Source organism: Adiantum capillus-veneris, chromosome 10 (genome assembly GCF_014529385.1).
Source record: "Adiantum capillus-veneris isolate H3 chromosome 10, ASM1452938v2, whole genome shotgun sequence".
NCBI lineage: Eukaryota > Viridiplantae > Streptophyta > Polypodiopsida > Polypodiales > Pteridaceae > Adiantum > Adiantum capillus-veneris.
Window position 1 is genome coordinate 148,883,565 of NC_140940.1, and position 72,089 is coordinate 148,955,653.

A 72,089-nucleotide genomic window follows, 5' to 3' on the forward strand; every position below is an offset into this window, starting at 1 on the left:
TGCTGGTCATTCCAAGAAGGACATTGCTGACTTGAAAACCAAGCTAAAAAGTCAATTTGACATGAAAGATTTGGATGAAGCCAGTCACATTTTGGGTATGCACATTACTCATGACCGTAAAAAGAGGTTGTTGTACCTTTCTCAAAAACAGTATGTGCACAAGGTTCTTGATCGTTTCAACATGTAGAAGGGGAAGGCTTTGAGTACTCCATTGCCTGCATATTTGAAACTTAGCAAGAAAGACTGTCCCAAATCTACTGAGGAAAAAGCTGCAATGGCTAAGGTTCCTTATGCTTCAGCTTGTGGTAGTCTCATGTATGCCATGGTGGCTACAAGACCTGATATTGCACATGCAATGGGAGTTGTTAGCAGATTTATGTCTAACCCTAGTAAAAAGCAGTGGGATGTTGTCAAGTTGATTTTCAGATACTTGAGTGGCACTGCAGATAGACAATTGTGCTATGGTCGTGGAGAGTCATCCATTCAAGGATTTGTAGACAATGATTATGCAAGTTGTGTTGACAGTCATAAATCAACAACAGGTTGGATTTACACATTTGTTGGTTCTGCTATTTCTTGGAGATTCGTTCCTCATGACTGTACATCCATTTCTATCACAGAGGCATAGTATGTTGCATTGAGTGAGGCATGCAAAGAAGCTATTTGGCTTGCTCGCCTAGTGAAAGATCTTGGATTGGAGCAGTGTACACCAGTTCTTCATTGTAACAGTTAGAGTGCTATTGCCTTGGCTAACAATCCAGTGTTTCATTCCAGAACGAAACACATTGATGTACATTATCACTTCAATCGTGAATGCCTAGCAAACAAGAGCCTTGATTTAGTGAAGATTCCTACATTAGAGAACACAGCGGGGATGCACACGCTAAAAGTCTCTCCAGCCATCAGTTTCAGCACTGTCATGAGTTGATGGGCATTGGGTGAAGAGTGTTTCTCTTCCATTCTTATGGTCTCCCACATTGGCCATCAAGTGGGAGAATGTTAGGTTTAATGGCCATGTGGTCGATCGTCCATCACTAACTGCTACTAACCTTAAGTGTACAACTATACACTTGTGTGAGCCACTAACACTAAGTACAATGTGTATTGTGCCATAGTGCATAAGATAAAGAAATAAAGGGGGCACACGGTGTGTTGGCTCTCCCACTCCAACCTGTGTGTGTGTGTACACGGCTATGGTGGTGTGTGTGAGAGTGTGCATGTGTATTCCTCTTCCTCTTTCGCTGTGCTCCGAGCTCCTCTCCTTCACTTTAGATGCAATCAAAGCACTGCAAATAGGTCTAACACTAGAGTGTAAGACCTATAAATGGTGAATGTCTCTCAAGGAGAAGGGCATCATACCACATACATGGGCAACCTTTGAGGATGTGTTCTGGAAAAAAAAAATTGCCCACCATTGAAGTGGACAAAAATTGGTCTGCATGGAACAAGTGCTCTATGCATTAGCATAAGACACTATTAGAGTATATCTTGTACTATCATGATATGATTCTTAAGCTGGAGTGTCTATACACCTTCAAGTAGGTGTGTGGGGTCATCTGTGGGTTAACACTAGAGCTTAAGAAGCATGTTAAAACCCAGGACCACAAGACACTTGAGGAAGCTATAGTGTAGGCGCATATACATGATGATCCTAATGAAAATACATTACATAACACATGTCTGACACTTCACATGCAAATGCACAAGTATCTCATGGGCATGATAAAAGAAAATTTATAGTAGATGCATCCGATGCATCCAAGAAGCCCAAGGATGTACCGCTGAAGATTCAAGGATATCATACGCCCTTGAATTTCCAAGTCATGAATATGGAACGGGCAAATGTGGTACTTAGTTGGGAGTGGTTATATGGGTTAGGGTCCTCATTAGAGTGCAACTAAGCACATAATAGTTTGATGTTTGAATCCAATCGCGTGCACGTCTACTATTAGGGAAAAAGGACATTCCTTCCTCACCACTTATTTGTACAGCCGAGCTTATGAAGCTCTCTTCTCAAGATGAAATAGAAGAACTCTTTTTGTGTTACTCGTTGTGTGATTTTTTGTCAAATATTGATAATGTTTTAATAAATGACAATTTCTCAATGTTTTGTTATTTTCTCTCTTCTCTTCCACCTCTGGATACTTCTCTATTACCAAAACAAGCAAATGTTGCTAGTAAATTAAAAGAATTAGTAATACAAGGATACAATTTATCACCACTACTACTGTTGACACGTTCTGTGCAATACGACATAGACGTGGTTGCAGGTAGTAAGACTGTTAGTAAACTACCCTACAGAATGAGTCATTCTAAAGCTATTGAGGTGAAACGTCAGCTTGTTAACTACCTCAATAGAGGGTTCATTCAACCCAATTGTTCACCATGGGCCTGTCTTATTTGGTTGGTGAAGGAAAAGGACGGTACTAGGTAGTGTGCACATATGCGTAGATTATCGTGGCTTGAATGAAGTTACTCTTTAAAACAAGTATCCATTGCCTAGAGTGGATGAGTTATTTGACTAGCTCACCCATGCTCGTTTTTTTACAAAGATAGATTTGTGGTCAGGGTATTATCAAGTACACATTAGGCTTGTTGATATACCCAAAACTGTTTTCCAAACAAGCTTTGGACACGATGAGTTTTCGTTTATGCTCTTTGGGTTGACCAATGCGCCAGATAATTTCATGACGTTGAAGAGTGTCTTGAAACCATGTATGGGCAAGTTTGTGATCGTTTTCTCAATGACATCCTAGTGTATAGTGCTTCTAACGAAGAGCACTTACAACATATGCAGCAAGTGTTTGACTTATTACGACAAAACAAACTATATGCCAAGGAATCCAAGTGTGATTTTGTCAAAGATGAAATTTATTTTTTGGGGCATGTAATTTAGATTACCGGACTTCATATGGATAAATACAAGGTGGATGCCATTTGAAGATGGCCTTCTCCAAAAAATCTGGAAGAGCGTCATATTTTCTTAGAATTTGCAAGTTTTTATCGACGGTTTGTTTAAAACTATGCTCGTATTGTTGTTTCTATGACGGACCATATAAAAGCAAAGGGGAAAATCTTTCAGTGGGGAGAATCTCAACATCAAAGTCTCAATGTTCTAAAGGTCGCATCAGCTATAACTCCTATTTTAGGTATTGTAGACCCTATGAAACTATTTGTACTAGAAACATATGCTAGTAATCGTATGATTGGAGAACGCATTAGAAGGGTTGAAAGGTCGGGTGGGCTAAGATTCTTCAAGAGTATGACACAAAGCTCTGGTATTGTAAAGAACAATACAATGTGGTAGCTGAATCTCTTTGCCGTATGCCTGAGATTAACTCTCCTCTCTTTATAGAACATACTCCAAAGTGTGGAGCCATGTGAAAATGAGGAGTCCTTCTCACTCCAATGTTGACAATAGAGATGCAATAAATTTTCCTTAGTTATTGGAATCTTTAAAGGGAAAATATGAGCATGGTAAAACATACTCCAAAGTGTGGAGCCATGTGAAAATGAGGAATCCTTCTCACTTCAATGTTGTCTTTTTCCTCCACACCCAGTTCTCCTCTTTCGAACAATGAGCTGTAGAGATGGAAAGAAATTTCCATACATGATGGGTACCTACTCCACAAGGGGAGAGTTTGTGTACCAACGAGCTCAAACATTCTTGCATCCTTTGGAGATTCCCAATAATAAATGGGGAAGTATCTCCATGGATTTTATTGTGGATTTACCAACCACTATACGAAGTCATGACTCAATATGGGTGATAGTAGTCCGGTTGACTAAATTTTGTAAATTTATTCCAACCAAATCCACAATTAAAACTCTAGAGTTAGCAAAGTTACTTGTTGACAATCTATATAGACTATACGGATTGCCAGTGATCATGGGGCTGTGTTTAAACGATTGGGTACACAACTCAACATCAACACTGCAAATCATCCAAAAATGGATGGTCAAACTAACGTGCTAATCAGGTGCTAGACGATATGCTAAGAGCATACATTAGGAAAAAGAAATCTTATTGGGAAGATTATCTTTCCTATTCTAGATTGCTTATAACAATGCAAAGCATGTCACGACTAGTTTTAGTCCTTTCATGCATATGTATGGTTTTCAACCTAGATCACTACTTACGGTGGGGTTGGCAATTGAGAAACCTCAGCAGGTCAAGGATTTTCTCCATGATCACATGGATATGCTGAAACTTTCTCGTCAAAATGTTCGACAAGCATATGATAGATACAAAAAGTACAATGATGAGAAACATCAGCAAGTAACCTTCATGGAAGGGGAAGAAGTATTTTTAGGTGTGCCATAACATTTAGAAAGTCTAAAAATTGGGCCAAAATCTAAACTATGTCTGAGATATGGTGGGCCTTTTAAGACATTCGTTGGAGATATGACTCATAAAATCTCTTTACCTGTGCACTTTTGTATTCATCCGGTTTTTCATATAAGTCGTTTACCTAAACCACCTTATCCCTCTACATTTATGTACAAGTGTTTGGAATGAACATAAATCACAATATCCACCAATTTTGTTTGGGCAACATTTTGTTGCAAGGCAAAAGTTTGAAATAATAATTTTTCTTAGCTATTGTAAAATATCCATGGTTGAAAAAGCAGTTTCAATATTCTAGTTACTATGAATTGTGCGTTTGTCAAAGCTCGTGTCTTGTTAAAAGATTTTATGTATTTGTCTCAAACTTTTACATTTAACATTTTCTCACATAAAAACATGTATTGATGGAACCATTGAGAATAGTTGTGTAAATGCACTAAACCAACAAAAAGTCCTTGCTATTGGTGACCAATGCGATGCTTTTCAAGAATATATAATGCACAAAGATGAGAGAGATAAAATACACAAGAGAGAAAGAGAGACATGTAATGTACAATGAGAGAATGAGAGAGAGAGAGAGAGAGAGAGAGAGAGAGAGAGAGAGAAGGAAATTACCTAAGAACATTAGGGAAAGAAACGGAGATGAATAGATTGAAACGGTGCTACCTAAGATAAATACATACAAAGATGGTGAGAGAGAGAGAGAGAAAGAAAGAGGAGAAAAAAAGAAAGGAGAGGGGGAGAAAATAAATCAAGAAAGATTGTGTGAGAAGTGGAGAGGGAGAGCGGGAGAGAGAGGGGTGGTTGGAGGATGAGAGAGGAGGGAGGTTGGAAGAGAGAGAGAGAGAGAGAGAGGGGGGGGGGGGGGGGGGGGGGAGGGGGGAGGGGAAGAAATCAAGAAAGACTGTTTGAGAGGTGTAGAGGGAGCAAGAGAGGGTGGTTGGAGGATGAGAGACGAGGGGGGTTGGAAGTTGGTGGTGCAACGTGGAGGAGCAAGAGGGGTTGTGGTGGCTCAAAGGAAGGTCGTCGATGGTAGAGGTGATATGGGCGGCATTTGGTGGTAGTGAGTGGTAGGGGTGGGGAAAAAAAGGCTCAATCCATATCTCGTTTCACCAAGCTCGCTCCAAATCCATCCGCTATTGAGAGAAGTTGTCCACCCACATCTGTTCTCTCTTCTCCACACACAACATGCATTATGCTCACACTGCTCTAGCAAGGTCCTTCAAGTTTCCCAATACGAATGGATGCCTAATACTGTCCCTCTTGACCCCTTGGATTTCCACTCATGAAGAGAAGAAATGTGAGATGGTATTTTCCTCATAAGATCATCATCAATTATCTTAACCTCTTGGAGAGTGATGTCATGACATTGATTTTGTTACTGAAGAGCCAATTCTCGATTTTCCTAGCTTTAAAGGTTCAGAGAGACATGCACGAATGGAATAAACAGAAGATCATTCAAAATAGAATCAACCATCTATATGCCCTTATGGGTCTCTTGAGAGGCTCCTAGTGCACTAGGTCCGCTGAGTGGGAGAAGGAGAATATTGACCCTATCCTACATCTTTACGCAACTGATGAGGGTGAGTTGAAGCATCTCCGAAATTGGCTTGGTATGGAGAATTTACACCATGGTGCTTTGTTGCTTCATGTCTCCAAGAGGTCATTTGCGAATGCTACAATGTCTCTCTTCTTGGTGGGTGATGTAATTTTTTGGTTTGACACCTTCTTTAATACAATCCAAAATCTTTTTGTTTAGAATGCATTGGGCTCAAAATAGAAAGGTCGAGGTTGACGAATATGGCACCCTAGTTTCTTGTCCTCTCAAGAATCTTTGATCTTTGATCAATGTGGATTGTTGGTTCCTCTGAGGAGCGTGTCAATTGTGGACATTGGGGCTTGAGCAGGGTTCCTCCATAGAGAAGGACTCTTAACAAAAAGAAGGTGTTTTGTCTTTTGAAAGAGTGGTGAGCAATATGCATGCTATAGTTTGTGGCTGCTAGACTTAATGGACCCCCACATGAGTGGGGGGTAACTATTTTGAGTTATCCCCTGTCATAAAATCTAATATCTAACCAACCCAAATGATTTTCTCATATTAAATTGATCACTTAATGTGGGAGAATAAACGGGAACAAGTGTTAAGATATAGATATGTGCTTATAGATCTATCTCAACACGGGGCCAATAGTAAAGGGGCCCAAATGGGAGATGGTCTATCAAGAGCAAGGCTAACCAATGGAGCATAAGACCTTAGGGTTAGCTTCATTGAAGACCTCCAATAATGTGTGTAAAAGTCCTTTGACCTTAGGTAAGCTAGGGCTGAGCTTGAGGTGGGAACCCGGCCCAAGCTCGAGGTGTTTGTCCTGCTTGAGGTGCTTGTCGAGCTTGAGGTGTTTGTCCTGCTTGAGGTGCTTGATTAAGGTGCTGGAGGTGCTTGACTTACTCCATGCTTGAGGTGCTTGACTTGCCGCTTGATTAAGGTGCTTGAGGTGCCTTGACATGCTTGCCTGAGATGCTTGTGGGAATACCCCCTAGTCCAAGAGCTTTGTCATGCTTGATGACTAAGGTGCTTGAGCTCCTAAAGTCAAAAGCATCCCTACAAGAGGGGGGGCGAGCCCTTTTCCTAGGGATTAGAGAGAGAACACACACTCACACTCACAAGGGAAGCCCCAGCTTGAAGAGGCAGCAAGGACACATGTCAGGTCCCTACCCATGTTACCTTCATGTGTTGCTTGAAGCCTATTGACTAGGCTTCAAAGGGGTCCAATGATAAATTACTTGAATTATCTAATTGTTTTTGCATTTATCAAGTCCTCTCTCTCAAAGGGGAAAGGGGGACACTTGTCCCAAGGCTATCCCTGTTGCTTGTAATGGCTTCTGCTTGTGATTGGCTAGGCCTAGAGGGGTCCAATGAGCTTCAAGCATGAGCTACAAGGGGGGGTCTACCCAAGCAAGCTAGGGGGGTGCTTAGGGGGTATACTCACCCACACACACTCACAAGCACTCTCATTGTGTACTATGCAAAGTGCAAGAGCTCCCTCTCCTTCTCCAAGCAAGTAGAGGTTGAGAGCCTACACCAACACTCTTGGCTATGGAGTGCAAATCCAACCAAGAGCCATGCTTGAATGCTTAAGCTTGCCATCTCCTTCTTCTTCATTACTATGCTATTATGTATGCTAGCAACAAGAGTATGATAAGTGAGGAACTAATTCTTTCTCCTACGAAATGTTTCTTCTTCCTCTTCCCTACCCTCATTCCCTGCTAGCTCTCTCCACCTTCGAAGGTGTTTGAGGTCTTGGGACTGAGGCTTGGGATAGTTAAAGCTTTCTTCAAGTTTATGTTATGTTGGTGATGCATGAAGCTTTCCATCTTCATTGCTTCACCTAGGTCACAAGGAACACAAAGAATGTATTGTAACAAGTCTCTCTTTATGGGAGAAATCATAATACAAATGCCTATTGGAGGGGGGACCGGCTCCACATAAATCCGGTCCTCAATTGTTGTCATGTTCTCTAAATTCTCTCTCTTGCAAAAGTATTGTCCATGCCAAGTTAACTAATTGCTATAATTATGTTGCTATCTTCAATTATGTCTACCCGCTATGCTCACAAAATCATTTCTTGAAAGTACTCTCATTAAATTCCGCTACTCTCAAATCGAATAGGCAAATTCCATTACATCCCCTCCCCCCTCCACTACTTGAAATGAACTTCAAAGAGGTGTGATTGTGAATTAGTCTTTTTACCCCCCACCCTCTATGTGTGAGCGTGACACAAAATAGGTCACATCAGTCCCATCCCTCCCTCTCTTATGATTACCCCCCTTCGTGTGGGGGTACCTTACCATACTTGCTTGCCTACAAAACGTTTAACATGAACGTTTAACATGGACAAGTCTGAGCCAACGTTAGCAGTGTATGTGTGAAAGCAACATACCCTTTTTGCCACGATGTGACATATAATTGGTTTAAAATGTGAAGTTTAGATTAGTTTTTAGTTTCCGTGACATATTAGACCTTTTATCGTGTATGATTGATTCTATGTGGGGAAGAAAATTGTATCTAAAACAAGTAGCCTTTTTCAAATTTTTGTGAATTATGAGAAGTTGATTTGATCAATATAAGAGATTAATGTGATTGAAAACTATTTTTGATTTTATTCACAAAGCAGTGAGAAAATTAACTAAAGAGCACTCTAAATTAAACTAGCAAATAAATTTTGACAAAAGGAATAAATGAAGATAAGGATGTTGAAGAAATAAGGGGATGACAATAATTCAATTCTCTAAAGTACTCTAAAGTGCAGTGCTGGTATAAGCATTCAAAAGATCTAGCTATTTTTTTGGTATAATAACTTTCCACTTTTGCCATCTTGTAGATCTTTGTATGTCAGTGGTAGAAGAACCCTCAAAGGGGGCTTCATACATCATATTACAAAGCTGAAGGTCATGCTTAAGGAGCCAGAAGGTTAATGAAGAGACATGCTTGAAAATTGGAGCATTCCTTTGAATCCATAGAAACCAAATGATGATTCCTCTCCATATATTCCAGAGAGGCATACCGTTCCTCTAGGCTTAGGATGCGCGTGGACCTTGTATCCTAATTGTTTGGATTTGGGGTTATCCGACCCCCTACTTGTGGGATCCATGTATTCTTTATGCTCATAGAGCCCCATCTCACGAGATGCTTGGAGCGCTCACAGAGCGTTGACACCCCATGCACGATGCTCCACAACCGCTACAAAAAGTACCTATTTTTTGATTTTTTTGCAGCATCAAGGACTTGTCTAATAGGTCGTCTGCTCTGTTGACCGACTACTGAAGGTTCCGTGGGCATTGTTCACGTCGCTCAGAGCCAATAGAGCAGGTCCTACGGACTGCTCGCACAAAACTCTCTTACCCTTGCAACCCTTGTAGCCTCTTGGTGGGACGGGGCTCTTGTCTTTAATTCAATTTCCACTTTCCTTAAAAAAACAAGTGAAAGGGTCACGATGGCTTTCTAAAACAATAAGAAAGTGATAAAATCATTAGGTTGAGTTTAACCAGAATAATATAAGGTGAAGCAGTGTTTAGGAGTGTGTCTTTTAATAAGTGATCCAATGTCCTCCTCTCAAAGAAGCAAACAAAAAATAATAGATTTTTTTTTGAAATTTGTAGAATTTTTGAACTAAGTTTTGACATCATTGCATCGGTTCAAGAATGTGTCTTTAATAAGCGACCAAATGTCCTCCTCGCAAAGAAGCAAACCAAAAATACTAGAATTTTTTTGAAATTTGTAGAATTTTAAAACTAATTTTTGATATCATTGCACCGGTTTTTCTTCTCTTTACCACGGTTTGCTCATTATATATATATGTGTGTGTGTGTATAAATAGATAATAAACAAATAAATTTACATATATAATTAAAAAAACTCATTAACATATATTATATATTTGTATATACATGTGTGTGTGTGTATGTATGTATAGAACTTACGAGAATTATGCAAGGTGAAGCTTCACTTTATCATTCTAAAAAAATAGAATGCAAGAGAAGTCAAGCCATGTGAAGAAGTGAAATGAAAGGTGAAATAAAAATATATATTTAATATTTTAAAACCAAAATAACATTTAAGGTAAGTCTCAATCATCACTAAAAACATTGAAAGTATGCCTAACCCAACACTTCTCTAAAGCTTCTTTTAGAAAGCCAAAAATATAGCTATAATTTTCCACGAATTTAGGAAAAACAAGAACACATAAATTAAATTATATGCAAAATTATTGAGAGACAAAAGATGGGGACCATTTGATAAATTAACACGTTTACAGTCATCCGCCATTGCCTACCGTGTGCAGAAGATTGTCTGAACTTTATCTTCTCCAAAAGCAGCTTCTTCTTCTTCACCGGTTCCATATTTATGCTGCTGCATCCATAGCCATAACCGGGTGACTCCTGCTCCCATCCCTCCTCCTCTCCCCTTCCTCCCATGGCCCTCCCATTTCCAGGCTTCCATACCTGGCTTTGGAAGAATCCCTCCCCTAATCCCAACCCCAACCCTAATCCACCTGCCCACACCTTCCCCAACACAATCCCGAATCATAATTTTCCTGTTTCTTCCGCAGATACCTTTGCAGCCCTTGATGTCGATGCTTTCCAGCTAAGCCGGAGCTCCAACGAAAAGAATTCCAGCCCTCAGAAAGTATGCGGCAACGCGAAAAGAAGGGTAAACAAGGGTGCACAGAGGAGACGAAACCATAGCTTGGATTTGGACTTTGATATGGTGATTGTGCAGCCTAATTGTTTCTCTGGGTCGGAGTCAGAGAATTCTGATTGGTCTGTCGGATGGTTTGAGCCTCATGCTCCTGAGTTTTGCAGTGATGGAGAGCCAGAAAACAGCTTTGCAGTGATTGTTCCTTGCTATGGTTCCCTTTCAACCGACAGTTGTGGTGGTAAGGCCAGGTTGGGACAGGAAGAGGCTTCAAATGTGAATTGCACTACCACTTCAAAGTCACAACTTTGGGCTGCGGTGCTTTCGAACATCGCAAATGACTCCCATGCAGGTAGGCTTCACCCACTTTTCTCTATGTCATCCCTGCTAGGCATGGGTGTTGAGTTGTGCTGCAAAAAAAATATGCATCATGTAGTTGTAGGGTAAGTATATAGGCCATGTGGGGTTGTTTACATAGACATCATTCATGCAGACTAGAATTGAAGCAAATGAAGCTGAGCTTCAAACAGTTGCCGATAGCAAGGAGGGATGATGGTCAAGGTATTTCCCGACGAAGCTTTTGAGATAGGGAAGTTATGAACATGAATGCCTAACATAATTATCAAAAGACATCTGATGTTAAGAGCTTAAGCGGGATGCATTATGGCCTGTATGCCGGAACGGTCCATGTTTGTGTGTGTAGACCTCTACCCATGCATCGGCAGTTTGACATTTGAAAGGGCCTAGGGAAAAATTAGTACGAGACCTGGAAAGGACTACATCAGGTTCTACCACATTTAAATTTGTTGATTGCAAGGCACACTGCTACAAAGTGGTAATCAACTTGCTATTATTGCTTCTATAGAAACTGGCATTTTATGGGAGCTTGAAACGGCACTGCTAATCAACATTTGTGTGTGGCTGAGTCATGGACACTTTAATAGCATACGAGGGAAGTAATCTTTATGTGTTCATTCTCAGAGACATTATGTCGTAATCAAATGACTAAATAATCTGTCGAAGACAAAGTGTATTGGCTCCTACAGGTGAAGAACATGTTCGTTGAACTGGTGGAAAGCTCAGAGCACGGTAGAGAATCCATTTTCAAATGATGGTGCACCTTTACAAAATAGCTTGTGTTGTTGTCTGGCATTGAGGAGTGGATAAAATAATTCTATGTTGCGTACTAGACTGCATTCCTTCCTTCCGCTTTGTAGGTGGCAACGTTGTTGTAACCTGTCATCAAGGCTTTTAGAATGGCAAGTAAATCAGTGTGAGGATTGAATTGTGTGTTTTTTATGATCCTGCAACGATCAACCATCCCTTTCCAGTATCTGCTTCTAGTGCACAGAGAGTGGCAGTCGTGCTGCCCTTCTTGATGCGCTGCAACCTGGTCGTCGCCCTCCTGCTGCACCACGACCTGCTCGTAACCTTCCAGCAGAGCAGTGACCTGCTTGTAACCTCGCTTTTCAGCTGTGCCACACTGCCCTGCCCCTGTTAGCTGCAGCACAGCAACTTGTCCTCTACCCGCCATCATCCCCATCCTGCATGCTGTCCTGTATGTTCGCGTGCCAGTGATGGGTGGCCTGGTTCCATAGTAACAGGGAACGGGCGGAACGGACCCTAAACGTTCCGAAACGGCGTTCCGATGGGTCCGGCTCCCGAAACAGAGTCGAGAACGGAACGCCGTTCCGGAACGGGAATCCGGAACGGTCAACCAAAAAAGTCAACGCTTTTTTAACTAGCCATTTGGGGGCATGTTTGGGGCTGTTTGGGGGCAGATTTGGGGCTATTTGGAGGGCTGATTTGGAGGCTCGTCTCACCTCTTCCTCAAGCTCTCAACATCCCTACTGAGCTACTCTCCTTGCTAAAGCTTTAAGCTTGGACATGGAGCTCTAGCTTCTACCTGTTCTTTTTTGGCGGAAAGCACAACACCTCAAAGAACAAATGTGGCTTCTACCTCTCTTTCTCAAGCTCCATCCCTCCCTCTCGTGTCTCAAGCTCCATCCCCCCCCCCCCTCTCTCTCTCTCTCTCTCTCTCAAGAGTCAAACTCCATCCTTGTCTCGAGCTCCATCATCGTAAAACATGTCTAAATATGGCTCTAATTAGGATGGTTGAATTCAAAGCTTACCTTATAGTTTTTCACTAACATATGAGCCTATAATACATATAATATACTAGTGAAACGGCGCCGCCTTCGGCGGTGGCATGGCCCCTCTTACCTTGAAGCCTCGTGCAAAACAGTCCGTACCGTTGCAGGACGTCTACCATGCCAACCCTTGTGGGCACAGTGTATGCTTAGAGAACGCAAGCACAGGCATAGGTAGCACCACAACAACGTGATATAGAGAACATATGCAGAGACACACCCGCCTTTAATGTGTGCTACCAGGAGCACCTACAGCCCTCTCTCAGCCATGGTGGTGAGAAACTTAGCCTCGTCGGGTTCTCACCACCATGCACCAGGGCCGTCTCTCTCTCTCTCTCTCTCTCTCCATACTGAGGGAATGAAGTCTTCCCTGCCATGAGAACCAAGGGAAGAGAGAGAGAGAGAGAGAGAGAGAGAGAGAGAGAGAGAGAGAGAGAGAGAGAGAGAGAGAGAGAGAGAGAGAAGTTCAGTGCCGGGGGTGCAAGGGTCCCAAGGCGAGGTGCAGATAAGAAAGGCATGAGGCTTGATTTCCCTCGTAAGAAGCCCGTCATCCATGCAACAGGGCCACCTCTCTCCTCTCTCTCAACCCTTGTGGGTGCCGGCTCATAGAATAAACACATTCACACACATACACAGGCGTAGACAACATGGAGCGACAGCATGAGAACGTCTCGAGAGCTGACGGTGTGGGTCACATAGAAGTTCTCTCTCTCTCTCTCTCTCTCTCTCTCTCTCTCTCTCTCTCTCTCTCTCTCTCTCTCATGCAACAGGGCCCCATAATAGAGAAAAATAGTGTAAAAACCTAAAAAAAAAGACCTAATTTTCTAAAATTTCCTCTTGGCAAATTCAAGGAAAGGAATTTTGTATGTTTGGGAAAAATGAGTTTTCCCAAACACTGCGTATGGTTGTGAAAGTGAGTGGGAAATCGAGGCGCCCTGGCTCATGTCTAGTGCGTGAAGGTTGAAGCAAGAGAGAGAAATGGAGCAGGTCCGTATTGAGTTAGAGACAACGATCGCCAAGTTGTGGCCGAATGCGCCCTCGAGACTTGGAGAGTTGGGGACGGTTCATCGAGATCCACTCGGCCCATTGCATTACTACTCCCTTTGCTCCATATAGTTAGCCCCCAACCTACCTCGCATGCATAGAGCCTGACAACATCCTCCACTGCTCGCCCTCGAAACCCCTCTGCCTCTGCACCGGCATTGCCCAACTCTGCTTATGCTGTTTGCCGGCTACTCACAGCCACCCTGTGTGGTGTTGCTTCCACGTCCCCTGTAGGCTATTTTTTTCAAGTTCTTACACTATTTTTTGTTATTTTGGAGCGGAATTTCTCCTTTTTCCCTTTGCCCTCAACCGGCATTTTTGAAATGAAAACGACACGATAACAAAAAAGACGGTATTGAATTAGAACTTGTTAGAGGCATGAGCCTGAGCTTTTTTGTGTTAGAAACATAGCCTCCTAAGCCCACAACCTTGGGATCAAAATTTCAAACTTGAATGCAAAAAGAGATTATTGTTTGCAATAGTTCTCAACACAAAGATGAAAATCAAAATTTTACACTCCAAAAGTAAATGATGGGATTCACCTTAAGCATGAAATGACAAGGTTACCTCACAATAGCAATAGACCTTCAGTCCCTTTGCTCATACATGAGGGAGCTGTTCGCCTCAAGCTGGGCACCTGTTGGGTAACTGAGTGAAGTTGTAGTTGGGATCCACCACATTATATAGGGGCTCTATGCAAGGGATTGCAGTTGGCATCATAGAGAGGGCTTTTACTGGCATTAATATAGATGGGTGGAAGAGTATACCCTGATGTAGAATCCCAATTCCAGAAAGGCAAGGCAAATGTGCCATTCTCATCATAACTTGCATCACAGAAGGCACATTGGATGTTGGCTTGCTGCAAATACTAGCGAGGATCAATGGCAGGAAGTTGACGGAGCTGAGGTTTGCATACTTGGTTGTACTTTGCAATGTAAGAAGTGGGGACTTGGTGGGCGGAGAGGCGAGTGCGCATGGGCAGGTTTGTGGGGAGCTTGAAGTTAGTGATGGTGGTGGAAACACCATTGCTAGTGTAACAGACTTGGACACTCCAAGTCAAGAATCAATCACGACAGCACCAAATAACCACTTTAAAACAATTCACAGATCACAATAAACTTGCACTGGCCCGGCGGAGTTTCGTGCCTAGAGATATTGGCCCCAAAGATTGGCACCCCTTTCGGTATTTCTTTATGTATTAATCAATCTTCAAAGTACAAGAGCGTGGTTAGGGTTTCACTCTCAGACTCTGCGTCCAGATGCTCTGCAGAGTGAGAACCCTCTCCGCTTATTTATTTGTTTACAAGGGTTGCCAAAAGCAGAGCCCCAAAAGCTTCAAATCGAAAGCTAAGTGTTCTCTATCTCACACAAGCTCTCTCTTGAGTCTTGTAATAAAAAAAGCAATGTAATTCTCTCTCTCTCTCTCTCTCTCTCTCTCTCTCTCTCTCTCTCTCCTCTTGCCAAAGCGTAGAGAAAAAGCAAAACTGCCGTCGTCGGAGGGCTGAAAAAAGCGCCGCAAAATCCGGATGCTGCCACGTCATCATGCCAGCGCATTATCCGGAAATCTGTCCTGTTGCCTAGGGTTAGGGTTAGGGTTTAGGACAGGTTTTAGGGTTAGGGTTTTTGGCAGATTTTAGGGTTTTCAGGTTTTAGGCTTAGGGTTTGCAGAATTAGGGTTTTCAACAGCAATCCCGCATGCTCTCGGGCAGACACGTCATCACTTTGTGACATACCCCCCTCTTGAAAGCATTGTAATCGCCCTCGATTACGCCTGCAAAACAAACAGAGGCCATAGACCGTCTTAGCAAACACTGACTGTTAGTACCTACGTACTAGGAACACACATCTAGCACATGTACCAATCGACAGTCACATCACACGACATCACGGGACATCACTAGACATCACAGGACATCACATGACATTCAACATTCATTCGGATCTTAGATCATGATTTATCGGCAATGTAGCTAGTAATCGCATATAGATCCAATCGGGACCTCATCGATGTCCGATTGACTAACCCCTATTGCAACCATGTCTATTCGAGATCAATCAAACCAAAATGTTGCAGTCATTTCGTCTATCAGTTCCTGCACTTCTTTCAGTATCCCTGAAGCTCAAAGAGACATAAGTGACTCTAGTATCTAAATCAAGGCATCTGTTGACAAAGGAGCGGAGTGACTCTCCTCTTGTGCATCCCACTGCACCAGATCTCTGGCCAAGCTGAATTCTGGGTTCCATTTGGAGTAGACTATGCTAAATCAAAAGCATCGAGGTAAAGTTTCACAATCTGAGGAGTATCTACTAGGTCCTCCTCCTCCATTCACTTCGCATCCAATGCAGGATAGTTCTTGAACTTAACCAAGAACCACTTGCGACTTTACCTTTATTCTTCGTATCCCTTATGTGCCAAAATCTGTTTAGAAACAAGGATCTCCTCGCTTTCTTCCACTTCGGGTTGCTCATCAGGCTCCCCATTTTCAGGCACATCACCCTTAAAAGGTTTCAAGAGACTCATATGAAATGCATTGTGAATCCTCCAAGTATCTGGCAGTTTCAGTCGGAAGGAGACATCATTTATCTTTTCAGTGATCTGGAAAGGGCCGTAGTATCGCATACTAAGCTTTGGAAAAAGCCTCTCCTTTCCCTTTTTCTTTCTCAGGCGTGCCTTCTCAAAACGTAAGAGAACCCAATCATCCTCCTTCAATTTCAAGTCACGACGATGGCGATCCGTTGCCTTTTTTTGTCGTTCTTGAGACTTTTGCAAAGTCTCGCGAACCTTGGCAAAAGCCGTATCCAAGTCTCGCGTATATTCATCCGCTTCAAAAATCTTATCCTTCGTGCTTAGGATGTAAGGTGCAACGGAATGAATGTTGTATTTTCTCAAGATTAGTGATCTTTATTTGCTCAAGGTTCCTTTTAGTTCTTAGGGAAGGAGAGAGCCTTCCGTCTTGTAGAGTGCTGTGATCACGAACAAAGTGAGTGGATATTGTGCGTGCAAGTGAATGAGACTGAGAGGAGAGAGAAGAGATACGACACCCGAGAGGTTGTAAAACCCTCCTCCGAAGGCCCCACTCTCGTCGGTGAGAGTGGTCTACTTGATTGCACAAAAGCGTACAATGCAAATGCAATGGACTGATGCAATTTGGACTATGCCGATGACGACGATGGTGATGACTTTGGGGCTGATCTGGATCTCTTGGTATTTGCTGTTCACAAGGCTTAAGGGCTGAGAATTGGGGTGATCTTGGGGGCTGAAATTGACTGTTTTCCCTTGCTGATTTGGGGCTGAAATTGACTGTTTTATCGGACTGAAATGGTGAGGACAAAACGCTGATGTATCTGTTGATAAAGGCTAGCAAAGGGCTGCGTTTTTCTTGCTGAAAAACCTGCTGTAAAAACGCTGATGTGCTGCAGTCAATGGTGCATTTTTAATGGCTGAATCCACTGCTGAATATCAAGCAAAGGCTAGCGATAATGGGATCTTGGTGTTGCTGCCCTTGAAGGTGAAAACGCTACACTTGGTGACTGCTGGCTGGCGTTAGTAATGGCTGAAAATGCTGATGGAGATCAGGCAAGGCTAGCGTTAGTGGTTCTTGGGGGCTGCTGCCAGGGGAGAATGAAAACTCCACGCCTGAGAGGCTGAGGGATGGCGATGGCTGGTCTTGGAAACGCCAAGGGAAGGGATCACTATGGCGATGAGGAAAACACTGGTGGAAGGGAGTGGCCTTGCCAAGGGATTGGAGAGGGTCTTGCTGAGAGAGGGTGGGACACCTGTTGCTTGGGGAAGCCTGCTGTGTCTTTGCTCGTCTGCCAATTTGTGCTAACTTGGGTTTGCTTATATATTAACTTACCCAATTTGCCCTACTGAGTACCCAACAAAAGTCACTTAATAAATAAGTGAAAAATGTCAAAAAATAGGAAAAAATGGGATAAAGTCATCTGAAAAATCCCCAAACTGACTCTGATGGAATCTGATGGAAATGCTTATGCTTATGCAATGTGCAACCAGAGGATATGCATCTACACTGAGTGACTGGGCATGCACGGTCTACGAATAGACTCACAAAAGTGCCAGATCACTTCTAATCTAACTTGACTGGACTTGACGGAAACCCTGCTATGGTGTAGCTTGTCCACGGACACATAGGGTTGGGATGTGTCACGTGACATCCCCTCCTTTTTAAATTGAGGTACCGGTACCGAGCTGCATGGCTTCCTTGTAGTCTGCCAACAACTCTGGATAATCCTTGAAGAACTCTTCGTCTACCCACACCGCTCCATGGGTTCCTCGATCTTTGAACTTCAAAAAATACTGTCGTACTTGTTTCTTTGAACCATGGCGAAACCGATGCATCAAGACTTGCTCCGGCTCCATGACTTCTGCTTCATCGATGATCTCCGGTTCTTCTTCTTTCGAAACGTCCTTTGGAGGTGTTCCCTGAAACACTTTCAACTAAGAAACATGGAAAACGTTGTGCATTGACCATGAGTTAGGCAACTTTAATTTCATTGAAACCTCATTAATCTTTTTGATGACTGGAAATGGACCATAGATATGAAAAGATAACTTAGGACATTTCTTTCCAACTTGCTTAAGACATTGTTTCATGATTCGTAGATACACCCAATCTCCTTCCTTGATCGAGACCTCCGGATGATGCTTGTTAGCCTGTCGAGAATAAGATTCATGAGCCTTGCTTAGCCAAAGCTTCACACTCTCAGAAATCTCATCCAATGACTGATTCTCAACATTGGCATCAGGCATTTGACTGATCGATCGAGTCAACAGTGACTGGAATCGGCGGCCAAAAGCTGCCTCATACAGAGTTCGACCAATAGCAGAAGAGAAGGAATCATTGAGAATAGCCTGAACCAATGGGAGATAGAGCTCCCATTGAGACTGCTGATCATGAACATAAGACTTCAACACATCAAAAGCCAATTGATTATAAATTTCGGTTTGACCATCTGACTGTGGATGAAAAGCGGATGAAAAATTCAACTTTGTGCCAAAATTTTCAAAGAGTGTACGCCAAAAGTTGGACGTAAACTTAACATCCCTATCTAAAACAATGGACTTTGGCAAACCACAGAGGAGGTACCAATGCTTTATGAACAATCGTGCAACACCTTGTGCAGTAACTGTGGCCTTACAAGGAATCAACATGCAGAATTTTCTGAAATGATCAACAATAGTTAAACATTGAGTGTTCCTTGAATGCAGACTTGGTGGTAAGTTAGTCACAAAATCCATAGAGATATCCTGAAAAGGTCCCTCGGGAATAGGTAGCGGAAGCAAGAGGCCTTGCTGCTTACCCCGAGGAGCTTTTACTTTTTGACATATAGTGCAATGTGTGACATAACTAAACACATCTTTTCGCATTTTAGGCCAATAGAAAAATCGTTCAATCTTTTCCAATGTGGTGTTCATTCCCCTGTGTCCACCCGTGAGAGAGTCATGTGCATCATGCAATATGGCTGGCATGAGAGAGGGCAACACACATAGACGCCGACGAAAAAATAACAATCCATAACGAATGAGATAGTTGCTGGGCCCTTGGGAAGCAAGAGCGTGCAACCAATACTTACCAAACTCCGAATCTGCATATTGATTCTTCATGCTGTCAAAAGACTCACCTTGTACAGAAAATGTGGTTCTTGACTCAAGAGCCAAAGTCTGTCCTTTGCGACTCAATGCATCTGCAACAGGGTTAGCTTTTCCAGGCACATACTCAATCAAACCGCCAAATTGCTCAAAAAATTGTGACCACCGCGTTTGGCAATCACTCCAATGTGCACTAGGCATAGACTGGAGCCACTTGAGGGCTTGATGATCTGTGAGCACTGTAAACTCTCTACTATACAAAAAATGCTTCCAATGCTTAAGAGAGTGAATGACAGATAAAAGTTCTTTATCATAAACTGAATAATTCTTTTCCCCACTATTGAGCTTCCGGCTAAGGAAAGCTACTGGGCGACCATGCTGCTGGTAAAAGTTCTTTATCATAAACTGAATAATTCTTTTCCGCACTATTGAGCTTCCGGCTAAGGAAAGCTACTGGGCGACCATGCTGCTGGAGCACAGCGCCTATGGCGACATTGCTCGCATCCGTTCATACCTCAAAGGGATCATCCCAAGAGGCAAGAATAAGACACGGTGCTTCTGTCACCGCAACCTTGAGAGCTACGAAAGCCTCAATGGCTGCCTCGGGCAAGTCTATGCGTTGACGGCGAGTCTTTACCCCTTTCAAAACATCAGTCATAGGTGCAGCAATGCGTGCAAAATTCTCTATGTGCGAACTATTTGCTTGACATAAACCAAGAAAAGAACGCACATCATATGCAGTTTTGGGCAAATCCCAATTACGAACCTGTTCCACCTTCGCGGAGTCTAGCTTGACGCCTTCTGCAGAAATGATATAACCCAGATAAGTGACTTCAGTAAGAAAAAATTCAGACTTCTTAGTTGCAATGTACAACTGACACTCATCCAAACGAGTTAGTATCCTTTCAACATCTAATTCATGTTGCTCCCACGATGCAGAAAAAATGAGAATATCATCTAAAAAGATGAACACACATACACCTAGCATATCGCCGAAACGACCTACCATGAGACGATTGAACGTACCCACGGCTCCTGTCAATCCAAAAGGCATAACAATATACTCTCATTGCCCTCGCTCGGTGCGAAAGGCGGTCTTGAAAATGTCACCTTTGAATACCCGTACCTGATGGTATCCACTTTTGAGATCGACCTTGCTGAAAACCTTTGCCCCATTGAGCCTATCGAGGATATACTCAATGCGAGGCATCGGAAACTTGTTCTTGACGGTCATCTTGTTTAATGCCCTGTAATCAACACACAAACGAGACGAACCATCCTTCTTGCGAACGAACAAAATAGAAGCAGCAAAAGGATTTACACTAGGACGTATGAATCCTCTAGCCACCAACTCTGTGAGTTGTCGCTCTAACTCTTCCTCCCGTGACTTGTTCAAACGGTAGAGAGCCTTATTGACTGGCTGCGCTCCCTTCATAAGCTCGATGCAATGGTCCTCGAGCCGCTCCGGTGGGAGACGAGGTGGAAGATCATCCTGCAAAAAGAGATGTTTTAATTTTGTAAACAACTCCGAATACTTACCTGGAGCCTGAATGCTCTGGGAAACTGGGGCAGCATAGATGAATGCCGCTTGTGCTCCTCGTCGTAATTCACGCTTTACCTGCACATGCGAGATGAGAGGCAAAGAATGCAAGCCCTCCTCAGCACGAATGATAAGGGGGGAATCAATATCGGAATGTAAAGTGATCGTGTTAGCACTAAATTTAATGTCAGGATCAAGTTCACGAAACCATTTAATGCCTAAAATCATATCACATCCTGAGAGAGGAGACACAAGAAATTTCCTACGAAAAGAAGCTTGCTGAACGGTAAACATCACATCAAGGCTCTCCTTCGTGATAAGAGAGTCCATACCAAGAGCGAAGCCAGAAACCTCGAGAGGAGATTTCTGACTAACCTCTAGGCGGGCTCTCTCAACAAGCGGGGGACTAATCACATCATGCATACTACCTGGATCAAACAATATGACAAAACGCTGTCCCTTTACATGACCATAACACTTCATGAGAGATTCATCAATGTGTGTGTCAGAGTCATGAGAAGATGCAGGTTGTGTTGTGACGACAGAGTTTGTGGTAGTTGTGGGTGCCTTTGGTTCTTTAGGTGGGACTGTCTTAGGACAGGCCTTCTTAATGTGACCCTTGACATGACATTAAAAACATCTACCTTCTTTAGCATAAATCACTTGTTCTTCAGCCGTGATGTATTCTCCTATAATTCCTTGTGAAGCTTTTTCAATAGGGGTTAGCTTAGGTTTTGCAGGTGCTTTAGCTTTACCCTTAGATTCATTGTTAGAGTTCTTTTCCGAGGAATTAGAGGAAGAAGGGCTAGAAGAATTACCATTCTTACCATTCTTACCGTTATTACCATTCTGTGTGGTCTGAGAATTCTGAGATGTCCCTTGAGAAGACTTGTTCTCCTTAGGCTTTCCCTTATTGTGCTTCATCTCTTGGGCGAGAGCGATTGCTACTGCCTTGTTGAGATCCGCGGGGTCAAAGACTTTAACATCAAACTTGATGTATTCGTCTAACCCAAAGAGAAAAGCCTCTTTGCGCTCATCATCCGACTTGCGTAATTGAGTGCCTAGTTGCAAAACACGGTTAGAAAAAGACATGACTGGCATACCATGTTACTTGAGATTACGCCAATCCTCTTTTCAAACGTGCGAGGTACTGAGGTGGCATAAACCGCGCCTTGAGCTTGTCTTGGAAATCAACCCAACTAAAAGAGAGGGGCGTGAAATCGTCGGCTGTCTCTAGGTGCGCGGCTAGCTGTGCCTCTTGCCATGCATGGTACCAATTTATGGCATCACCGGCAAGGTACATAACTGCCGTCAAAACTTTGCTATTTCTTGTTTTCTTAGTTGTCGCAAAATAAACATTAAATTGATGCAACCAAGAATGAATCACCGTAGCATCCATCTTACCATCATACTTACTGAAAGTCACTTTTTCGGTGACTGGGTTGTTGGAATCCGCATCGTGGCTTGCACCACTAGAGGAACTCCCACGATCTTTGGGTGGTTCGGTCTTCGAGGCTAGTATGTGGGACATAAATTCTTGATGGCGAATCTCCCGTTGAGCTTCCCGTTCATCGCGCTCGCGTTCAAAAGCAAGTCGATTTTCTTCTTGTTTTGCGGCAAGAGCAAGGCGCTCACGTTCCTGAGCAAGGCGATTATTTTCTTGTCTATCCATCATGGCCATCATTTGCTTGACCACTGCATCCATAGGGTTTGGCGTAGATGGCGAAAGGGGAGGGTTGAAGAAATCATCTCCGGGTGGGAACGAGTATTCGTTGCCTCTCTCATGTTCATCACCTGTATGCGAAGTATCCATTCCGCTTCGGCTGACGACCATGCACTATAATCTTGGGGTCTGAAGCTCGCGAGGAACTTGGGTTCTTGAGGGTCTTGAGGTCCTTGATTCTTGAGAATCTTGGGTTCTTGAGGATCTTGAGGTTCTTGAGGTGTTCTTTTGCTTGCAAATCGCGTTGGAGAAGGATCTTCTCTTCACCCGAGCTCTACTCCTTTCTGCGGGCGCACCCCTTGGCGGCCTTGCGCTCACACCAAGGTTGCTTTTTCCTATCACTCTTCAATCTTGGGATTCCTATCACTCTTCAACAAAACACGATTAGGAATCGCCAGGCCCAAGTAACCTTGGGTTCATGCGACCGCAACAAGCAAAAAAATTCTTGTGGTTCTTTCCTTGAGTAATGCAGAACACTTCCAAAGCTCTGATACCAATGTAAGGTGCAACGGAATGAATGTTGTATTTTCTCAAGATTAGTGATCTTTATTTGCTCAAGGTTCCTTTTAGTTCTTAGGGAAGGAGAGCCTTCCGTCTTGTAGAGTGCTGTGATCACGAACAAAGTGAGTGGATATTGTGCGTGCAAGTGAATGAGACTGAGAGAAGGAGAGAGAAGAGATACGACACCCGAGAGGTTGTAAAACCCTCCTCTGAAGGCCCCACTCTCGTCGGTGAGAGTGGTCTACTTGATTGCACAAAAGTGTACAATGCAAAAGCAATGGACTGATGCAATTTGGACTATGCCGATGACGACGATGGTGATGACTTTGGGGCTGATCTGGATCTCTTGGTATCTGCTGTTCACAAGGCTTAAGGGCTGAGAATTGGGGTGATCTTGGGGGCTGAAATTGACTGTTTTCCCTTGCTGATTTGGGGCTGAAATTGACTGTTTTGTCGGGCTGAAATGGTGAGGACAAAACGCTGATGTATCTGCTGATAAACGCTAGCAAAGGGCTGCGTTTTTCTTGCTGAAAAACCTGCTGTAAAAACGCTGATGTGCTGCAGTCAATGGTGCGTTTTTAATGGCTGAATCCACTGCTGAATATCAAGCAAAGGCTAGCGATAATGGGATCTTGGTGCTGCTGCCCTTGAAGGTGAAAAACGCTACACTTGGTGACTGCTAGCTGGCGTTAGTAATGGCTGAAAACGCTAATGGAGATCAGGCAAGGCTAGCATTAGTGGTTCTTGGGGGTTGCTGCCAGGGGAGAATGAAAACGCCAGGCCTGAGAGGCTGAGGGATGGCGATGGCGATGGCTGGTCCTGGAAACGCCAAGGGAAGGGATCACTATGGCGATGAGGAAAACGCTGGTGGAAGGGAGTGGCCTTGCCAAGGGATTGGAGAGGGTCTTGCTGAGAGAGGGTGGGACACCTGTTGCTTGGGGAAGCCTACTGTGTCTTTGCTCATCTGCCAATTTGTGCTAACTTGGGTTTGCTTATATATTAACTTACCCAATTTGCCCTACTGAGTACCTAACAAAAGTCACTTAATAAATAAGTGAAAAATGTCAAAAAATAGGGAAAAATGGGATAAAGTCATCTGAAAAATCCCCAAACTGACTCTGATGGAATCTGATGGAAATGCTTATGCTTATGCAATGTGCAACCAGAGGATATGCATCTACACTGAGTGACTGGGCATGCATGGTCTACGAATAGACTCACAAAAGTGCCAGATCACTTCTAATCTAACTTGACTGGACTTGACGGAAACCCTGCTATGGTGTAGCTTGTCCACGGACACATAGGGTTGGGATGTGTCACGTGACATAGGAAGGGTGGAATCTTCCAGCACCTTCAAAAATCTCAAATGGCGCCTTCCCGTCGAAGAGTGTATCGTGTTATTGTAGGAAAATTCCACCAAAGGTAGGTACTTTTTCCATTGAGTCTTCTAATTTGAGATATAAGACTTCAATAAATCTAGAACCACTGAATTTGCAATCTCAGATTGCCCATCAATCTGCGGGTGGAACGATGACAAGAACTGCAACCGCGTGCCAATGTTCTCCCAAATTGCCTTCCAAAACAAACTCGTAAATCTGGGGTCTCTGTCGGAGACAATCGTCTCAGGCATGCCATGTAATCCGAAGATCTGGGGCACAAACAGTCTCGCTAAATGATCCGGCTTGACTGTTTTCTTCACTAGAATGAAATGAGCTTGTTTGCGAAATCTGTCAATAACAGTCCTGATACCATCGTGACCACTCTGTGTTCTCGGGAGATCGAAAATGAAATCCATTGCAATACTTTCCCAGGGGCGGGTGGGTATGGGTAAAGGCTGTAACAATCCCTGTGCTTTATGCTTGTCAAACTTGACCTTCTAGCATACTATGCAACTGCGCACAAACTCTTCCACATCCTTTTTGAGTCTCAGCCAATAGAAGTAACTCTACCCCGTTCATGGTGGTAGCAATGCCAAAAGGTGGACAGTGGCATTTAGTCATAACCTTTTCCTTCAACGGCTGTGTAACGCACAACATGGTTTTTCTCATCAAGTAGCCTTCCCGAATGGAGTATCCTTCTACTATCTCCCCATCCCGTATCCGAGTGAAAATATCTGCAAAATCTGTATCTGTGGCATACTGGTCGACCATATCCTCGAAGCTCCTATGATGTATCGTGGAAATAGCCAGAACCAACGGCTTTCGAGACAAAGCATCTGCCACCACATTCTTCTGTCCCTACACATGGACAATCTGGAAGTGAAATTGTGACAAGATGTTCGCCCACCGCATCTGCTTTTCCGAAAGCTACTTCTGTGACAAGAAGTAGCGCAAACTCTGATGGTCTGTAAAGACAGTAAAATCCGCTCCGAGTAGGTAATGCCGCCACTGAGTAAGAGCATGGATAATCTCGTAAGCAATGACATGGCCTTCTTGCATCAAGACCGCACCCAGACTACGAACACAAGCATCACAATATACTTCAAATGACTTCTGCAAGTTCGGCAAAGTCAAAACTAGTCCTACAGTCAATTTCTCTTTCAATGTCTGAAAAGCAGTCACCTCTGTGGATCCCCACGAGAAAAGGACTCCTTTCTGTGTCAAGATATGCAAAGGGGAAGCAACCTCTGTAAATTTTCCAATGAACAGCCTGTAGTACGAACCCAGTCCCAAGATGTGACGTGACACATCCCAACCCTATGTGTCCGTGGACAAGCTACACCACAGCAGGGTTCAGTCAGTCCGGCCAGTTTATATTAGCAGTGATCTGGCACTTTTGTGAGTCTATTCGTAGACCGTGCATGCCCAGTCACTTAGCATAGATGCATATCCTCCGGTTGCACACAACATGATCATCAATATTCCCTTCAGAATCCATCAGATTGAGTTAGGGGAATTTTCGAGTGCATTTAGCCTATTTTCCCTATTTTTGGTATTTTTCACTTATTATTTTTAAGTGACTTCCCAACAAAAGTAGTTAGGGCAATTTTGCTAAGTTAATGTATAAGCAAACCCAAGTTAGCACAATTTAGCAGATGAGCAAAGAGCACAACAGGCTTCCCCAAGCAGCAGGTGCTCCCTCCCTCTCTCAACAAGACCTCCCCAAGTCCCCCCTTGGTGAGCCATCCTCAGCACTTAGCTTCGCCATCCACTCCTTCCCTTTGGCGTTTTTCCCTCACAACAAGCCATCGCCATAAAGCCTCTTGCCTGGCGTTTGTTTCCCCTACAGGCAGCCCCCACCATTAGTGTTTTTGGGATCGCTAGGAAATCAGCAATCTCAGCGGTTGTGTAGCGTTTTTCAGCCTGGAAACCACAGCTAGGGCAGCGTTTTCAGCAAGCACAATAGCAGGTACAAACCAGCCCTAAAATGCAGCCTGACAGAGACAGCTTCTCAGCGTTTTTGCCATCAGCAGGACCCCCGATAAAACCAGTCAATTTCAGCAGTAAAACAGTCCTTTTTCAGCCACCAAGACAACCCCGAAATTCAGCAGTTAGAAGATCTCAGATTTCAGCCCTAAAGTCGTCGTCGTCATCACCGTCGTCGTCATCGGCATAGTCCAAGTTGCATCAGTCCATTGCATACGCATTGTACACCTTTGTGCAATCAAAGTAGACCACTCTCGCCGACGAGAGTGGGGCCTTCGGAGGAGGGTTTTACAACCTCTCGGGTGTCGTATCTCTTTTCTCTCCTTCTCTCAGTCTCATTCACTTGCACGCACAATATCCACTCACTTTGTTCGTGATCATAGCACTCTACTTAAGACGGAAGGCTCTCTCCTTCCTTAAGAACTAAAAGGAACCTTGAGCAAATAAAGATCACTAATCTTGAGAAAATACAACATTCATTCCGCTGCACCTTACACAAGAAGCTTCGAACTTCATGGACATTCTTCAAATCGGGCCAATCACGGATAGTCTCTATCTTGGCCGATCCATTTGCACTCCTGCTGCTGAGACAATGTGTCCCAAAAAGTGTATCTCTGGTAGGAAAAATTCACTTTTCTTTGCATTAATCACTAACTTGTGATCTCGTAATGCCTGAAAGACCTGAAGCAGATGATCTCTGTGTTCTGCCTCATTTTTGGAGAAAACAATGATGTCGTCAAAGAATGTGCCAACAAATAGTTTGTACTCTCCATATCCGGTTAAATGTCGTAGGAGCATTGGTTAAGCCAAAAGGCATCACCAAAAACTCAAATAACCCAAAAGTCGTTCGTAAAGCTTTCTTGTAGACATCTCCCGGCGCGATCCTGATCTGATGATATCCACTCTTGAGGTCAATCCTGCTAAAGCACGAGGATCCCTGTAACCTGTCAAGTATATCATCGATCCTAGGAATCGGAAATCTGTTCTTGATGGTGATTTTGTTGAGAGATCTGTAATCGATGCACATTCTCCAAGATCCGTCTTTCTTCAAAACCAACAACACTGGAGAGCAATACGCTGAAGTACTAGGCTGGACAAGACCCTTTCCAAGAGGTCTTTCACTTGGTTCATAATCTCTTCATTCTGTGCTCGGCTCACACGGTAAGGTGGCCGGTTCGGTGGTGTGCTTCCAGGTATCAGATCAATGGTATGATCTTTAGGACGAGCAGGTGGTAACTCGCCTGGTAGGCCCTCTGAGAAGCAATCGGCGTGAGAGTGGAGAAAATCTTGGCGTCCTTTATCAAGTTTAGACATATTTGTCCTATCGTTATCGCTCAATTCTTTCATAAAAATCGAGTAAACAAACAGACTGGATTTCATTAATTTAGAAATGGCCGAAGCCGATACAATAGGGACAGACTCGCCTTTCAGTTGAATATCAAGTACAATTGTTCTGTCCTTCTCTGTAGTCAATGTCGCTTTCCTCGCCCGACAATCGACCATGGCATTGTTCTTGTGGTACCAGGGAATCCCTAAGAGAACATCACAACCCTCCAAAGGCATTATGAAAAAGTCCTCATGCCCCAAATACCCCTGACAATGAAACCGAAGTTTGCCAATGACAGGTGTAATGGCTACGTCCCTTCCGGGTGCCGCTAGAACTGTATCCGCAAGTGGTCCCATCCGATTGGGGAGGTCAGAGAGTTCTAGAGCAGCGGAGAAACGTGGTAGAAAAGGCAAGATGAAAGCAGGACTGGAACCGGATTGCATGGAACCGACCCAAGCCAGATGGATGAAAGTACATAACTTTTCCGCGCATGGGGCAAAGTCAAAGATCAGGAAGCCCTTATCTTTTTTGGTGGAGAAGCCAAGGCCAACTTTATTTCACCTGAATTGGTGCGCGGCTCGAGATTACGCCCGACAAGATGGGGCCACATGCGGAGGCAATTCTTGTGGCGTTGGGACGGGATGTAGCCATTACGCCTGTCATTGGCAAACTTCGTTTGCATTGTCGAGGGTATTTAGGGCACGAGGACTTTTACATCATGCCTTTGGAAGGATGTGACGTCCTCCTAGGAATTCCTTGGTACCATAAGAACGATGCTGTGGTCGACTATCGGGCCAAGAAAGCGACTTTGACAGATGAGAAGGGCAGGAAGATTGTACTTAATGTAAAATTGAAGGGCGAGTCCGTCCCTATTGTATCGGCTTCGGCCATTTCAAGATTAATGAAATCCAGTCTTTTTGTTTACTCTATCTATTTGAAAGAATTAAATGATGAACAACGAATGAATATGTTTGAACTACACAAATAACGACAAGAATTTCTGCACACACATGCTGATTGTTTCTCAGAAGGCCTGCCAGGCAAGTTACCCCCATCTTAGGACCATACCATTGATCTGTTTTTTGGATCTTGGAACCACACCACCGAACCAGCCACCTTATCGTGTTAGCCGAGCCCAAAATGAAGAAATCTAGAACCAAGTGAAAGATTTTCTTGAAAAGGGTCTCATCTAGCCTAGTACTTCACCCTATTGTTCTTCGGTTTTATTGGTACTAAAGAAAGACGGATCTTGGAGGATGTGCATTGACTATAGAGCTCTCAGTAAAATCACTATCAAGAACAGATTTCCGATTCCCAGTATCGGTGATATTCTTGACAGACTTCAGGGATCCTCTTGTTTCAACAGGATTGATTTGAATAGCGGATATCATCAAATTAGAACCGCTCCGAGAGATGTCTACAAGATGGCCTTTCGGACAGGCTTTGTTTTATACGAGTTTTTGGTGATGCCTTTTGGACTTACCAATGCTCCAACAACTTTCAACCGAATGATGGATAGGATTTTCCGAGAGCATCGATCTTTTGTGGACACTTTCTTATGATTTTGTGGACACTTTCTTTGATGATATTATAGTTTCTTCCAAGGATGAAGCAGAGCATAACACCATCTGCTATAGGTCTTTCAGGCATTACGTGATCACAGATTGGTTATCAATGCCAAAAAGAGCGAGTTTTTCTTGCCGGAGATACTCTTCTTGGGACACCATCGTCTCATCAACAGGAGTATAGATAGACGCTGCCAAAATTGAGACTTCCGTGATTGGCTAGACTTGAAGAATGTTCATGAAGTTAGAGGCTTTTTGGGATTTTGTTCTTACTACCGGTGGTTCATTCAGAAGTTTGCAGAGGTAGCTTCACCTTTGCACTTAGACTCAGAAAGGAGTCCCTTTCTCGTGCGGATCGACAGAGGTGACTGCCCTTCAGACACTTAAGGAAAAATTGACTACTGGACCAGTGTTGGCTTTGTTAGACTTGCAAAAGCCATGTGATGCTTGTGGTCGTAGTCTGGGAGCGGTCTTGATGCAAGAAGGCCATGTGATTGCTTATGAAAGCATAATGGTTTCAAGGCCAGAATTGGTAGCTTAGATTTATGAGAAAGAGCTATTTCCATGCTCTTATTCAGTGGCGACATTATCTACTCGGAACCGATTTCACGGTGTTTACTGATCATCAGAGTTTACGCTACTTCTTGTCACAGAAGCAGCTTTCAGAAAAGCAGATGCGGTGGGCTAACCATAGTTACCGGGGAACGCGTTCCGTAGGCCTTGGAATGCCGGAATGCCGTTCCCTCCCCCTCTGCCAAGTTGGAACGCCCTGGAACGTTTTGCCGTTCTGGCTGACCACCTGATACCGGAACGGCCGGTCGGAACGGCTCCGGCACGGCCCGGAACAGCCTTGCACACTTAAAAAAACACCTAATTGTTCACTGCAAATTTGCAAAAAACTGCCTATTTCTTCCCATTTTTGAGAGTTGGCTGTTCCGGGCCGTTCCCGTTCCGGACCCTTGGCCGTTCCCCCGTTCCGCGAGGGTCCTCGTCGCCGTTCCCGTTCCGCGTTTCGGGTAACTCTGGGGCTAACATCTTGTCACAGTTTCACTTCCAGATTGTCCATGTTCAGGGACATAAAAACTTAGTGGCAGATGCATTGTCTCGGAAGCCCCTCGTCTTGGCTATTTCCACGATCCATCATAGAAGAGGATATGGTTGACGAGTACGCCACCGATCTGGATTTTTCCGATGTGTTTACTCGGATACAGAATAGGGAGATAGTGCCAGGGTATTCCATACGGAATGGCTACCTGATGAAGAAAACAATGTTGTGTGTACATAGCCGTTGTGGGAAAAGGTTTTGATCGAGTGCCATTGTCCACCTTTTATGGGTCACCGCGGCATTGATACCACCTTGAAAGATGTGGAGCGTTATTTCTTTTGGCCGAGGCTCAAGAAGGATGTGGACGACTTTGTTCGCAGTTGTTTAGTATGCCAGAAGGTCAAGTTTGATAGGCATAAGGCACAAGGATTACTACAACCTTTACCCATTCCCACTCACCCTTGGGAAAGTATTGCAATGGATTTCATCTTTGATCTCCCAAAGACACAGAGTGGGCACGATGGCATTTGGATTGTCATTGACAGATTTAGCAAGCAAGCTCACTTCATTCCAATGAAGAAAACAGTCAAGCCGAACCATTTAGCGAGACTTCATTGCACAGATATTTTGATTACATGACATGCCTGAGACAATAGTCTCCGACAGAGATCCCCAATTCACGAGTTTGTTTTGGAAGGCCATTTGGGAGAACATTGGCACGCGGTTGCAATTTTCATCATCATTCCACCCGCAGTTAGATGGGCAATGTGAGACAGATATGATCAGAAGACTCAATGTGAATTTTTTTGCCTTTGGTGGAATTTGCCTACAACAACACGGTTCACTCTTAGACGGGAAAGGCGCCATTTGAGATAATTGAAGGTGCTGAGAAGGTTCCACCCTTTCTCAGCACTAAAGACAAGATTTTTGAAGCCGACCAATACACGAGGGACTTGGACATTGCTTTTGCCAAGGTCCGCGAGGCTTTAGAGAAGTCTCAAGAACGACATAAGAAGGCAGCAGATTGACATCGACGATATTTGAAACTAATGGAAGACGATTGGATGCTCTTACATTTTGAGAAGGCACGCCTAAGAAAACGTAAGGGAAAGGAGCAGCTTTTTCCAAAGCTTAGCATGAGGTATTATGACCCTTTCCAAATTAAAGAAAAGATAAATGATGTTGTCGACTCAAGCTGCCCGGTACTTGGAAGATTCACAATGCATTCCATGTGAGTCTCTTGAAACCTTTCAAAAGTGAGGTGCCAGTTGTGATGGGGAGCCTGATGAGCAACCCGAAGTAGAAGAGAGCGAGGAGATACTCGTTCCTGAACAGATTTTGGCACACAAGGAAAGAAAGATGAAAGGTAAAGTGATTCGGCGGTTCTTGGTTAAATTCAAGGACTATCAAGCATTTAATGTGAAGTGGAGGGAGGAGGAGGATCTAGCAGATACTTCTCAGATTTTGGAACTTTACCTTGAAGCATTCGGTTTAGCATCGTCTACTCCGATAGATCTTACAGATCAGCAAGGTTGAATCTGGTGCAGAGGGATTGCACAAGAGGGAAGTCACTCCGCTCCTTTGTCATAGATTACCTCGATTGAATAGAGTCACTGATGTCCCCTTTGGGTTTCAGGGATACTGCTGGGCTGATAGTATTCTGTTGTATGACTTTAAGAAACAGAATTCCCGAAATTGAATATGATTGAGTTGTACTCTCTCATTTGACTTGTTTGAGTGCAGGAACTGAAAAACGAAATGACTGCAACATTTTGGTCTCATAAATCTCTATAGACATGATCGCAATGAGGATTAGTTAATCCGACATTAGTGAGGTTCGGGATGGATCAGATGCGGTTATGAAATACGATGCTGGCAGTCATGGTCTGAGATTTGGAATGAATTTTTTTGTGATTGATTTGCCACATGACGTTTTGTGACGTCATGTGCAGTGATGTATTTGTCGTCCTTGTACAAGTGCTAGATGTGTCTTGGCTAGTGCGTTGGTACTTAAAGAGTCAATGTCTAATGAATTGATTTATGGCCTCTGTCTGTTTTGCAGGTGTAATCGAGGGCGATTACAATTCTTTCAAGAGGGAGGTATGTCACAAACTGATGGTATGCCCAACTAATAAGTTGTGCCAACTTATGGACAACTGCCGAAGGGCCAAAGGGACAACTAGACATTAAAAATTGGGTAGAAGATTGATGACGAGCAGCTGTATGGACGTCGCAGATCGCGCTGATTGCTGATGTGGCTGTACGGATTTCCGGACATCGCGTTGACAGCGCTGACGTCGCACTGTACGGATTTCCGCAGGCTGTGCTGACTGCTTTGGCTGCCAGCTTTTGGGGATTGAGTTGCTTTTGAGTTTCATGCTTTTGGGGGCACCCCTTGTAATGTTTATAAGTGACCCAAGGGGGCTCACTTCTCAGAGCATCTGGACGCAGAGTCTGAGAGCGAGCACCTGCGGGAGTTGTACTTTGCTCAAAGATAAATATAAAAGAAATACCGAAAGGAACGGCAGTCTTTGGGGCCAATCTCTCTTGGCACGGAACTACATCGGGCCGTGTTGACTCTCTTGAATTGTGAATTGTTTTGAAGTGAATCTCTGTCGTGTCACGACAGAATCTAGACTTGGGGTGTCCAAGTTTGTTACATCAGGCCAATCTCGGATAGTCTGGATTTTGGCCGGGTCCATGTGTACTCCTTCTGCTGAGACAATGTGTCCCAAGAAATGTATCTCTGGCAAGAAAAACTCACTCTTTTTGGCATTGATAACCAAAGTATGCTTCCGCAACGCCTGAAAGACCTGTAGTAGCAGACGATGTTTGTGCTTTGCTTCATTCTTGGAGAAAACTATAATGTTGTCAAAGAAAGTGCCGACAAAAGATCGATACTCTCGGAAAATCCTATCCATAATTCGATTAAATGTTGCCAGAGCATTTGTGAGTCCAAAAGGCATCACCGAATATTCATATAAACCAAAAGTTGTCGGAAAGGCCATCTTGTAGACATCTCCCGGAGTGATTCTGATCTTGATAATATCCACGTTTCAAATCAATTCTGCTGAATTTAGAGGAGCCTGAAGTCTATTGAGAAAATCATCGATCCCTGGGATAGGGAATTTGTTCTTGATGGTGATTTTATTGAGAGCTCTATAATCAATGGACATTCTCCAAGATCCGTCTTTCTTTAGTACTAGCAAAACTGGAGAACAATAAGGTGATGAGCTAGGTTGGATGAGACCCTTTTCTAGAAGTTCTTTTACTTGATTCATTATTTCTTCATTCTGCTCGACTAACGTGATAAGGTGGTCGGTTCGGTGGTGTACTTCCAGGAATCAAATCAATCGTGTGGTCCTCAGGACGAGGTGGAGGTGTACTTCCAGGAATCAAATCAATCGTATGGTCCTCAGGACGAGGTGGAGGCTGTCACCAGGAGGTGTATTTTTCCTGTTGCCTTCTTTAAATACGTACTATATATTTTTATTTATTTTATTTTTACTTGTTTTCCCTGGAACCCTTGAAAAGGTGCAAGTAGACATTGCATGGCCAGTGTGAAACGGCTGCGGCCGAACGGGTTTCTCACATCGGGAGTCTAGGTCGGTCAGTCTAGGACTGGTCGGGCTAGTTAGCTCTGAATTCTGATGAATATGGAAGCTTGTGTGCGCCAGACGGAATTTGGGCCACTCGGCAAGTCACTTGTAACTTTATAAGTTAGTGGGAACTAGAGTATTAACTAAAAAAGGGGCAAACTGGACACATGGCAGCTCCAGGTGGATTTTCCACTTCCAGCATGTAGAGGGCGGCCAATTTGAGAGAGGAGGCTGATTTGACTCATAAGCGAACTTACAGAGTGTATGAATAGTGGGTGCAGGTTTACAGCTTTAATGGAAAGCTTGCCTTCTCCTTTGCTCTATGTAGCGCGACGATTTGCTCTCGCGCATCTCTCTCTCCCCTTTGCACATATCGTAATGCCCCACTAGTTGGGCTATTTAAATGATCATGTACAGTCGTGTGGGTTTTATGCGCATTTGCTGAGGCAAGAGCCTTCTAAACAGGAACCGGATTAGCTAATTGCTAATCCCCCACAGGACCACAGGTGCGCACAACCCCATCGCGAAGGAACGTGAATTTGGAGAGTTTTCTAGCGTGAAAACACAGGGCAACTGACCCATTGCGTGCGGGAGGTCTTGAGGAGCGTGTTGACGCGTTAGCTCCGTCCGAAACGACCCAAAACAGAGAAATATAGCCTGCTGTGTAAAATTGCAGGTTTAGGATTTTGCTCCTAAAGTGCACCAGAACTTCACAAAAGCTTCGGGGAAGCTAGAGTGTGGTTGTACAGGTGTCTGGGAACCTTTTAGAGCATGTAACAGTGAAAAACAGCGCTTTGCGTTTTCTCGCCAGCCCACAGAAAAGCTCCAAAATCGCATGGGAAGTCAACCCGGACTTGTACTTTTGGTCTATACAAGATATACAGCCGTTATGTTGTCGAAATTGGGCCAAATTCTGAAATTACAGCCCTAGACAAGTTTGGACAGCTTGTAAAGTTTCTTGGCGATTTCCCATCTCAGTCAAATAAAGAAATACCGCAAGGGGCGCCAGTTTTTGGGGTTTGGGGCCAACAGGGTGTCGGTCATCGTTGCGCACGGCATTCTAGCCGTTGGACGCAAGTGTTGAGTCTCTCTCTTTTCCATCAGTACTCTGTGTGTAATTAACAGGTCGTAGATTTGGTACCGCCCTTTACTGTGTACATGCCGGTTATATGGTTCCATCGACGGGATAAATAACTTTTTCCTCAAAGAGTGCGCCGTGGATTGTTGTGGGTGAAAGGATACATAGTTAAGCACTATGGCAGAAAGGAGAGACGAGGTTCTAAAAAGGAAGCATCCTCTTACAGTGGGCAGGAGGAGCAAAGGGTTGTTGACAAAGGGAAGCGACCCATGGAGCCGGAGGATGAGGATCTTATGTTCAAAGCTCGGTGCTTGAAGATCATGAATATTTTTGAGCAAATGGCTCAGAATCTAAAGTTACAGAAGTACTTACAAGCTCCTAAACGGGATGTCTCTCCCCTACCACCTGAAAAAGAGCGTTCACATGCAGAGGGGTCTCATGACACTCATGGAAAGGCTTCTGTGGAAGAGCAACAGCAAGTGGTGAAGACACCCAATGTGTCTACAGGTCCAAAGGAACATGTGGTATCTGGACATGAGGCTGTGAATGGTCAAAGCAGTAATGAACAAGCCATTCGATAGACCATTCCACCGTTTACTTCATATCCTGGTTACTTTGGTGGTGGTTCAGTGTTTCAGGCTATGCTTAGACCATCCACAGGTTTACAAGGGTTCATACCAGGAAATGTGTTTGAGACAATGCAACCAGGTGCGGTTAACCCTATGTACGGGAACATATGTGTTCAACTAGGTTTCAAGGTGCCTATGGCAATTTTGGGATGCCTGGAACTCATTTTGGCATGGCCGTTTTTTTACAGCTAAATGCTTAGAATGTGAATTAACACTGGTAAAACAGGTGATATGGGTGCTAGAATGCTTAACGAGAAGTACCACTTCTTAAAGCACCTGTTGATGATAATGTTGGCCAAAGGAATACAAGGAAGGCGGGGCAGCCATGAAGTTTGACACTTTTAATGGCGCACAGGACAAAATGAAGGCCTTGACCTTCATACAGCAGTTTGATTCGGCATATGCAGGTGGAAACTTGACAGGGTCTTCCAAGATACGCAAGGCTGCCACCTTTTTGAAGGGTAATGTGTTGAGATGGTGGACCACATTGTTAAATCAGGGCCAAGCACCTACAACATGGGTTCAGTTTAAACAGACATTTGCTCCTGCGTAGCTCACAAACACTTTCGAGGTGGATGTGATCACGGCATGGCATCATTTGAATGCCTCAAATTGTGCAAATCTGGAAGAGTACAATCATAAATTTTGGGATGCCTTGTTACCCATAAGCTCTTACAGGTTTGTACCATTGACAGAACAGATTGAAAGGTACTATTGTGAATTGCCAAAGGAAATGTGGGACTACTGTATGAAGACCAATGTCATCAACATTATGCAGTTGATTGAGAATGCAACAATGGCCAATAACTTGTTGCAAGGTAAATTCAGTGGATTTAAAGGCATCAACAAGGAGTCCCAGGGCAAGCAATTTTCAGCCAAGGGCAATGTCACAACAACTCTCACTGTACCACCTTTCAAGAAGAAGCCTTTCGGGGGACAGAGGCAGTTTAAACCTTCTTCTGGGCAAAGCTAAGGGAAGAAAAGGCATTTTTCTGGCAAGACATTTGAGGATCATACCATAGATCTTGTGCCAGGTTCTAGTCCACCGAATAGACCACCATACAGGATTAGTGCAGCCCAACAGAAAGAGATTATGAGTCAGGTCAACGAGCTTCTAGAGAAAGGGCTGATTCAGCCCAGTTCATCCCCTTTTTGTTCACTTGTACTCCTAGTGCAGAAGAAGGATGGTTCATGGCGCATGTGCATTGACTATCACGCCTTGAATAAAAATACCATCAAGGACAGGTTCCCATACCGAGGATAAATGACATTCTTGATCGGCTTGAGGGAGCATCATTGTTTACAAGGATAGACCTAAAGAGTGGGTATCACTAGATACGCATCAGGCCAGAAGATGTCCATAAGACTGCGTTCAAGACAACATTTGGTCTCTATGAGTTTCTTGTCATGCCATTTTGTCTCACAAATGCTCCTGCCACATTTAATAGAATGATGGGCAGAATTTTTAGACCACATAGAAACTTCGTGGGTACCTTCTTTAATGACATGATTATCTACTCAAAGTCTGAAGAGGAGCATAGAGATCACTTGACCGTAGTTTTCATTGAGTTACTCAAGAACAGGCTACTCATTAATGCGAAAAAGAGTGAATTCTTTCTGGAAGAGATTCACTTCCTCGGACACATTGTTTCAAAGGTCGGGGTACACATGGATCCCGCCAAAGTGGAAGCAATTAGGTCATGGCCAGACTTGAAGTCCGTACATGACATTCGAAGCTTTCTAGACTTGTGTTCCTACCACAGGAGGTTCATCCGAAATTTTGCTAAGATTGCTTCTCCACTCCATGCACTGCAAGGAAAAGGAGTTACTTTCAAGTGGACAGCCAAGGAAATTTTAGCCTTCAAACACTTGAAAGAGAAGCTGACTTCAGATCTGGTAATCATTTTGCTAGATCTTTCGAAACCTTTTGTGGTTCTGTGTGATGTATGTGGCCATAGTCTTGGTGCAGTTCTAATGCAGAATGGCCAAGTAGTCGCATATGAGAGCAAAATTCTTTTGAAGATCGAAAGGAACTTGCAAGTTTATGAGAAAGAATTGCTGGCAGTAATTCATGCTCTCATTAGTTGGAAACACTATCTGCTAGGGGCTGATTTTGTTGTGCAAACAGTTCATGAAACCTTGCGATATTTTTTCACACAAACGAAGTTATCTGAGAAACACATGCGGTGGGCAAACATCTTGTCAATGTTCCATTTTCAGATTGTGCATGTGCAAGGGAAAAAGAACGTGGTGGCTGACGCGTTGTCACAAAAGCCCTAAAGTTCAGCAGTGTCAATTCCGTACCATTGTGAACTAGACGAAATGAAGACACAGTATGCTAAAGATTCAGATTTTGCAAGGATCTATGACCAGCTTATTGATGGGCAACATCATGAGCACTTTATGCTTAAGAATGACTTTCTCATGATGCATGGAAAGTTATGCGTTACTAAACAGTTACAGCCAAAGATTTCGATGGAAAGTCATGCTCCACCTTATGTTGGGCATCGTGGAATTGATGCGACAATGAAAGGCGTTGAGGCATTCTTCTATTGGCCAGCTTTGCGTCAAGATGTTGACACATTTGTAAGATCATGCTTAATTTGCCAAAAAGTCAAATTTGACAGGTAAAAGCAACCGGGATTGTTGCAGCCATTGCCGATCCCTGATAGGCCATCCATGGGAAAGCATAGCAATGGACTTTATCTTTGATCTTCCAAGGATGCAAACAGACAATGATGGGATTTGGACTATCATCTGTAGGTTCAGTAAGCAGGCCCATTTCATTCCTGTTAGGAAGAAGATAAAGCCAGAACACATGGTCAAGATATTCATGAGCAATATCTTTAAATATCACGGGATGCCTCAGTCAATTGTCAGTGACAGGGATCCACGTATGACGAGTCTTTTCTGGAAGGCATTGTTTGAGAATATGGGCACTATGCTAAAGTTTTCATCTTCGTTTCATCCGCAAATTGATGGACAATCAGAAGAGGCAAATTCTACTGTCCTGGATCAGCTCAAATGTTATGTGTTAGAGCACAAGGCAACTTGGGAACACCATCTCCCATTAGTTGATCCGCTAATTTTGCTGCAAAATGTGCCACGTTTTTTGGGCGCTGATGTGGCAGTTGACCTTTTGGATTCATTGATTTGCCTAGTTTTTTTGGCGTAATGTTTTTAGTCGGAAAGCGTTGTGGGCGCCAACTTTTGATACAATTGCTTTTGGGCCCAGTGTGTTAATAAATGAGCCTTGGATGCCCACTCTGGCCGATTGGTGCATGGTGGCACAGTTGCAGAGGGCGACTCCCTGGCAGTCGTACTCTATGATTTTCTGTTCCCTTTGAGTTGGGAGGAAGCTTGCGGTCCATGTGATTTGTATTTATAAAGGTATTATGTTTGCTGAAGCATAGACACGTTTTGTAACATCAGTTTCTGGCGTTGTGCAGATACAAACTTCTATCTCCAACAATGGGTGTCTTCATTACAAACATAAGCTTATCCGTCAAAGGACTCGGTAAACACATAATCACGCATCAGAAGGGTTTTGGATTTACAATCAAGCAACTGACCCTCAAAACTAAATTTTCTCTTTGCTCTTTGTTTTCCATGCAGTTGCAGGCACAAACAGCGAGGTGGGTGAGCATGTGACAAGGACTCTTCGTGTTTCTAATGTACAGGTTTATTTTAGACAATTAGGGTTTTGTACATAGGATTGGAAAGGGCTTCTGAATCGATTTGAAGTGGCACAGAAAAAAAAAAAAACTAATGATTGATCAAGTACTGTAGATAGTGTTCTGACCTACTTGTAAACTTGCCAAAGAGCTAAGGACCAGCTGATTACCTTACTACTGATAAGGTGCCCACAGATGCATCAGGGCTTTACACATTGTGGAGCACATTGCTCAGCTTGCCCGGGTGTGGGATTGTGCAATTTGATTATTTTTATTGTGATCCAAGTCATGAAGATGACATCAATTCATTATATTATTTCCTGTCTTGTTTTACAAGATGTGACCTTTTCTCTTCGCATGACGGCTCTAGTCAAGGATTGATTTTGTCTTTCGTCTGTACCAAAATTTGATCATTCAAGCTTTCAAGCCTCACAATGTACAGGAAGGGGACCTTTCCGGCAATTCATTCCAGATGTTTGCGAGCGTGATGAGGTAGTGCTGTTGCAGATTGTGCCTTCTAAATATAGATGGCCAACTTAAGTTGACATCTTTCTTCATTCTATGAGTAATGTTAGTTTATGGGTGCCAAATATGCCCTATCTTAGTTTGTTAAAGGGAGCCTGCTACAAGGAGCCATGGATATATGACTGGACAGTTGCAGGTTGCTGTGTTTATACTTAAGTTAGCTTACTCCTTTCATGTTGCACTTGTTAGGGATTGTCACTCTTTGCCGACAAAGGCCACAACGAGAGGGATGATGTCTAATTGTGGATGTGGAAAGTATTTGGTGTGGGGTCCAAAAGAGGGTCTTAACAGTCATCTCTAGTCAAACTTAGTGTCAAATGAAAAGGTGGTGCAGTGGTATTATGCACGTGAACTCAATGGCATACACGAGGTAAAGATGAGGGTGTTTGTTGATGGGTTCAAGTGTAATTTGTTGATAAGTCCATTAGTCAGAGTTGGGGCAGGCGGAGGCATTGTTATTCCTGAAGGTATAGGGACTAGGTAAGGTTCAATCACAATCTCTCTTGTTAGAAGCACTTGGTGCATGAAAGATAAGTAGCCACAACTGAAAGGTTAAGTTGCAAAATTAAAGTAGTTTAAATAGTTCGTGCTCAATGAGGATGAATAACCTTTGCAAAGACCATGAAGCGTGCAGACAAAGCTTTCATTTAGGTGCCAATTTGAAAGTGTTCTCCTCATCAGAGGGAGGACACCATTGGCCTGTCTCGTATCGATGCTTGCAATAGTACGAGCAACTTCTTTGAGGTGAGTTGTGCACTCTATTGAGCAATGAAACAAGCTTACAGCCGTGGTGACCACTTTGCGAAAGGGGTAAGTGAATGGACTACTAGTGTGGTAAAGGGACAAGCAAAAGGACAACTAACAAATTCTAATGCAGGAGCAACTCCAAACTCACAGCAATATGAAAGCTTTTGGTGGAAAGTTGGTGTGAGAGATAAATAGCCCTTAAAAGAGATGAAGGCGACCCCTTTGGGAACTAAGTGAATCACACCATCTCTGTGTCGCACATGATTGATGTTGCAGAGAAGCTCCTTTTGTGATCTGTGTTTATCTTGAAGAGAAGCCCGTTGCTGTCCATCCACACAACACCACAACCTCTTCATGATTTGGCTAATGCTCCTCTTTATCGTCATAATTAGATTTACATCAATGAATTGTAAAGTATTGGATATACAAAGAGGACACCATCTAGAGGGTCCGATTCTACAAGGTTGATTCCCCTGGAAAGTATTAAACTTAGAAGGCCCAACCCAGTGTATGACTCAAATTGGATTAATCAGAGGTCTTAATTGCGTTAGGGTTTTGGAATCTAGTCTAGGTTTTAGACACTCGAGTGAGGATCTCTTGTGAATTTCTAACTGCACGATTTGCATATGGTATAGAACCTGTCATTTGAGGCACAAGCTTTGAGCCTATATGAATAATAATACAAAATCTTTGAGCTATTCAGGTAGTGGAAAAACTTATCCTCTTAATGAAACAAACCAATTATATTTTTGAGCTGGGGAGGAGAGCTTCACCATTTGAGCTAGAAAGTGCCAATTTAAACATTTGACCATCTATAAAAGACAAACTTGATCAAGTTTGCATCAAAGGGGGTTGTTGGTCCCAATGTGATGTAGATGGCTGTTATTAGATGCACCTACGGTGACCAAGCCTCAAATTTCGGTAGTGTCAATTCCATACCATTGTGAGCTAGACGAAATGAAGACACAATATATTGAAGGTTCAAATTTTGCAAGGATTCATGATCAGCTTGTTGATGGGCAACATCATGAGCACTGTATGCTTAAGAATGACTTTCTCAAGATACATGGAAAGTTATGTGTTACTAAACAATTACAACCAAAGGTTTTGATGGAAAGTCATGCTCCACCATCGGGAATTGATGCGACACTAAAAGGGGTTGAGGAAATCTTCTTTTGGCCAGCTTTGCGTCAAGATGTTGACACATTTGTGAGATCATGCTTGGTATGCCAAAAAGTCAAATTTGACAGACAAAAGAAACTGGGATTGTTGTAGCCATTGTCGATCCCTAATAGGCCATGGGAAAGCATAGCAATGGACTTTATCTTTGATCTTCCAAGAATGCTAACAGGCAATGATGGGTTTTGGACTATTATTTGTAGGTTCAATAAGCAAGCCCATTTCATTCTTGTTAGGAAGAATATAAAGCCACAACACATGGTCAAGATATTCATGAGCAATATCTGTATCACGGGATGCCTCAGTCAATTGTCAGTGACATGGATCCACGTATGACCACAAGTCCTTGTCTATCCACAGACACTAGTGAAGTGAGCCGACTTGATCAAAGCTTGGAATCGCAGTCGATGGCCAAGAAAAGACACAAAAAAGATCATCAAAAACACTAAACTCTAGCCACAAAAATATCAGGGTTGGGCTTTGAGGGGCGTTTTACCCGTCAATGGGTATTTTGCCAATTTTCTAATGGCAAAAAAGTGACCCACCCTTCTAAAAAACACTAAATTAGACAAAAATCGTAGAAAATTAAAGGGCAAGGGTACCTTTCAAAAATCAACCTTGGTGAGATTTTTGAATTGCTAGCATTGTTTGGGTCATCATTCACAAAAGTGAGGCACGTGTTCTGATCCTACTATGGTGGTCGAACCCCTATCAACACAACTTGAGAATGCCTATTTTAATCCCTTAAATTGAAGGATTATACATTATTATAATGAGAAAGCATTTTGGTATAGGAAGGCTTACTATAGATTTAAAGCACTTTTGGCTAAAATGTGTTCTCTTAAAGACTAACAGGAGGTCATACTTCGTGAGCCGAGAGAGTCGAGAATGGTTGTGCTGAGAGTACTTTGTGTACTGTGAAACTCTTAGCTTGTGAGATATGATCCTCAACAGTAAATCCAGGTCTTTAATGAAGACCCCATCATGGGATCTATGGCAGAGCTAGGCATGTGTGATGCGAGGTAGACTTGGCTGTTCGATTTTACTGGGGCTTGTCCAATTTTACCTTATTTGTCCTAGTTTACCCCAACAAAGTTTGCTTTATAAGGCTAAGAAGTGGGCATGGGGGCATGAAAAAGCACGAAAATGGTTGGGCCCCCATGCTGCCAAAGCCTAGGTGGTGGGTTCAAATGACGGACGCTCCATTGCATGCACATTTCGCTCACCCTCCCCCCTTCTCGAGATGCGTGCACCCGTGTCGCCGCCGTTGATCCCATGGCGGGGTCTTCATTAAAGACCCAGTGGGCTTTAGTGTCGACGAGGGGATATGACCAAGCTAAGTACACATTCATTCTACATGCTATTGTGAAACTCTTAGCTTGCGAGCAAACAAGGGATTTCCTTGTTGCCGGATTACAATATAGATATTGATTGAGAACCATGTAAATTGGGGAGCTCTTTGAAAGAGGCAAAGATTGATGGCATGATACCGCCATCATTGGAAGGAAGCTCCATGTGAGAGGACAACCCAGAGAGGAAATATGACACCTTTTTACGATCCTAGAAACATGACACCTTTTTCAGATCCTAGAATGGTTAAATCTAGGATGAACCTTAGGCATCCCTCATTTTTTTTTCTAACTCTTGGACACCTCTTTCTTTTGAATGAGTTTTTGCCTTTTGGGAGAAAGGGAGGGTGTATGGTGAGGGAGTTTCATCCCGTGTACAGCAAATACCTTTCAAATTTTTGAAGGTAAGTTGAATTTCTCTACCTCTTTCATCCCTATGGTCTCTTCCTAGTCTCCTACAAACTAAATTACACACTACACAAGTGCAGGTCATTACAACACATATCGTCTTAAAATTTTGTAATCTCTCCTATATTCCCCTTTAGTGAAGGTTTCTTTATATCTTACTTTAATAGTCACAAACAAGTGAACAAACACAAGTCCACTCAACCTAACTCTCACGACTTTGTGAGACAATAATAACGTAAGACAACACCAAGTACAAGCAACTCCTTTAGTGATTAGTCCAATTGGGTTACCCTCATCACGTGTTTTATCACCCAAAGAAATGCATCATGTATTTTGCCTTGCGAGCTCCAAAATACACTCTTTGAAGGTACTTGGTACCCTACCTAGGATGTGGGTCTATAGTGTTGGAATTAGGGTTGCAGAGAAACGGACACACCTTGGAGAAGACGAAGGAAGCTCAAGGCACACAATAGAGAGTGTGTTACTTAGTGTGCAATGGAAAGATTGATAGCCCTAGAGTGATGGGCGTATATACAATGCACGGAGAAAAAACCTCCTAAAGAGGGAAAAAATATCCCGGCGGTCCTAGTGTGTTCACACACATCACTACCACATGTATATGGTAACAAATCCCCCCTGGAGTGATGCGGTGAACGAGAGCTGGCACATGAGTAAAGGGAAGTGACATGCCCTAACAACATGATCAATCCACAAAGGGGAGTAAGCCCAAAGCTTTGCGGGAAGCTTCAAGCTTCTTACGAGACAATGCCTTTGTGAAAAGATCTGCAAGGTTGTCTTGTGTTGGTACATAATCCAAGCTGATCTCTCCTGCTCAGAGCCTCTCCCTGACATAGTGGTAATGCACCTCAATGTGCTTTGTGCGAGCATGAAAAACTGGGTTCTTCGCAACTGCCAATGCGCTCTGACTGTCAGTGTAGATAGTGTTGGCAATGTCCTGTCAAACACCCAAATCAGCCATAAGGCGTCTGAGCCATACACACTCAATCGTAGCTGTGAAGATTGCCCTGTACTCAGCCTCACAACTCGAAGTGGCCACAGTAGGTTGCTTCTTGCTCAACCATGATATACATGAACTGCCAAGCATGAAACAAAAACCACTTGTGGACACTCGCGTGTCAAAACAACCAGCCCAATCTGAGTCCGAAAAAGCATGTAAGTCTGGTGGCAATGATCCCCCCTTGGGATAAAACAAGCCAAGATGTAAAGTGCCACTAAGGTAGCGGAAAATCCTCTTGACAGCCTACCAATGCTTAGACCCTGGGCTATGCATAAATCTGCTGACCTGTGAGACTGCAAACTGAATATCCGGCCTCGTGTTGCATACATAAATGAGGCAACCAACAACAATTTGACAAAGAGTGACATCAGCAGGATCGCCAGCATCATGTAGACTCAACTTCAAACCTGTTTCCATGGGAGTGGCAATAGGTTTGCAATCCTCAAGTCCAAATTTACATACCACTGCCTCTATGTAACTTTTCTGACACAAGGCAATACCACCATCACACTCCTTAAACTGTATACCCAAGTAGTGATGCAACAGCCCCAAATCTTTCATCTTGAAAGTAGCATTCAAATCAGCCTTAAATTCAGCAATATGTCTCTCATTTGGTCCAGTGATTAGCAAATCATCGACATAAAGAACCACAATGAGAAGTACATCACCCTCACGCTTCACATACAATGTGCTTTCTGTTGGACTATTACAAAAGCCTCGTTTAACCAAATGAGTGTCAGCTTTCTCATACCAAGCACGAGGAGATTCCTTCAACCCATACAAAGCCTTCTTACATTTGCACACTTTGTTCTCTTGTCCTTTTATGACAAAACCGTGAGGCTGCGTTACATAAACTTCCTCAAATATGTCACCATTCAAGAAAGTAGTAACACTGTCTGATTGATGTAGATCCCAACCAAAATGAGCTGCCAATGCACATAGAAAACGCACAGTAGTCATACGACAAGTGGGAGCAAAAGTCTCTTCATAATCTATGCCTTTTTGCTGTGCATAACCTTTTGCAACAAGTCGAGCCTTATGGCGATCAATCTCACCATCCGACTTGCGTTTCAACTTGTAAACCCACTTCGTACCAATGGCCTTTTTGCCAAGAGGCAAATCACATAAAGTTCATGTGTCATTTTCTATAAGTGCATCATATTCTGATTGCATGGCAGCCATCCAATTTTCTGAATTCTGTGCTTCATCAAAAGAAAGAGGCTCCTCAACATCATGTAAGCTAGACACAGCCAAAGCATAACAATCTGATACATAAGATGCATGGCGAAAGCCTGAACGAGTATGACTAGATAAAGGTGCATCCAATTTACTGTCACGCAAAGTGTGCACCAGCCATTTTGGCATACCTCTAGCCTACTCATTTTCAGCCCTTTCCTCATCAAGTACATCATGTACATCTGCATCAGTAATAGGCTGACCTAAACATTTTCGAAAACCCCATAGGCTGTACATTTGCCTCATTGGAACTTACATTCGTATTTACACCACTGAAAAGAGGCAACAAAGTGTCGTAAATGTCCTATGAGATTACATTACTGTCGCTAGTACATGACAACAAGGGCTGAACAGAATCTTCCACAAACACTACATCCCGTGAAACCAGAATACGTTTTGTTTGCGAATGATACAACCTGTAACCTTTGCTTTCAGCACTATAACCAACAAAAATACATTTGACAGCCTTATCATCCAATTTTCTGCGCTGCACTTGTGGCACCAAAGCATATGCCAAACAACCAAAAACACTCATGTGCTCAATAGAAGGCTTTCTATCATGCCATGCTTCATATGGAGTATTAGGCTGCAAAGCTTTCGTAGGACACCTATTAAGTACATAAGTGGCACACATGATGGCCTCAAGCCAAAAAGAATGCGACAAAGCTTGACTTTTGACCATAGATCGTGCCATTTCCGTCAGTGACCTGTTTTTCCTCTCAGCAACACCATTTTGCTGAGGTGTATAAGGTATTATACATTGGTGTTTTATCCCACGACTAGCCAGAAATGCATTAGATTCATGAGATATATACTCCCCCCCTCGATCGGAACGGAGGGTGCCCATAGTACACTTCGAGACATTTTTAGCCATAGCCAGAAATTGTTTGAAGCACATAAAAACTTCGGACTTCGCTTTAAGCGGAAATACCCATGCATGCCTGGAGTAATCATCAATGAAAGTCATGAAGTACAGGTAATTGCACAAGGACGGAGTTTGCATGGGCCCACAAACATCACTATCCACAAGCTGCAACCTGCATGTGGCCCGAACTGAACCATCCTTTGGAAATTTAGAACACTGCATCTTACCCAAAGTACAGCCTTCACAAACATCTTTGACACGTGCTTCAAGAGGCGGCAAAGAAGCAACCATATCAGATTTCTGCAGACGCAGCAAATTGGCAAAACTCAGACGACCAAAACGTGCATGCCAAAGTTTTGCATCTGAAATAGCCCTTGAATCTGCAACAGCATTTGCAAAATTTTGTCCACACTTCTCATACAAAGTGAGCTTATACAGCCCACGGCACAAAAGGCCAGATGCAACAATTTCATCACCAAAACTGAGATCATGAACTGTACATCTGTCATCCACAAATTTGACTACAAGTACAAGTCTAGTAAGTGCGGATACAGACAAGAGATTCTTCTTGATCCCAGGTACATAAAGTGCATCAACAAGTGTGAAAGAGCTGCCATTAGCAGCAGTAAGCACATTCTTTCCAACTCCCTGAATTGGATAAGAGGCATTGTTGGCACAAGTGACTGAATTCAAATGAGGGACAGACTCGAGAGAGGTAAACAATTCACGATGTGAGGTAATGTGCTTTGTAGCACCACTATCGAAATACCACACATGTGAATCTGCAGCAACTGACAAGCATGCATCATGGACATCAGGATTGTAAGTGCACTCTGTGCTAAAAGCCCATTCTACATCAACATCAGCATTAGAGTCTCCTTTCACAAAAGACTCAACAATGGCTGCATTTGTAGTGGAACCAACATTTGCAGTGGAACCACCCTCTTTCTTCTTAGCCTCTTTGGCCTTCAACTCAGGACACGACTTGATCAAGTGATCATTAGCTTTACAATAATGGCAACGCATCTTCTTTTTGCCCTTATCACCAGAATTTCCAGACGAATTGCTTCCAGCAGAAGCATTAGGAACAGAATTTTTGCCACTCCCAGCAAAACCATAAGAAGTGGCTGCATTGCTGTTACCACCCTTTCTTTGAGAAGCAATAAAAGCCTGTTCAACTGCACGCTGCCTAGTTCTGTTTTTTCTGGAAAGTGACTCTTGCAATAGTAATGTGCATAATGCATCAAACTTGACAACTTCAGGATTTCCTTGGGTCATCAGTCTCCAAGTACTAGCAAAAGTCTGGTAGGAATCTGGTAAGGCATCAAGAAGAGTCTGCACAAGGGAACTATCTGAAATGACTTCACCTGCAGAAATAAGTTGCTCATTGATATCCTTGACACTAGCAAGGAAAGTGTCCATATCATCTTCCTCATGCATAATCTTCGACTCCAACTCTTTACGCAGCAAAGTAATTTTAGCCTCATTGCGACTTGCATAAAGACCAGCCAAAATATCCCAAGCCTGTTTTGCAAATTTTGTTGAACGGACATGAGGAACAATGGTGCGCTTCACAGACAACGCAATTAATGCATGAGCTTACGCATCCTTAACATCCCAACGAGCTTGTTCTCCCATAGGCAAAACAACTCTAACAGCAGCAATCCTTGTAGCAAGACCTGTAACATCCTCAACATCGCCTACATCCTCAGAACCAGGACGTACATCAATGCCCTGCACAATGTTCCAAACGCCCTTTGACACAAGAACATGTTGCATCATATAAGCCCACATAGGGTAGTTGTACCCATCCAACCTGTCCTCAGCAGCAAACATCTTGAACACATATGTGTTGTTGTTGTCAGCCATGGTAAATGCTGCACCTGATGTGAAAACTGCCCAAAAATAGGAGAAATAGAGTGGGAACAACATGTGCTATATAGCACAAACCGTAGAAGACTATAAGGCTCCTGTTATGCAGAAAATGGCACTGACAGTAATTCTGCACAAAATGACGAAATAGCCTGTGCAGTACTGCCTGTAGTGGAAATGGAGGCCGAAATGAGCCCAAATCAAAAATCTGAGCAGAACAAGCTCTACAAGCTTGCCTGAAATATTTGTCGACGTGCGAACGCTCGCCAAAGTTCACTGAAATCAGAGAAAGTGAGCAGGCGTGTACTGGAGCAGCTGGCGACTAAGCCCGGGAGGATGCAACCTGCTCTGATACCAATTGTTGGAATTAGGGTTGCAAAAAAATGCACACAGCTTGGAGAAGACGAAGAAAGCTCAAGGCACACAATAGAGAGTGTGTTACTTAGTGTGCAATGGAAAGATTGATAGCCCTAAAGTGATGGGCGTATATACAATGCACGGGGGAAAAAACCTCCTAAAGAGTTAAAAAATTCCTCGGCGGTCCTAGTGTGTTCACACACATCACTACCACATGTATATGGTAACATATAGCTAGTTGTTTGAATATGATCCCTAATAAAGCATTGGGTGCCATGTAGATTGAGACAATTACCCCCAATGCACTACCTCACAATTATTATCCCTTCTTGGTCTTTGTCAAAAAACGCTACCCTATGTGGTGGAGTTTAATTTTAATCATTTACATAGAAAAAGCTTTTGTCAAAATTGATGAATAGGTTACATTTTTGGAATAGCCAAATATAAACGATACTTAGCAAAAGAACGAGTAAAACAAGCATCATTTCTTTGGAAAAGGAACCTTTGCTTGTGATATTAGTCATATCATTCATATACAACACTTATATGTGTCTATCATTGCAAAAAATATGTAAGCATACCATCCAATAGTTCAACACTCACCTTGTCACAGAATGTAATGCTTACTTTTAGATTAAACAAAATTTAACTATGAAAGGGGAGAGTTTTTTTTAGAGAGAAAGATGGCAAGGAGATTATAAGTTGTGTCAGGCTCTTTTTTTTATACAATTATATATAAAAAAACTAAAATCATGCACATAATTCAAAGACTACGTAATTAAGATTGACAACTTGATGAGGACCGGATTTGCTTGGAGTCGGTTCCCCTTCCAAAAGGACTTATATTATAATCCTCTCAAATAAGAGCTTTATTACAATGCATTTTTGTGCTCTTGTAGAGCCTTTCTTGAATCAAGAAGATGGTATTCTTCAAGGTTCCATGGTATAACCCTTCTTCCCAAACCATAAACACCCCAACGGGGAGAAAGGAATTGCGAGGAAAGAGGAAGTTGAGGGTGAAGAGAAGTATTTTTCAAGCAAGAGAATTGATAAGCCATGCAAGCTTGCTCATGGGAAAGCTCTTAGCATAGCTTAGTGATAGAATAGTAGAGATGGAGAAGAAGAAACTTTCATTGGCTTGAATTTGCATCCATAGCTAAAAGCTTGAGCATAGAGTTCGTCTCTAGAGCGAGAGAGAGAGAGAGAGAGAGAGAGAGAGAGAGAGAGAGAGAGAGAGAGAGAGAGTTTGCTTCGCCAACTTGGGCACTTGAGAGAGTGTGTGAATGAAGCAAGAGATCCAAAAGTCCAACAATCCCCTCCTTATAAGCTTGTGCAAGTGTGTTACTAGTCTTTAATTAGAATGCATATAACTTGACCAATGAGGTGGGAACACCTCTTTATTCTACACTTGTTCTAGCTAACCTTTCCCGAAGAGCCCCCGCCCCCGCCGCCTTGGACTCTTCTTGGCAAGTAGAGACACCACACACATTCGCACACACTTGTTAAGTTCACACAAAGCAAGTGTGTGCTACGTTGGACATGTGGGCTAGCCAAGCTTAGACAATAACAAGAGTCAACTCACTAAATGAGGAAGGATTGATCTAAGCTTAGTCTTTAGCTTTTCCCTTCCATTTATTAAAAACCATAAACTTACTTGTTTATTAATTAGCTCGGCTCCAAGACAATTGCACAAACCTTGGAGGCTTGTGAAGCTGACCTGGTGCTACAACCGACCTGTTAATTTAGAACCTCCTAAATTAGGATCAAATTTGATAAAAATAAAACTCACCCTTTGGTTTTTAAAACTTTCACCTTTTGTGCAAAACCTTAGCACAATGCTTTGGCGGTACCGCCAAGCTGCTCCCAGAACTTGCTAAATTTTGACAAATTGTGGCGAGCTAGAATTTCATCCCAAGGCTTCCCAAATGTCATTGGAATCTAAAGAGTTATTCTTAATGAGTCGAGCTTAGCACAATCACTTTCTATTTTTAAACTCATATAATTTCTCTTGATCATCTCCTTTGTTCTATACCTTTGATGAAGACTACATAGGATACATTTATCCCTCCTTGATTTGTACCTATGATTGAGATAACTAGTTAGCAATTACCCTTGCTCATTTATGGAAAATTTTCCCTTTTGGTCCCAAGCCTTGATCGATTGATCCATCAACACTTAATCAATTTCACTTGTTATTTTTTTATTTTCCCTAGATTTAAGTAGCTAAATTAAGTTGGAAAATACTTTTAGAAAGTTAAAAATTAATATTCATGACATTATCTCTCCTTTGAAATCATAGTTGGCCTTGACTATGGGGTAGGGAAAATAAAGTCATAGCTAGTCCTGTTGCTTTGGATAGAGGATCGTTTTTTACATGTCGAAAATCTTCCACAGTGGTGACTAACTCCACTTGGTGCTTAGAAGGCTTAGCTGTCGCAAGCATGTCTTTACTTAGCCCTAATCATCTTTTATAGTAAATTGGCAAGGTTTACTAGATGCTTGAGAGACTAAGCTGCCGCAAGCTTGATTTATGGTATGCATACACTTAAAACTTATGAATACTTGAAAGAAATCTTAGAATCAAAACAAGAAAAAATTCTTTATAAAATATACTTGTCCATACCTGATTCTTACCTATGACAGGAGTCATTGTCATAAAGTCTAATATCTACCTATCCCAAATGATTTTCTCATATTGAACTGATAATTTAATATGGGAAGATAAATGGGAACAAGAGTTAGGATATCGATATGTGCTGCTAAACCCATTCTTAGCCGGGGACCAAGAGGAGAGATAAGCTTATGTCAATAAGGGTCCAAATGGAGAGGTCTATCAAAAATCAATGCACACCCAATGAAGCTTTAAAAGACCTTAAGTTAAGCTTCCATTAAATCCTCCAAAGGTTAGTATTAAAAGTCCTTAGGTATAGAACCTTTATGTAAGACTTTGGCCAACTTTAGGAGCTTGAGGTGCTTGAGCTAGAAAGCCAACAAAAGTTCTACAAAGGAGGGGGCAAGCCCTACATCTAGGAGCATGAGAGAGAACACCCCCCCCCCCACAAGAGTCACCCTTCCACATGAGGAGGCATAAAGGACACATGTTAGGCCCCTAACCAAGTTGCCCCCAATTAAGCTTGAATGCTATTGGATGGCCTATGGAAAGGACCAATGAGAATTACTCTTAATTAAATTACGCTTGATATTTATGGAAAAAACCATAAAAAGGACCAATAAGTTTACAACTCCCTTTAATTCCTATTGGAAAATCTATCAAGAGGTCCAATGAGAATTGAGAAAACCATGTGCAAGCTTAATTCCTATTGGCCAATTGACCTAGAGAGCCAATAAGAATTTAACTTCAATTATTGAATAAATCAAGCTCTCTCTCAAAGGGGTAAAGAAGGACACTTTTCTAAATGCTACACTCCTTGCTTGATATGACCTAGGCCTTTCATTGGCTAACCCTAAGCTTGCAGGTAGTGTATTCTAGCTAGGTTGACCCATCTCTCTCTCTCTCTCTCTCTCTCTCTCTCTGACACACACACACACACACACACACACACACACACACACACACACACACACATTTTTGTAACCCACGAGCCCACACACACACACACACACACACACACACACACACACACACACACACTCATTGTGTGTGAAGCAAGAAGTCATCTCCTTCTCCAAGCTTGAGAAGTAGAGAGCCTACACCAACATCTCTTGGCTATAGAATGCAAATTCAAGCAAGAGTCAACCTTCAAAGCATGCTCATCATCTTCCCAAATCTCCATTACTATGCTAAGCTATGCTCTAAGAGTGATGATATGTGAGGAGAATACTTCTTTCTCATATTGTACATCTTCTTCCTCTTCACTTTACTCACTCCTTGCCAACTCTCTTCACTTTTGAAGGTGTTTGAGGTCTTGGGATTGTGGCTGGGGACAAGTTCATATCTATTGCAAGTAAGTTCAATTGTTGTTTTGGTATAATATTGGTGCATGAAGCTTTCCATCTTTATGGAATCAACAAGGCCTCAAGGAACACAAAGAATGTATTGTACCAAGTCTCTCTTTATGGGAGAACAAATAATACAAAAGCCAGTCCTCAACTATTGTCAATTTCTCAGATTTTCTCTCTTTTACAAATATTGTTCAACCAAAACTAACTAGGTGTAATTCTTATTTTGCTATCTTCAATCAAGCACTCTCTCTATTTTCATTAGGAATTCTCTTAATGAAATGCTCAATATTGTCACTTTAATTATGCTACAATCAATGTTATTAGCTTAATTCAATTACATTGGTATTAGAGCTATTGGTTTCTCTTTTCTTGCTGGCTAAAAGCCCGCTTTGGTGGTACAAAAAGGACTGTTCTTGATAGGACCTTTGACAAATCTTTGAGCTACAATTTCTACATGTCACATGAAAAACTACCTATCATACTATATATCACTGGATAGATCTTCAAAAGAAGGATCTAAAAACACAAGGTCCGAAAAGTTTTGACCTAAACTACAAAAATTTTACCAGTCTCCACTTTTTCATTAGTAGAAGTAAAATAGGTCCTTTTTTTGTACCACCAAACCACGCTTTCACCCTGCTTAAGAAGAGAGGTCCTTAAGCTCTACGAAAAGGTTTTTAAGTTACCAAAGAATAAGTTAGCATACACCCAAATTTTGTTAGCATGGTTGACAATAATAAAGAGAGTAGAATGAATATTGATGACTTTGATGTTGCACATGAAGGTGCTACTAATGATGCCCCTATGCTAGTGAATTATCTTGTCACCAAGCTTCAACAAGCCATGGGCCACCCCGCTCTACAAGGTGAAGTTGGCCAACAACTTTGCACCCATGGGATTCTTCAAACTTCCCAAGAAGAGAGAGTACTTAGAGAGCCTCTAGGTGAGACTTCCAAAAGAAGACTCTATTTAGTGAGACAAGAGAAGGAACCCTATGAAAGAGAAAGAATGAGTCTCCAAACCCTTCGAAAGATGTGGCTCCACGACGACGGTGGTCACAAGGATCTCCAACTCCTTCCAGGAGGAAAAGATCACCGCATAGTCCTTCTCCTTGTAATCCCAAGAAGGAAGAGAGAAATCAAAAGAAGAAAATGGAGAAAACGAGGTCACCCTCTTCTCCATCTTCATCACCTTCTTCGTTGGAGAGAAAGAGGTCACCCTCTTCTCCATCCTCATCACCTATAGCGGCTTATCCCCCAAAGAGCCTAAAAGGAGAGGGAATCATAAGTCTTATGCTGCTTGGAAAAGGTCTAGCAAGCTCAAGAAGTTCAAGGAGGGAGGAAAGAACATCTCCTTTCTCACCTATTATGGAACCTTTGGTGCTACGGACAAAATCTTGGTCTTTATCCAAAAATTTAATGCAGCCTTTGGAGATGAGGGATTCACAGAGTCCTCTAAGGTACAAAATGTAGCTATGCATTTTCAAAAGTCCGTCAAAAAATGGTGGGCTAGTCTACGAGCTAATAGCGAAGCTCCGAGGATGTGGAAAGCCCTAAGAGCTTCCATAATGAAGCAATTTCTTGCAACTGATGCCAAAGACAAAGTTCTTATCGAATGTCGAAGTGTACTATGGCCTCCTTCCATGTGCCCCCTTTAGAGGTAAGGTCTAAAATTTTTATCATATCCCACGCCATGATGACCCATTTCTGCTTTTGATCCGTCAACAAAATAACTAGCTTGGCACACAATGCTTCTGCATGCAGTATGGGGTCAATTATCCCAATGCTACTTTGATTCTCTGGTCTTGCTATTTATTCCGATTTTCCCCATTTGCAAGGGTTTGTTGTTTTAGTGTTTCTCTTCCACAAGAACCGTTTGGTAGGCTTCAAAAATCCACCTCCCCCCCCCTCCCCCCCCTCTTTTTTTTTTTTGGTGCTCTTACCTTGAGCGTGGCTTGTGCTTGCACTTTCAATTGCTCTTTCTTGTCTTTGATCATCTTGGACATACATAGCTGTTCGAAAATTTTATTTGTGAGGGGTTTATATTATATGCTTACCATCTTAGCATACAACCATTGATTAAGAGAGTTAGAACGAGGTACGATGAATAAGGGAAGTTTTTCACATCTATTTGAGATAGTGTAACTTCTTGATGTAACCAACGGTCCCTGAAGGCTAGACAAAATCCTGAGGATGTTTTGACATTTCTTTGTGGAATTCCTAATACATCCGATCACTATTGTGAGTTTTGCAAAAGAAAAAAAAAGGTAGTCAAGATTTTTCGATCCAAGTTTTTCAGTCCACTTGTGGTCCTAACCCACACGCATTAAGCTTGTCTCTTTCTTTTTTAAGAAGTATCGGTGTACCAACTCCCTAATGGAAGGCTTTCCTAATGGCTCTTTTATTAAAAAAAAACCTTTTCTAATTTTTCTAATGGATTGGAAACTCTAGAGAAAAGAAAAATAAGAAGAAAAACACAAATGTACAAGGTGCATTTGACTATCTCTATTTATATGCACACCAAAAAAACTTTTGACTTTCAACTTCCATGGTCTTTCCAATTCCTAAACTCACCCTTGACTTATGCACTTGAGATGTTTTGAAAGGATTTTTAATTTCTGAGATTGGAGAGACGGGATTATCTCAAATTCTTGAACACAAAGGTTTTTTGTCGAGCCAAGTCTCTTTCTTTTTTTCTCCACATACATGGTGGTACCACATGCAATCTCCCTTTTTTGAATTTTCCCTAGCCCATCCAATTTGTTGGAGAATGTGTGGCCATCCCAAGGAATTTTTAATGCAATTTGTAATGGGGGCACTAGAAACTCAATTTCCAAGTCAACATTCAAGCATAATCCAACTAATTGGGTGTTGTTCCTTCTGTGTAGTCGTGTATGAAGTCATGCAATGACATTGGAGAGTTTTTGTTCCCAATTTCATTTGTTAACTTCCACCATTTTTGTAAGTGCATGGTACAACACTTTGTTCCTTGACTCTAATTGTCCATTAGCAATTGGATGATAGGGCACTCATTTATTGTGCGCGACCAAAAACTTTGTCAACAAAATCATGATTGTATCATTTAGAAAAAGTTTCCTTTGTTGCTATACTTCTCTATTGGTAGGCCAAAGTGCCCATATATGTTTTTGTATAGAGCTTGGCCGTTTTGAATGCATCATTATTTGTGCTAGCTCTTTTCTCTGCCCATTTTGTCAAATAGTCTATGTCTATCTACCTTTAGTTGGAGGTAGGGGACCAACAAAGTCAACATTCCACTTAGTAATGACACATGTCTTGAGTATATGATGGAGAGTTATGTTATGACGTCAAATTGGTGTCTAAGCTCATTGACATTCATCACACCTTTTGACATATTTTGCACTTTCCATCATTAAGGTAGGCCACCATATCTTAAATATAGTAGCATCTTCATAATGACATTATTAGAAAAATAAAAGCTACCCACTCCAGCTTGGGCTTGTTTGAGGATGTCCATATATCATTCTTTAGGCACAAATAATCTAAGGTTGTTGTCTAGACGTAGCTTGTAAAGTTGTTCCTTTAGGACCCTATACTTTTGTGCCTCAATATTGATTAGGTGTTTCATAGATGAGTGGTATTGTTATCAAATCATTCCTATCGTTTGAAATTCAAAATGTATTGGGTGTACCTAGGGATTTCCATGGTAAGGCACAACGTACCATGCAACTTGGTTTGTGCACTTGACACACCACACATGTGTCACAAATGTAGTCATGTCACTTGAAGAAAATTGTGCTAGAATAGGCAACAAAAGGTGCAATGAAGACAAGAACTGGCTTGGTGGACACCTCGACTCCAATTGAGAACACTTGCAAGTATTTACCTGCAGTGCAACATACATGAACAAGGTACCTGTGAAGAAGAGAGATGAGTGAGGTAGAAACAAAGATGAATTATGAGAGAGAGAGAGAGAGAGAGAGAGAGAGAGAGAGAGAGAGAGAGGCTCTCCTGATAACAAAATGCTCATACAAGTGACCAAGGGTGGCCTAACATGCCCCAATGGATAGACTCAAAGTACACACAACTACAATTGCTCCATGCTAATAAAAAACCGCTCTTACAAGTGACCAAGGGCGGCCTAACATGCCCCAATGGATAGACCTGAGGTATACACAATCATAATTTCTACTGCTCCGCTTCTGTACACAAGACTACTCTCAGAGCCTTGATATGGGCTGCTCTTGCCTCCTAAGAAAGCAAGGCTTTGGCAAGATGATCTCTTGACAAGAAGGCTCATCTGGAGGGAGAGAGACATGCCTCCTTGCATGGATGCCATCTAGAGGATATAGAATATCTCCACTCTGTGCCTTCACCTCATGGGTGCTCTACATCTAGATGATCGCATCATCTCCTCATATATGCCTTGAGATGAAAAATGCAAGGAGAGTATCCCTGCTACACATTGCTTGATTGTGGTGCTATCCTACTGGTAGTGGGAAAAATGATAGTGCTAAAAAAAAACATTAGGCTAAGTAAAAAATGCAAGAATGTTGATACTCTCTCTACCCATTGCCCACCCTAGGACTAACCCCTAGGGACGCCTTGCACCCAAAAAAAATTACACCCATTGTACCCCCACCCTCTCCTATATGCCCCTAAGTATACTAGTTGGCCAGCCAACCAGACCATATGATTGTAGAAAATAGGACAAGAGGAACAAGAAAGCACCAAAATCCCACCAGGATATAGGAAAAAAAGAGCAAGGTTGGGAAAATTACTCCCAGCATGCAAGAGCTATAAAGCCATGGAACAAAGCTAGAACCCTGAGCTAAACATGGCTAGATACATCTCAACATGAGAAATCTAGCCTTGATATGGGTTGCTCTTGCCTCCTAATAAAGCAAGACTACTCTCAGAGTCTTGATATGGGTTGCTCTTGCCTCCTAAGAAAGCAAGACTACTCTCAGAGTCTTGATATGGGTTGCTCTTGCCTCCTAAGAAAGCAAGACTACTCTCAGAGTCTTGATATGGGCTGCTCTTGCCTCCTAAGAAAGCAAGGCTTTGGCAAGATGATCTCTTGACAAGAAGGCTCATCTGGAGGGAGAGAGACATGCCTCCTTGCATGGATGCCATCTAGAGGATATAGAATATCTCCACTCTGTGCCTTCACCTCATGGGTGCTCTACATCTAGATGATCGCATCATCTCCTCATATATGCCTTGAGATGAAAAATGCAAGGAGAGTATCCCTGCTACACATTGCTTGATTGTGGTGCTATCCTACTGGTAGTGGGAAAAATGATAGTGCTAAAAAAAAACATTAGGCTAAGTAAAAAATGCAAGAATGTTGATACTCTCTCTACCCATTGCCCACCCTAGGACTAACCCCTAGGGACGCCTTGCACCCAAAAAAAATTACACCCATTGTACCCCCACCCTCTCCTATATGCCCCTAAGTATACTAGTTGGCCAGCCAACCAGACCATATGATTGTAGAAAATAGGACAAGAGGAACAAGAAAGCACCAAAATCCCACCAGGATATAGGAAAAAAAGAGCAAGGTTGGGAAAATTACTCCCAGCATGCAAGAGCTATAAAGCCATGGAACAAAGCTAGAACCCTGAGCTAAACATGGCTAGATACATCTCAACATGAGAAATCTACCTCACTTTAGTCGAGGGCATAGCCACAAAAGGTCCCTCACTCCCTATCACCTCTCCCTAGGGGAAATTGAGATCGATTGGATGAATCTAGAGAAATGCCATGACTATAACACCCCCTCTCAGCTTTTGAAAGGAAGATGGACTAGGAAGCTAAAATGAGCAATCTACAACTATAAAGAGAGGCTTTCATGGGACGAAGATAACTACAACAAATCTCCGTAGTAGAAAGGTCTCCTATAGTATACGATCCAATTTCTACCTCCTTCAAGAAGTGAAATGTTGTCCATTGAAAGTAAATCTAGCTCTAACAAGAATCTCCTCAAATCAACCGACTCACTAGTTACATAACTATCATGTTCAAAAGATACTAATACTAACGGCTCTAAGAGAATGCCTCAAAACCGAGGGTAGAGGCATAAAAAATATTAGTATTTGGATCATTTCCCAACTCTCAAGAGCTCCACCCTGGAAGAAAGATTTGGACATTTGCACCTCTTGTAACATACCACATGTCAGAATCTCCAAGCTGCTACGGGAAGTCCAAAGAATGAGGACAATCTAAGCTACCAAGAATTCAATTGTTTGATGACAAAGAACCAAAGGGTTGTATCGACCACCACACAAAATGATGAACTACAAACTATATCTAACATACCTACATTGATACCGAGAGTGAACACTACTATTGATCTTCATCCATCTGGAACACATCCCAAGAGAATATCACTGCACTCTCAAAGTGAATCAGGAACATACATCCAACAGAGAGGAACTATATCTAACATACCTACATATGTACTAAGACTACAACTACACCCAAGTTCTACAAGAGAAGGACAAGGTGCTATAGAAAGTTACCAAATGGATTGTCAATCATGTTTGCTACACATGGAACCACTAGAATTGAAAGGAATTGAAAGGAACTATATCTAACATACCTACACATGGAACCACTAGAATTGAAAGGAACTATATCTAACATACCTACATATGTACTAAGACTACAACTACACCCAAGTTCTACAAGAGAAGGACAAGGTGCTATAGAAAGTTACCAAATGGATTGTCAATCATGTTTGCTACACATGGAACCACTAGAATTGAAAGGAATTGAAAGGAACTATATCTAACATACCTACATATGTACTAAGACTACAACTACACCCAAGTTCTACAAGAGAAGGACAAGGTGCTATAGAAAGTTACCAAATGGATTGTCAATCATGTTTGCTACACATGGAACCACTAGAATTGAAAGGAATCAGGCCAAGAAAACGACTCCCAAGATGGCATTAACACTTCTTTGCCAATGCTCTTTCGACTAATTTTTCTTCCATATTTTGGTGAGTGGGGAGAACTAGTCCACTTTGTATACTGGCTCACTATAGGTATCCTGGGTCTTGGGGAGTAATAACACTCTATCTTTTGGCCAATACGAGGCTTTCTAGTCTTACTCCCACCCAAAGATGGATGAAGGAGATGATGAAAACACTTCAAAGAGTCTACTGATCAACTATGTTGAGGAAGTAAAAGCTCCACATCCTTCCAATAGAGGTTTCTGTCATCCCAATTGTGAGATAGTTTACAGATCCCTTTGTTTCTTTCGTGGCAAGCAACCTCCCTCCAAAAAGGGTTCAAGGAACCCCTTCCAAGTTTGGAGAGCAAGGGGGACCAATGGAGAGAGGAGTCCCTAAAGTATCTAAGCTTCTCTTCCCAATCCAAGGTTGAAGGTGCTTTGTTACATTTTCGTGCTAGTTCCCCTTTGCAACCACCAAGCTTTAGAAATGTCCATAGAGGCATCAAGATCTTATCGTGAATTGTGGCCTCCTTCCATGTGCCCTCTTTAGAGGCAAGTTCTGTAGTGTTTATCATATCCCATGCCATGATGACCCATTTCTGCTTTTGATCTGTCAACAAGATAACTAGCTTGGCACACAATGCTTCTGCATGCAGTATGGGGTCAATGATCAATATGGGGTCAGTGATCCCGATGCTACCTTGATTCTTTGGTCTTACTATTTATTCCCATTTCCCCCATTGGCAAGGGTTGTGGTTTTAGTGTTGCTCTTCCACAAGAACTGTTTGATAGGCTTTCAGAAATCCCCTCCCCCTCAGCCCCTTTTTTTTGGTGCTCTTACCTTGAGCCTGGCTTGTGCTTGCACTTTCACTTAGTCTTTCTTGTCTTTAATCATCTTGGACATACATAGGCATTCTAAAGTTTTATTTGTGAGGGCTTTATAATATTTCATTAGCATACAACCATTGATTAAGGGAGTCGACACAAGGTACGATGAATAAGGGAAATGTTATTTGGGGTATTGTAACTTCTCGATGTAACCAATGCTCCCTCAAGGCTCGACATGAGCTTGAGAATGCTTTGACATTTCTTTGTGGAATTTCTAATACATCCACTCATGATTGTGAGTTTTGCAAAAGAAAAAGAAGGTAAAGATTTTTCCATCCAAGTATTTCAGTCCGGTTGTGGTCCTAACCCACACGCATTGAGCTTGTCTTTTTCTTTTTTACGAAGTATCGGTGTAGCTACTACCAACTCCCAAATGGAAGGCTTTCCTAATGGCTCTTTAGAGAAAAAGAAAAACGCTTTTCTAATGGCTTGAAAATGTTAGAGGAAAGAAAATCAAGAAGAAAAACACAAATGTAAAGGGTGATTGAACCATCTCTATTTACATGCGCAGGAACAATCTTTTGACATTTCACCTCCATGGTTTTTTCATTTTCTTAAACTTACCCTTCACTTATGCACTCGAGATGTTTTGAAAGGATTTTTAATTTTTCGAGATTGGAGAGACCTAATCCCTTATTGTAAATTCATGAAGACAAAGGTTTTTTGTCGAGCCAAGTCTCTTTTTTCTTTTCTCCACATACATGGTGGTACCACATGCAATCTCCTTTTTTTGAATTTTCCGTAGTAGCTCATCTAGTTTGTTGGAGAATGTGTGGCCATCCCAAGGCTCTTTTATGCAATTTGTAGTGGGGGCACTAGAAACTCAATTTTCAAGTCAACATTCAAGCATAATCCAGCTAATTGGGTGTTGTTCCTAGTGTAGTCTTGTATGAAGTCATGCAAGCACAGTGGAGAGGTTTTATTCCCAATTTCATTTGTTAACTTCCACCACCTTTGTTAGTGCATGGTAGAGCACTTTGTCCCTTGACTCTAATTGTCCATTAGCAATTGGATGATAGGGCACTCATTTTTTTTGCAAGACCAAAAATTTTGTCAGCAAAATCATGATTGCCGCATTTAGAAAGTGTTTTCCTTTGTTGCTATACTTCTCTATTGGTAGGCCAAAGTGCCCAAATATGTTTTTGTATATAACTTGGCCATTTTGCATGCATGGTTATTCGTGCTAGCTCTTTTCTTTGCCCATTTTGTCAAATAATCTGTTTGTCAAAATATAATGGCGTCGATACCTTTAGTTGGAGGTAGAGGATCAACAAAGTCGATATCTCACTTAGTAATGGCACATGTGTTGAGCATAAGATGGAGAGGTTTGTTATGATGTCAAATTGGTGTCTAAGCTCATTGACATTCATCACACCTTTTGACATATTTTGCACTTTCCATCATTACGGTAGGCCACCGTAATCCTAAATATCGTAGCATCTTCATAGTGGCATTATTAGAAAAATGAAAGCTAGCCACTCTTGCTTGGTCTTATTTGAGGATGTTTATATATCATTCTTTAGGCACACATAATCTAAGGTTGTTGTCTAGACGTAGCTTGTAAAGTTGTTCCTTTAGGACCCTATACTTGTGTGCGTCAATATTGATTAGGTGTTCCTTAGATGAGTGGTACTGTTATCAAATCATTCCTATCGTTAGAAATTCAAAAATGTATTGGGTGTACCTAAGGATTTCCATGGTAAGGCACTACGTAGCATGCAATTTGGTTCGTGCACTTGACACACTACACATGTGTTCACAAATGTAGTCATGTCACTTGAAGAAAATTGTGCTAGAATAGGCAACAAAAGATGCAATGGACAAGAACTAGCTTGGTGGACACCTCGACTCCAATCTAGAACACCTGCGAGTAGTTAATTGCAATGCGACATACGTGAACAAGGTACCTGTGAAGAAGAAAGACGAGTGAGTTAGAAACAAAGATGAATTATGAGAGAGAGAGAGAGAGAGAGAGAGAGAGAGAGAGAGAGAGAGAGAGAGATATGTGTGGGAAAGGCTCTCCATGATGATAACAAAATGCTCATACAAGTGACCAAGGGTGGCCTAACATGCCCCAATGGATAGACTCAAAGTACACATAGGTACAATTGCTCCATGCTAATAACAAACTGCTTATACAAGTGACGAAGGGTGGCCTAACATGCCACATTGGATAGACCTGAAGTATACACAATTATAGTTTCTACTGTCATCTGCTCATGCACAAAAGGCTATTGTCACGACCTTGAAATGGGCTGCTCTTGCCTCCTAAGAAAGCAAGGCTTTGGCGAGTCTTTCCAAGAAGGCTCATCTAGAGGGAGAGAGACATGCCTCCTTGCATGGATGCCATCTAGAGGATATAGAATATCTCCACTTCGTTCCTTCACCTCATGGGTGCTCTACATCTAGATGATTGCATCATCTCCTCGTACATGCCTTGAGATGAAAATCTCAAGGAGAATCTCCATGCTACACATTGCTTGACTATGGTGCTATTGTACTGATAGGAGGGGAAAATGCTAGTGCTGACAAAAAACGTTAGACTAAGTAAACTAGTCTTGCTTGCCTTTATCGTACATAATCTGATATAGTTTGGAGTGCAATTGGCTACTTGGTTAGTTGGTTGTGATTTTTGTTGCCTTGGATTTTGTTGTGGTGACACAAGAAAATGAGAAGAACCAATTGATACGCACCAATACTAGCTCAACTTCGGACTTGACTAGCATTGGGAAGAAGCAAGTTGTGTCCCATAGCGCTCCATATAAGACTACTGAAGAGAGTATTTGAGTCGAGCAAAAGGGTTGCAACTTAACCTACTTTGGTAGTTGTTTGTAGATTGCACCATTCAACCTAGTAATATCGACCATTTAGTCTCTAAATCGTGGAACCATCTTTGAGACACCCATATTATTCTCAATTCACTCAAGTCAACTTCACTTTATTTCAATATATAGGCTAAATCAGCAAACTGTGAGAACGAAAAATCATGTCTAATTGATGTATAGATACGATGATCGAAATTGAGCATGGATTGGTGAGAAAAATATGTGGCTAAACTAAACTTAAGGAAGCTTTGAAAAACTCAAAAAAAAAAAAGAAAACATAAACAGGCTATAAAATACTTGAACTACACTATCGACCTGATAATCGTGTACAAATGTCATCCAATCGTGCAAGACAGAGGACAATGTTTGAGTCAAGCTACAAAAAAGCAATGTGAATAGTTAAACATATCGTCTTGCAATCAAACGTCACAGAGTGAAACTGCAAATTATACAGTGTATGTCACGCACAGGTGCAATACAAAAGGATGGTGGAGAGATGGCATTGTGGTCTCTCCAAAAATTATAAGAAATGAAAGCCGTGCCTTGCCCCATAGCGTTTATGTGTTGCACCAAGCAAACACATAGTCATGGGGTGCTGGATATAGATAACAAACCTTGTAGTGTTGTCGAGTTGGAGTCGCGCTTGTGCAATTGAAACGTCGAGTGTTGTGAATATATGTCCTCCTTGCCAGACACAAAACACACATTAAGACAAATACATGAGATGTGGAATATTGATTAATCTTAAAGAGAAGAAAATATAATTTTATATTCTATGTCGAAGGTTCGCTACATAAAGAGCTATGGGTGTTTTTTGATAGATTTTCCCTTGTTAAAATTGCACTATCTCTCTCTGCTCGTTCGTCAACTCTTTCTCATTCCTTATGCTGCAGCTACTTTCCTTGTTGCAGTGTGCACTCTCCTTGTAGACCAAGCAGGGCTTCTACTCAATTATGCAAGTATCATATGTAGCATGCTATCATACGTAGGGTCTATCCTTAAGAAGTCTAAGAGTTTTTCCAATCGCAGGGTTTTGTTCATGGGACCAGCCAATGCTCGAATTTGACCTTGGAAAGAGGACTCCATGTTGCAAACTTGCATCGACCAAAAAATACATTCGTATGTTTCCTATGCAAGGTTGTCAAGTTCGGCATCCCTATAGAGGAGGACACCATATTTAGTCCACTCACCACCATGGCAAATGCGTTATAACATTGCTAAGGAATCAACAATGTTAATAGTAACCATCTTGGTTGATGTAAAAGATCCCATAAGCACGAGAACCGAGCCATGATCTATGTCTATTGGTGAGTGTTGGATCTATGTCATGAATATGCATGGCGCTCCAAATAGGAATCTACTAAATACTAGGGCCTATTACACCTAGTGGGTATGCATTTAGAAAAAATACATTAGAACTTGCATATCCATGACTGTCCTGGCCCCTGGCCTTGCCACCCGGTCTTACCCTAGGCCTAGAATTACTTTTCAATACTTATGGAGAATATGATGCTTGTACCACACATTAGTTTTGAAAAGAAACTAAATACTTTTTACGACAATCATTTGCAAGCGTCGCTGAAACATTTGAACCATTACAAAAAATGAAATTTAAGTCATTTCTAAGTACAAACAATGAAACATTTTCATTCATAGTACATAGCCTTGATATATGCATAAACAACCATCTGTTAATGTTGTTTAGCAGCACTTGTAACCTTCACAAGTCGCTCTAAGTACCCGACAATTCTTGGCCACTGAAATTGTTTCTAATACTATGTGTTGAAAATGGTCTATAAAATTGATAATATGATAGATTTTGGAGCGCAACTGGCTATTTGGTTAGTTGGTTGTGATTGTTGTCGCCTTGAATTTTGTTGTGGTGACACCAAAAAATGAGTAGAACCAATTGATAAGCACCAATAATAGCTCAGCTTGGGACTTGATGAGCATAGAAACATAGCTTAAGGATAATATGAACCTTGTCAATGCTTACAATGCTACACTAGAGTAAGCAAATGTAAATGCATTTTAAATTAGCAATGTTTTTGCCTTGTAAGACTCTTTTATTGTGCACAAATTTAACAAGTATTCCTGCTTAGGATCATGTTTGTGGCGATAACTTCTCCCAAACACCAAGTAGAAGTTTTCACTCTACTTTGTAATGTGATATGAACTAAAGAGAAGACATGCTTGCGGCAACTAAGTCTCTCAAGAACCAAATGGATTAGTCATCCATTCTAGAATATGTCAAAAGGTAGAAAGGGAACCAATGAAAACTAAGACCCCTAAATTCCTATTGGACAATCTACCAAGGGGTCCAAAGAGAATTAAGTAGCCCATAAGGTAGCTTAATTCCTATTGGCTAGTAGACCTAGAGGTCCAATCAAAATTTATCTTGATTTATATATTAAGCTAAGATCTTTTTGAAAAGGGAAAAGGGAGACACTTGTCACAATGCTACACCCCTTGCTTGTTATCTTGTTGACCATTGATTGGCTAGGCCTTGGCATGGACCAATAGGATGCAAGCATGAGTTAGGAGGGAGAGGGGTCTACCAAGGCAAGAGGGGAGCTCTCATTTTTGGGCATATTCAACCACACACACTTACACAACTCATGTGTCCTTCCTATTCTCATTAAAAAGATTTTTTAGCATATCATTGTACCTCATTCTCTACATACAATGCATATCCCTCCCACAAGTGTTTCACTGGATGCTTGGATGGAAGTAGTAACATTTACATGGGGAGGGTCCGAAAAATAGTGTGATTATTTTTTATCCAATGAGCGGTGACATGTGGAATTGTAGACTGTTTGCCATCTCTTCTACTTGCTAGTTTGAACTCTATCTTGATTCTTATAAAAGACAAAAAATACTCTTTAGTTTGGCCAAAAGTTTCTTTAGAAATTTAAAACTTGAGCTTCTTTATACAATATATAGTGTATAGTGTGTGGCAAATCAAATCCGGATATGAGTGGCCATGTAGCCTCCATTACTACAAAGGATAAGGCATGAAGGAGAGAGGTGGTTGAGTGGGGAGGATGTTAAAATTTCTCTTCTACTTTTCTTATTATTGTTCTTCTTCTCCCCAACCTCCTCCTCCTCTCTCTCTCTCTCTTTTGGGGAAAAAAGATAGCAAAAACTTAAGACAAAGATTGGCATCATAAGAAAGCAAGAAGAGGCACCAAAAGTGAATTACATAAGCGTCAACGATAAACTTGTATGTTAACTTTTGAAGACAATTAGGAACTATTAACAAAAGAATCAATTATAATATGATATCCCTCTGGCTCAACTCCTTGTTTTCTCACCACTTTCGCAAGTTGTGACAAATCAGTTTTGATACTTTGCAAGAAGCAAGAGTAAAATCTGAGGTTCGCTTCACAAAGGCTGCATTCTTCATACGATCCAAGTGCGACTTCAAGTTTTGCAAAGTTCTCAATGGGAAAAGAACCCCATGATGGTCTAAAATCTTCACCAGCACCAGGAAAAAGTCATTGTCTACATCGTGGGTGACCTTTTCAAGAATGACTACATCCTTCTTCATGCCTGAAAGCTTTGGGTCAAGCTCCTCACAAACCTCCACAAATCAACCAACTTTCCAAAGCTTGATACACTCTTCACTTAGTTGAAATGCTTCAAAGTGCACATCTGCACTTACTTCATCATTAACCTCAAGCTTCACAATTGTCATGACCCAAGCATCAAACCCACTCTCAGCATGAAGCTGGGAAGCCTGCAGGATTTCTTTACAAGATAGGGTATAGTCTTGCTTGTCCTAACTGATTATTTGAGTGAAGATAAAACCCACTCTCTGCATGCCAAGCCCTATAGCAATGGCCTCAACCGGTCTCTCCTCTTCCACATCCTCATAAGGAGGAGATTATCCTTTGTGCCTTTCTGGGGAGGTTCAAATGAAGTCCGGGTAATTAGATCTTCTATGGTCCTCTTTGGCTTTGGTTAACTTTCGGGGTGCTTGCCACTTGAGCAAGCCCCCTCAGTGCCGCCTCAGCAAGTTTTTTCTAGTTGCGCAAGCAACTCCTTGTCACCTTAGCAGGCCCTCTGAGCGCCACCTCAACAGGCTTTTCCCAGTTGCCCCATAGGCCCATGAGCAAGAAGTCCAGGTAAAGGGGCTCGCATTGTAGTGAAATCTGAGTCTCCTGACTCGCACACTCCCCCCCCCCCCTCTCTCTCTCTCTCACGCACACACACACACTTTTTTATAGGACGTCACAACAATCAACAACTTGAGGAAGAGCAGTCGTCGAAGGAAAAGCCTGGCATCTCTCCCTAAGGTCCCTAGGCGTCCGAAATGATTAAAGGATATGAAGTTCAAGAGCAACGATGCCTCTCATGTCCTAAGGTGTTCGGAGCACTTGAGAGCCAAAGACATGAATGACAACGAGCACTTTTAGGGCTCAAAAAATACTTAAGGGAGTTTTGGGATGTATGCCCTTGTATGAATGGTGAATGTTTGATTCATGCAATGTATCAACTCTTGTTTAGCTCTGATTTTGTTGGGCATTGTGATCTCTCTCTCTCTCTCTCTCTCTCTCTCTCTCTCTCTCTCTCTCTCTCACACACACACACACACACACACACACACACACACACACACACACACACATACGCTCAATAGATGTGTTCATTGCAAATAATTGAATGTGTTGGCTATGTGGCTTGATAATTACATCCTTTTATTAATACAATGCCATTGTTGGGCACTCCATCCCTCAAACAAACTCCTGCACATAAACATACATACTTAGGAATAGATATTCTCAATGCACATTTTTCAACGTGTTGGATCCATTTCAATGCTTCTTGAGATCTAAAACTATGTTACATTGAAAAACTCTCTCCCTCTCTCTCTCTCTCTCTCTCTCTCTCTCTTTCCATTGTTGGGCACTCCCCCCCTCCCTCAAAACAAAAATGCACATACACATGTAAGAATTACAAATTTTTCAACATTTGAAAGAAATTTACATGAGTTTCAATCTACATGATTGGAGCTAGCTAGGCATCCATACCCAGTAAACTTGAATTCCAATCTTGTTTCTCTGCTTGCTTATCCAGCTTTTGTTGCATCGAGCTTTTCCTTTTGCATGTGGAGAGTATGAATGGGTTCACTACATTCTCATTGTTGCCTTGGGCCAATGTCGTCCTCCCTAAGCTCTTCTCTATGAAAGGCTTTGCTCCCTTCAAAGTGTTGCCGAATGCATCTTTAGTGGAAACAAATGTAGAAACATGTTGATAGGCATCCTCACTTGTAGCTTTCAAAGCATGTAGTTTTCCAATGGCTTGCTTGACGAGTGCACACGTTTCCCCAATCAACTCACTACTGTCATTGACGGTTGACACAAGCTCTTGAAGGAGATTGTGAAGATCCTTCTTCTATGGAAACCTCTCTCTCCATGGATTTAATTGGTAGTGAAAGCCTTGCATGGATATCACCAACTTTCCTTTCATATAACTTTAAGCACACATCCTTCAAAGTAGAAGTTTGAACACCTAACATAAGCATCACTTTTAGTTGATGCTTATATGTATTTCCCTCCTTTGACCAAGCACATCTACAACATTCCCAAACACTGTCAGAATTGTATATTGTATGCACCACTTGAGGGTTTGAGCCACTTTGCACAAGTACATGTGAATCCTCCTCCATAGAAATTATGGAGACATGGTTGTCAGGAATTTTCCATGCTCTTTCAAAAGAATTATCCACAATACTCTCAATTGTGTTATTACGCACAAACCCCTTGTCTTTCGTTATTTGCACGTACCAATAAAAAGAAAGAGCGGAGGAAGTCAACTTGTGAAACAGCCAATCGATTCTACGCCCAGCCATCTTCTTTAACATTAGGAAAAGTTTGGACTAAAAAATGGGCCTTGTAAGAAATGCCAGGTCAGCTTAGAGAGAGATAATAAAAAGTCCCTAATTTCATTTTTGATATTCACTTTAAAAAAACTCAGATATCAGATTTGGGGGGTATGTTTATTAAAACTCTCAAAAAGTGCTCAGACAATGATAACATACGACGGCTCCGAATTGAATGCCGATTATCTCAATCTTTTGGATTTTTCAAAACTAAGATTTGGCGCTCAACGAGGTGCATTGAATGTTATTCTTCTCCTCAGTTTCGCGTCTCTCTTGCTTTCCACCTACGTGTAGTCTCTTCCCTTTAGCTCTCTTCCATTTGCTCCACTCTTGCGCTCTCCTCTGTTTTGAGCTTTCTCATTCACCAAGTCGTCTCAATGTCATTATCATCTTCACACAAAACTCAGACGAGGAGTCAAAACGATGTGTATCATATGCATATCGAACTGTTTAGAGAATACGAGCTCCTCCAGAAGAAGAATAAGCGAGGCATCCTTTCCAAAGCTTCAAAAGAGAACCTCAGACTTCAAGGTAAAAAAAAGCGTCGATCTTTGGGTGGATGGCAAGATGTATCCTGAGCATCCTGTCACCAACTGAACTCCACCGTTCAGAAACATAACGTCATTGCTGAACTACGTAGGAGACGGTTATTCTGGTTTATATGGCTACACCAAGCATTTGACGGCCAGAAATGATATTCTTAAGCTTGAGAGAGACCTTGCACACAAAGAAAACTTTTGCTCGAAGCAAACTGTGACAGATTACGCTCAGTAACTGAAAGGCAAGGACGAAAGCATCACGCAGCTCACACAGGATCTCAGAGAAAAAAATACTGTCTTGGGTCCTCGGTTAAGAGAACGACGCTTACGAGACATTGAACAGCTGAAGGTTGGTTTTGGGGGTTTGAAGAAGAGGGTTAAAGAAATCAAGTAAGATGTCATTCAAGCAGGTTTAATTCATCTTTACATTTGTAGTTTTATATCTTACTTTTCATATTTATGCTTAGATCGTTGCTACATCCTCATTCAAATATTGACAGCAACACACCAACTTCTTCAATTCCTTATGGTCTCATACTAAAACGCAAAGATGTCGCTGGACTTTTGGACGATAAGCGCTACTGTAAGATTGTTGCTAAGCAACTTGACACTCTTTTGAAACAGAATCAACTCCAAGCACGTGATGTTCAATCAATTCTGGATGAAGTCAGAATATCCAACAAAGGTTATTCTGCAATTTTTAGGTATGTCTGGTGTTTGAATCAATTGTCTTCACCTGTCAAATCAAATGTCTGCAATTTTTAGGTATATTGGGTATGTGTAGCATTTGAAAATTTGGAAATAGTCCATTTACTTAATTTTCTGTTTACAGAACTATGCAGCAACAAAGTAATAAGTTCAATCTCAAGCACACGTTTCTGCCAAATCCTTTCTCCATTCGAAAGACAAGACTGGAGGTCAACCAGGAAGTGCTTAGGACATTGGGCACTCCTTTTCACATTGAAGCAATGTACAGATCGCCATCAGCAGAGGAAGTGGTCTATGACAAATACAAAAATATATTTTATGATTTAGTAGCTTTGCAGACATATATTGTTCAATTGTTCGAGGTTTCTCAAGAGGAATGCAATGTAGTTTTGAAGTTTGTGCTTAAACTAGATGAGTGTGAGCTAGTGAAAGAGACAAAGGTTGAGCGTGTCACAATAACACTTATGAATAGAGCATTAGATGAAAGCATTGCTTCAGACGACCCTAGAAACTTTAGCGTGCAATCAGAAAACAATATTTTCTTATTAGCCACATTCAAGGTTTGATATCAACAAGTTTTTGCTTAAAAAAATGGTTAGACATGTTTCATTTGATTGGTTTGGTTTTTCCATTTCAGATGCCTGCAGAGAATTTCGATATTCTTAACTAGGTTTTCCATCAAACAAGTATTCTTGAAGTCATAAGCGAATAGAGAAATGGAAAGACACTCGATGTATTAGGCATGGGTTCATACACAGTAGAGTGGCATATGGCTGGAGATCTCAAAAGGAACAACAAGTAAAAGCCCTTGTTTGTATTGCATGGGAGGAGTCATTGGTCTTGACAAAAGAAATTGGAGGAGAGCACCAGACAGGCACTTGCAGGACCTTAAATTCCGCCCAGTGTTGGATATTCCACTATCCAGAGTACATATTTGCATGATGCATGCACTCTGCAGAATCATTGAGAAACTTATGTTTCTGTACATTTGTTTTACTTGGACCACTTGGCCAGCATCAACAAAACAAAGGGCTATATTATCATTGTAAATAGTTTTCTTAGATATGGGCTTGCATGGAGGACATGTGAAAATAGAGTAGGACGAGAAGAGGTCTAAGAATGGTAGAGATGTGCCAAAGAAGTTGTCTATTGGCGGTGTGAAAGCCCGTCTCTTCTTGTCAATGCCAACAAGTGGCAGACAACGCAAAAGCCAAAGTGTTAGGAAATAAGACGTAGCTAAATAAATAATTGAGTAGATTACTTAATGGAGAGGGACAGATTTACATACACGAGATTATAGAGTAGAGAGAGAGAGAGAGAGAGAGAGAGAGAGAGAGAGAGAGAGAGAGAGAGAACACACGATATACGTGGTTCACCCAATGTGGGCTACGTC

At 42.2% G+C, this 72,089-nt stretch overlaps 1 protein-coding gene across 2 annotated transcripts; it reads left to right on the forward strand.

The window, feature by feature from the left end:
• Positions 1-10,155: 10,155 nt before the first annotated feature.
• On the forward strand, positions 10,156-39,728 carry LOC147449843 (uncharacterized). 2 transcript variants are annotated; one of them, XR_015189480.1, is made up of 4 exons: positions 10,156-10,893; positions 11,035-11,102; positions 39,168-39,235; positions 39,334-39,728. XR_015189480.1 is itself a non-coding variant. In XM_086522206.1 (3 exons), exons 1-2 carry the CDS (start codon positions 10,320-10,322, stop codon positions 39,212-39,214), a joined length of 621 nt encoding a protein of 206 aa, XP_086378332.1. In that variant the 5' UTR covers positions 10,159-10,319; the 3' UTR covers positions 39,215-39,235; positions 39,334-39,728. The 2 variants fall into 2 exon arrangements, 1 of the variants encoding a protein (XP_086378332.1); XM_086522206.1 differs by lacking the exon at positions 11,035-11,102 and having other exon boundaries at positions 10,159-10,893.
• Positions 39,729-72,089: the final 32,361 nt, after the last annotated feature.

Coding starts and splice junctions, on each gene's coding strand:
- LOC147449843 (XM_086522206.1), top strand. CDS start 10,320: ATGGCCCTCCCATTTCCAGGCTTCCATACCTGGCTTTGGAAGAATCCC. Junction 10,894..39,167: donor CGCAAATGACTCCCATGCAG/GTAGGCTTCACC, acceptor GGCGTTGTGCAG/ATACAAACTTCTATCTCCAA.